The sequence below is a fragment of the Camellia sinensis genome, chromosome 3 (assembly GCF_055761805.1).
Source record: "Camellia sinensis isolate YWXY chromosome 3, ASM5576180v1, whole genome shotgun sequence".
Lineage (NCBI taxonomy): Eukaryota > Viridiplantae > Streptophyta > Magnoliopsida > Ericales > Theaceae > Camellia > Camellia sinensis.
The window spans coordinates 22,086,100-22,158,188 of record NC_138963.1 but is presented as its reverse complement, the minus strand read 5'-3'; the positions used below and the strand labels follow the sequence as shown (position 1 = coordinate 22,158,188).

Sequence of the window (72,089 nt, the reverse complement as noted above, 5' to 3'; positions counted from 1 at the left end):
ACGGTGATTTCTTTCCGAAAATCTGGGGAGTTTGATATGGCAGTGATTTGATTCTGCTGCAATCCGAGTTATTTGGGGCAATGATCCAATTTAAGAGATTTGGGTGTTTAATTTAGGCAGTGATTCGTATTCTGATAATGATTTGAGTAATCAGTAGTAGATTAGGGGGGTTGTTTCCCAATTTTAAAGAATTTGAGTTTGAATTTGGGTTCTTACCTTAGTGATCAAAAGAGAAGAATTTTTGCCTTTTTAAAATTTAAATCCCCAATAGAACATGTTTTGAAAGAAAATCTTCTGGGAAAAAGAAAGTTTCCAACTTAAGTAGAGCCTTGGAGGTTATGGAAGGTGTTTGATTGAATAAGAATCTTTAAGTCATTGACTTTAAGGGGAATTTCAGCTTTTATGAAAAATGGTTGATAAGGAAGTGGTGACCAAATCTTCCACTTTGAATAAAACTCCAAATCCCCCAAAAGATCATTAACTAAGGAGACGATTGTTTGATTAGATACTTGGAATAAAATCGGAAGCTCCTAGGGAGGAAATAATTTTGAAAGAAAACGCGAGTAGAACTTTAGAAATTATGAAAAGTTTTTGATCAGACAGAAATCTTTAGGTTTTTTGACTTGAGAGGGAATTTGATTTTGTGGAAAAGTGTTTGATGAGGAGGTAATGACCGAGTCTTTCACTTCGAAATGAAATTTGGAATTTCCTTAGAAGACATTTGACTATAAGGTAACTGTTTGATTGATTTCTTCGAATAAGATGTTAAATTTTTTGGAAATTTTTTGAAAATAAAATTTGAGTAGAGTTCGGAAATTATGGAAAGTTCTTTTCGTCGAGTGAAAATCATTGGGCCACTGACTTTGAGGGAACCTTAATTTTATGGAGAAATGTTACACAAGGAAGTGATGACCAAGTCTCTCATTCGGAATAAAATTTTGGTTCCTCTATAAGATATTTGGCTAGAGGATGATTGTTTGATTGATTCCTTGGAATAAAATCCGAACCCCTCAAAACATTTGAAAAAAAAGTGGGAAGGAAAACTTTGAGAATTTAAATAAAAAAAAGGCACTTTATTTTGAAAAAGGGTTTTGAAAAAAAAAAAAAAAATTTGAAGTTGAGATTTGATCACACACTCTTGAAAAGAAATTGGGTCACATTTCGGGAAACAATAAATAACGGAAAGACAATTGTTTAGATCGATCACTCTGGTAGGAATCATTAAAATTCCTCAAAATTGCCTTGGTTGGGCAACTATCCCCCAATGGGTGATGATGATGACTTCGAGATCCGATGGCAAGTGTTAAACTAATTTGATTGGGTCCATTCACCTATCCTCGGGTTTGCTGCATAATATCCCGGACACTATTCGTGGGTTATGTTATGTGAACGAGGCAAGCATCAGATTATGCTGCTAGTGCTTTTTGATCATTCCCTTGCGGAAGGAGTGGTACATTGACAGTAATAACTAATGTGGCTTTTTGTGACCAAACTTACCTTTTGCATGTAGAGAGCATTAGCACCGTCCAAACTAGGACAGGATGCCCTCCTTTCTAGGATTTTATTATTGCCTCTTTGAATGATTTAGTGAATCGTAGATCTGATTTCTCAATTAGGACAGGGCAACCCTAACCCCCGATACGCACGAATGCAAATTATGCGCTTGTGTGATATTTTGAAACTGATTTGATTTGATTCCTGAGATCAACAACGAGAAAGTCGGTGATTTCTTTCCGAAAATCTGGAGAGTTTGATATGGCGGTGATTTGATTCTGCTGCAATCCGAGTTATTTGGGGCAATGATCCAATTTCAGAGATTTGGGTGTTTAATTTAGGTAGTGATTCGTATTCTGATAATGATTTGAGTATTCAGTAGTAGATTGGGGGGGTTGTTTCCCAATTTTAAAAAATTTGAGTTTGAATTTGGGTTCTTACCTTAGTGATCAAAAGAGAAGAATTTTTGCCTTTTTAAAATTTAAATCCCCAATAGAACATGTTTTGAAAGAAAAACTTCTACGAAAAAGAAAGTTTCCAACTTAAGTAGAGCCTTGGAGGTTATGGAAGGTGTTGGATTGAATAAGAATATTTAAGTCATTGACTTTAAGGGGAATTTCAGCTTTTATTAAAAATGGTAGATAACGAATTGGTGACCAAATCTTCCATTTTGAATAAAACTCCAAATCCCCCAAAAGATCATTGACTAAGGAGACAATTGTTTGATTAGATACTTGGAATAAAATCCGAAGCTCCTAGGGAGGAAATAATTTTGAAAGAAAACGCGAGTAGAACTTTAGAAATTATGAAAAGTCTTTGATCAGACAGAAATCTCTAGATTTTTTGACTTCAGAGGGAATTTGATTTTATGGAAAAGTGTTTGATGAGGAGGTAATGACCGAGTCTTTCACTTCGAAATGAAATTTTGAATTTCCTTAGAAGACATTTGACTATAAGGTAACTGTTTGATTGATTTCTTCGAATAAGACGTTAAATTCCTTGGAAATTTTTTGAAAATAAAATTTGAGTAGAGTTCGGAAATTATGAACAGTTCTTTTCGTCGAGTGAAAATCCTTGGTCCACTGACTTTGAGGGAAACTTAATTTTATGGAGAAATGTTAGGTAAGGAAGTGATGACCAAGTCTCTCGTTCTTAATAAAATTTTGGTTCCTCTATAAGATATTTGGCTGGAGGATGACTGTTTGATCGATTCCTTGGAATAAAATCTGAACTCCTCAAAACATTTGAAAAAAAAGAGGGAAGAAAAACTTTGAGAATTTAAATAAAAAAAAGGCACTTTATTTTGAAAAAAGGTTTTGAAAAAAAAAAAAAAAATTGAAGTATAGATTTGATCGCACACTCTTTAAAATAAATTGGGTCACATTTCGGGAAACAATAAATAATGGAAAGACAATTGTTTAGATTGATCACTCTGGTAGGAATCATTAAAATTCCTCAAAATTGCCTTGGTTGGGCAACTTTCACCCAATGGGTGATGATGATGACTTCGAGATCCGATGGCAAGTGTTAAACAAATTTGATTGGGTCCATTCACCTATCCTCAGGTTTGCTGCATACTATCCCGGACACTATTCGTGGGTTATGTTTTGTGAACGAGGCAAGCATCAGATTATGCTGCTAGTGCTGTTTGATCATTCCCTTGCGGAAGGAGTGGTACATTGACAATAATAACTGATGTGGCTTTTTGTGACCAAACTTACCTTTTGCATGTAGAGAGCATTAGCACCGTCCAAACTAGGACAGGATGCCCTCCTCTCTAGGATTTTATTATTGCCTCTTTGAATGATTTAGTGAATCGTAGATCTCATTTGTCAATCAGGACAGGGCAACCCTAACCCCTGATAGGCACGAATGGGGGCTTGTGTGATATTTTGAAACTGATTTGATTTGATTCCTGAGATCAACAACGAGAAAGAGGGTGATTCCTTTCCAAAAATCTGGGGAGTTTGATATGGCAGTGATTTGATTCTGCTGCAATCTGAGTTATTTGGGGCAATGATCCAATTTCAGAGATTTGGGTGTTTAATTTAGGCAATGATTCGTATTCTGATAATGATTTGAGTAATTAGTAGTAGATTAGGGGGGTTGTTTCCCAATTTTAAAGAATTTGAGTTTGAATTTGGGTTCTTACCTTAGTGATCAAAAGAGAAGAATTTTTGCCTTTTTAAAATTTAAATCCCCAAGAGAACATGTTTTGAAAGAAAAACTTCTAGGAAAAAGAAAGTTTCCAACTTAAGTAGAGCCTTGGAGGTTATGGAAGGTGTTTGATTGAATAAGAATCTTTAAGTCATTGACTTTAAGGGCAATTTCAGCTTTTATGAAAAATGGCAGATAAGGAAGTGGTGACCAAATCTTCCAGTTTGAATAAAACTCCAAATCCCCCAAAAGATAATTAACTAAGGAGACAATTGTTTGATTAGATACTTGGAATAAAATCCGAAGCTCCTAGGAAGGAAATAATTTTGAAAGAAAACGCGAGCAGAACGTTAGAAATTATGAAAAGTTTTTTATCAGACAGAAATCTTTTGGTTTTTTGACTTCAAAGGGAATTTGATTTTATGGAAAAGCGTTTGATGAGGAGGTAATGACCGAGTCTTTCACTTCGAAATGAAATTTTGAATTTCCTTAGAAGACATTTTACTATAAGGTAACTGTTTGATTGATTTCTTCGAATAAGGTGTTAAATTCCTTGGAAATTTTTTGAAAATAAAATTTGAGTAGAGTTCGGAAATTATGGAAAGTTCTTTTCGTCGAGTGAAAATCCTTGGGCCACTGACTTCGGGGGAACCTTAATTTTATGGAGAAATGTTAGACAAGGAAGTGATGACCAAGTCTCTCATTCTGAATAAAATTTTGGTTCCTCTATAAGATATTTGGCTAGGGGATGATTGTTTGATTGATTACTTGGAATAAAATCCGAACTCCTCAAAACATTTGAAAAAAAAGGGGAAAGGAAAACTTTGAGAATTTAAATAAAAAAAAGGCACTTTATTTTGAAAAACGGTTTTGAAAAAAAAAAAAAAAAAATTGAAGTTGAGATTTGATCACACACTCTTGAAAATAAATTGGGTCACATTTCGGAAAACAATAAATAACGGAAAGACAATTGTTTAGATTGATCACTCTGGTAGGAATCATTAAAATTCCTCAAAATTGCCTTGGTTGGGCAACTATCACCCAATGGGTGATGATGATGACTTCGAGATCCGATGGCAAGTGTTAAACAAATATGATTGGGTCCATTCACCTATCCTCGGGTTTGCTGCATACTATCCCGGACACTATTCGTGAGTTATGTTATGCGAACGAGGCAAGCATCAGATTATGCTGCTAGTGCTGTTTGATCATTCCCTTGCGGAAGGAGTGGTACATTGACAGTAATAACTGATGTGGCTTTTTGTGACCAAACTTACCTTTTGCATGTTGAGAGCATTAGCACCGTCCAAACTAGGACAGGATGCCCTTCTTTCTAGGATTTTGTTATTGCCTCTCTGAATGATTTAGTGAATCGTAGATCTCATTTCTCAATTAGGACAGGGCAACCCTAACCCCAGATAGGCACGAATTCAAATTATATGCTCGTGTGATATTTTGAAACTGATTTGATTTGATTCTTTAGATCAACAATGAGAAAGATGGTGATTTCTTTCCGAAATTCTGGGAATTTGATATGGCCGTGATTTGATTCTGCTGTAATCCGAGTTATTTGGGGCAATGATCCAATTTCAGAGATTTGGGTGTTTAATTTAGGCAGTGATTCGTATTCTGATAATGATTTGAGTAATCAGTAGTCGATTTGGGGGGTTGTTTCCCAATTTTAAAGAATTTGAGTTTGAATTTGGGTTCTTACCTTAGTGATCAAAAGAGAAGAATTTTTGCCTTTTTAAAATTTAAATCCCCAATAGAGCATGTTTTGAAAGAAAAACTTCTAGGAAAAAGAAAGTTTCCTACTTAAGTAGAGCCTTGGAGGTTATGGAAGGTGTTTGATTGAATAAGAATCTTTAAGTCATTGACTTTAGTGGGAATTTCAACTTTTATGAAAAATGGTAGATAAGGAAGTGGTGACCGCATCTTCCATTTTGAAAAATACTCGAAATCCCCTAAAAGATAATTGACTAAGGAGACAATTGTTTGATTAGATACTTGGAGTAAAATCCGAAGCTCTTTGGGAGGAAAGAATTTTGAAAGGAAACCCGGGTAGAATTTTAGAAATTTTGAAAAGTTTTTGATCAGACAGAAATTTTTAGGTTTTTTGACTTTAGAGGGAATTTGATTTTATCGATAAGTGTTTGATGCGGAGGTAATGACCGAGTATTTCACTTGGAAATGAAATTTTGAATTTCCTTAGAAGGCATTTGACTATAAAGTAATTGGTTGATTGATTTCTTCGAATAACATTTTAAATTCCTTGGAAATTTTTTGAAAATAAAATTTGATTAGAGTTCGGAAATTTTGGAAAGCTCTTTTCGTCGAGTGAAAATCCTTGGGCCACTGACTTTGAGGGAACCTTAATTTTATGGAGAAATGTTAGACAAGGAAGTGATGACCAAGTCTTTCATTTTGAATAAAATTTTGGTTCCTTTATAAGATATTTGGCTGGTGGATGATTGTTTGATTGATTCCTTGGAATAAAATCCGAACTCTTCAAAACATTTGAAAAAAGAAAGTGGAAAAGAAAACTTTGAGAATTGAATTAAAAAAACGGCACTTTATTTTGAAAAAGGGTTTTGAAAAAAAAAATTTTAAGTTGAGATTTGATCACGCACTTTTGAAAATAAATTGGGGCACATTTTTGGAAACTGTAAATAATGGAAAGACAATTGTTTAGATTGATCACTCACTTTTGAATAAAATCCGAACTCCTCAAAACATTTGAAAAAATTGAGGGAAGCAAAACTTCGAGAATTTAAATAAAAAAAAGGCACTTTATTTTGAAAAAGGGTTTTGAAAAAAAAAATTGAAGTTGAGATTTGATCACACACTCATGAAAAAAAATTGGGTCACATTTCGGAAAACAATAAATAATGGGTAGACAATTTTTTAGATTGATCACTATGGTAGGAATCATTTAAATTCCTCAAAATTGCCTTGGTTGGGCAACTATCACCCAATGGGTGATGATGATGACTTCGAGATCTGATAGCAAGTGTTAAACAAAATTGACTGGGTCCATTCACCTATCCTCAGGTTTGCTGCCTAATATCCCGGACACTATTCGTGGGTTATGTTATGTGAACGAGGCAAGCATCTGATTATGCTGCTAGTGCTGTTTGATCATTCCCTTGCGGAAGGAGTGGTACATTGACAGTAATAACTGATGTTGCTTTTTGTGACCAAACTTACTTTTTGCATGTTGAGGGCATTAGCACCTTCCAAACTAGGGCAGGATACCCTCCTTTGTAGAATTTTATTATTGCCTCTTTGAATGATTTAGTGAATCGTAGATCTCATTTCTCAATTAGGACAGGGCAACCCTAACCCCCAATAGGCACGAATGCAAATTTTGTGCTTGTGTGATATTTTGAAACTGATTTGATTTGATTCTTGAGATCAACAATTAGAAAGACGGTGATTTCTTTTTGAAAATCTAAGAGTCTGATGTGGCAGTGATTTGATTCTGCTGCAATCCGAGTTATTTGGGGCAATAATCCAATTACAGAGATTTGGGTGTTCAATTTAGGCAGTGATTCGTATTCTGATAATGATTTGAGTAATCAGTAGTAGATTATTGGGGTTGTTTCCCAATTTTAAAGAATTTGAGTTTGAATTTGGGTTCTTACCTTAGTGATCAAAATAGAAAAATTTTTGCCTTTTTAAAATTTAAATCCCCAATAAAACATGTTTTGAATGAAAAACTTCTAGGAAAAAGAAAGTTTCCAACTTAAGTAGAGCCTTAGAGGTTATGGAAGGTGTTTGATTGAATAAGAATCTTTAAGTCATTGACTTTAGTGGGAATTTCAACTTTTATGAAAAATGGTAGATAAGAAAGTGGTGACCGCATCTTCCATTTTGAAAAATACTCGAAATCCCCTAAAAGATAATTGACTAAGGAGACAATTGTTTGATTAGATACTTCGAGTAAAATCCGAAGCTCCTTGGGAGGAAAGAATTTTGAAAGGAAACCCGAGTAGAATTTTAGAAACTTTGAAAAGTTTTTGATCAAACAGAAATTTTTAGGTTTTTTGACTTTAGAGGGAATTTGATTTTATCGAAAAGTGTTTGATGCGGAGGTAATGACCGAGTATTTCACTTGGAAATGAAATTTTGAATTTCCTTAGAAGACATTTGACTATAAAGTAATTGGTTGATTGATTTCTTCGAATAAGATTTTAAATTCCTTGGAAATTTTTTGAAAATAAAATTTGATTAGAGTTCGGAAATTTTGGAAAGCTCTTTTCGTCGAGTGAAAATCCTTGGGCCACTGACTTTGAGGGAACCTTAATTTTATGGAGAAATGTTAGACAAGGAAGTGATGACCAAGTCTTTCATTCTGAATAAAATTTTGGTTCCTTTATAAGATATTTGGCCGGTGGATGATCGTTTGATTGATTCCTTGGAATAAAATCCGAACTCCTCAAAACATTTGAAAAGTAAGAGGGATGGAAAACTTTCAGAATTTAAATAAATAAAAGGCATTTTATTTTGAAAAAGGGTTTTAAAAAAAAAATTGAAGTTGAGATTTGATCACACAGTCTTGAAAATAAATTGGGTCACATTTTGGGAAACAATAAATAATGGAAAGACAATTGTTTAGATTGATCACTCTTGTAGGAATCATTAAAATTCCTGAAAATTGGCTTGGTTGGCAACGGGGCGGGGCGCGGCGGGGCAGGTGATCACACTCTCCGTCCCCGATCCCCAATGGTAGAATTTTCCCCGTCCCCGGCCCCGATCCCCGACGGGGAGTCTACCACTGCCCCTATCTCCGCCCCCTAACAGCGATCGGATTTCCCCGACCCCGAAAATTCCGCGATCAAAATACAAAAAAATAAAAATAAAATAAATAAACAAACAAACATATAGATTCAATAACAAAGATTCAACATATATATTCATCAACAACAACAACAGTCAGATCTGCTTATCATAATCAACAACAACAACACAACTCGGAGCTCAAATGTATATTCAACAAAACAGATCTGAGCTCTGAGTTCAAATATATATTCAACAGCTCTGACCTCAAATATATATTAAACACCAGATTTAACATCAATAGATCGAACAGATCTGAGCTCAAATGTAAAAAATAAAAAATAAAAAATCTAACACATTGAAAAAGAGAGACGACTGCAATCGCCTGCGATGGAGAGGCAACGAACTCTGATGATAATGGAACAAGGGGCAGCGGTGATGGAGAGGAGGGACGACGACAATGGGAAGAGGGGAGGACAGCAGCGATCGATGGGAAAGGGGGAGGAGGACAGCGGCGATGGAGGGACGACGGCGATCGGCGGTGATGGAAGGAGGGAGATTGGCGATGGAGGGACGATGGTGATGCCGTGAGAGCAACTGCGCCGAGAGAGAGAGAGAGGGGCTAAGACTATGTGAGAGACGAAATGCATGTGATGAAAGGCAGAGACAAACATAGGAGTATATATATAGGGGGAATATTCGGGGAGTTATGCGGGGCTTATTTGGGGCGGGGCCGGGCCGGTGCCGGAGTTGCGAAACCCATTCCCGTTCCCGGGCCGAAAGCAGTCGGGGATTTAATTTTTAATACAATCCCCGCCCAATGGGGATAATTTTCGAGGAAAACCCGTTCTAATCGGGATCGGGGGATCGGGTCCTCATCGGGGGGTTCAAATTGCCATCTCTACTTGGTTGGGCAACTATCACCCAATGGGTGATGATGATGACTTCGAGATCCAATGGCAAGTGTTAAACAAAATTGACTGGGTCCATTCACCTATCCTCAGGTTTGCTGCATAATTTCCCGTACACTATTCGTGGGTTATGTTATAAGAATGAGGCAAGCATCAGATTATGCTGCTAGTATTGTTTGATCATTCCCTTGAGGAAGGAGTGGTACATTGACAGTAATAAGTGATGTGGCTTTTTGAGACCAAACTTACTTTTTGCATGTAGAGAGCATTAGCACCTTCCAAACTAGGGCAGGATACCCTCCTTTCTAGGATTTTATTATTGTCTCTTTGAATGATTCAGTGAATCGTAGATCTCATTTCTAAATTAGGATAGGGCAACCCTACCCCCCGATAGGCACGAATGGAAATTATGTGCTTGTGTGATATTTTGAAACTGATTTGATTTGATTCCTGAGATCAACAATGAGAAAGACGGTGATTTCTTTCTGAAAATCTGGGGACTCTGATATGGTAGTGATTTGATTCTGCTGCAATCCGAGTTATTTGGGGCAATGATCCAATCACAGAGATTTGGGTATTCAATTTAGGCGGTGATTCGTATTTTGATAATGATTTGAGTAATCAGTAGTAGATTAGGGGGTTTGTTTCCCAATTTTAAAGAAATTGAGTTTGAATTTGGGTTCTTACCTTAGTGATCAAAAGAGAAGAATTTTTGCCTTTTTAAAATTTAAATCCCCAATAAAACATGTTTTGAAAGAATAACTTCTAGGAAAAAGATACTTTCCAACTTAAGTAGAGCTTTGGAGGTTATGGAAGGTGTTTGATTGAATAAGAATCTTTTTAGTCATCGACTTTAGGGGGAATTTCAGCTTTTATGCAAAATGGTAGATAAGGAAGTGGTGACCGCATCTTCTACTTTGAAAAAAACTCCAAATCCCCGAATAGATAATTGACTAAGGAGACAATTGTTTGATTAGATACTTGGAATAAAATTCGAAGCTCCTTGGGAGGAAAGAAATTTGAAAGGAAACCCGAGTAGAATTTTAGAAATTATGAAAAGTTTTTGATCAAACAGAAATCTTTAGGTTTTTTGACTTAGGAATTTGATTTTATAGAAAACTGTTTGATGCGGAGGTAATGACCAAGTTTTTCACTTTCAAATGAAATTTTGAATTTCCTTAGAAGACATTGGACTATAAGGTAACTGGTTGATTGATTTCTTCGAATAAGATTTTAAATTCCTTGGAAATTTTTTGAAAATAAAATTTGATTAGAGTTCGGAAATTTTGGAAAGCTCTTTTCGTCGAGTGAAAATCCTTGGGCCACCGACTTTGAGGGAACCTTAATTTTATGGTGAAATTTTAGACAAGGAAGTCATGACCAAGTCTCTCATTCTGAATAAAATTTTGGTTCCTCTATAAGATATTTGGCTAGAGGATGATTGTTTGATTGATTCCTTGGGATAAAATCCGAACTCCTCAAAACATTTGAGGAAAAAAAAGAGCAAAGGAAAACTTTGAGAATTTAAATGAAAAAAGGCACTTTATTTTGAAAAAGGGTTTTGAAAAAAAAAAAATGAAGTTGAGATTTGATCACACACGTGAAAATAAATTGGGTCACATTTCGGGAAACAATAAATAATGGATAGACAATTTTTTAGATTGATCACTCTGGTAGTAATCATTAAAATTTCTCAAAATTGCCTTGGTTGGGCAACTATCACCCAATGGGTGATGATCATGACTTCGAGATCCGATGGCAAGTGTTAAACCAAATTGACTGCGTCCATTCCCCTATCCTCAGGTTTGCTGCATAATATCCCGGACACTATTCGTGGGTTATGTTATCTGAACGAGTCAAGCATCAAATTATGCTGCTAGTACTGTTTGATCATTCCCTTGCGGAAGGAGTGGTATATTGACAGTAATAACTGATGTAGCTTTTTGTGACCAAACATACCTTTTGCATTTCGAGAGCATTAGCACCTTCCAAACTAGGCAAGATACCCTTTTTTCTAGGATTGTATTATTTGCCTCTTTGAATGATTTAGTGAATCGTAGATCTCATTTCTAAATTAGTACAGGGCAACCCTAACCCCCGATAGGCACGAATGCAAATTATGCGCTTGTGTGATATTTTGAAACTGATTTGATTTGATTCCTGAGATCAACAACGACAAAGACGGTAATTTCTTTCCGAAAATCTGGAGAGTTTGATATGGCAGTGATTTGATTCTGCTGCAATCCGAGTTATTTGGGGCAATGATCCAATTTCAGAGATTTGGGTGTTTAATTTAGGCAGTGATTCGTATTCTGATAATGATTTGAGTAATCAGTAGTAGATTAGGGGGGTTATTTCCCAATTTTAAAGAATTTGAGTTTGAATTTGGGTTCTTACCTTAGTGATCAAAAGAGAAGAATTTTTGCCTTTTTAAAATTTAAATCCCCAATAAAACATGTTTTGAAAGAAAAACTTCTAGGAAAAAGAAACTTTCCAACTTAAGTAGATCCTTGGAGGTTATGGAAGGTGTTTGATTGAATAAGAATCTTTAAGTCATTGACTTTAGGGGGAATTTCCACTTTTATGAAAAATGGTAGATCAGGAAGTGGTGACCACATCTTCCATTTTGAAAAAAACTCCAAATCCCCCAAAAGATAATTGACTAAGGAGACAATTGTTTGATTAGATACTTGGAGTAAAATCCGAAGCTCCTTGGGAGGAAAAAATTTTGAAAGAAAACCTGAGTAGAATTTTAGAAATTATGAAATGCCTTTGATCAGACAAAAATCTTTAGGTTTTTGGACATTAGAGGGAATTTCATTTTATGGAAAAGTGTTTGATGAGGAGGTAATGATCGAGTCTTTCACTTTGAAATGAAATTTTGAATTTCCTTAGAAGACATTTGACTATAAGGTTACTGTTTAATTGATTTCTTCGAATAAGATGTTAAATTCCTTGGAAATTTTTTGAAAATAAAATTTGAGTGAGTTCGGAAATTATGGAAGTTCTGTCCGTCGAGTGAAAATCTTTGGGCCACTGACTTTGAGGGCACCTTAATTTTATGAAGAAATGTTAGACAAGGAAGTGATGACCAAGTCTCTCATTCGGAATAAAATTTTGGTTCCTCTATAAGATATTTGGCTAGAGGATGACTGTTTGATTGATTCCTTGGAATAAAATCCGATCTCCTCAAAACATCTGAAAAAAAAGAGGGAAGGAAAACTTTGAAAATTTAAATAAAAAAAAGGCACTTTATTTTGAGAAAGGGTTTTGAAAAAAAAAAAAAAAAAAAAATTGAAGTTGAGATTTGATCACACACTCTTGAAAATAAATTGGGTCACATTTCGGGAAACAATAAATAACGGAAAGCAATTGTTTAGATTGATCACTCTGCTAGGAATCATTAAAATTCCTCAAAATTGCCTTGGTTGGGCAACTATCACCCAATGGGTGATGGTGATGACTTCGAGATCCGATGGCAAGTGTTAAACCAAATTGACTGGGTCGATTCACCTGTCCTCAAGTTTGCTGCATAATTTCCCGGACACTATTTGTGGGTTATGTTATGTGAACGAGGCTAGCATCAAATTATGCTGCTAGTACTGTTTGATCATTCCCCTTCGGAAGGCGTGGTATATTAACAGTAATAACTGATGTAGCTTTTTGTGACCAAACTTGCCTTTTGCATGTAGAGAGCATTAGCACCTTCCAAACTAGGGCAGGATACCCTCCTTTCTAGGATTTTATTATTGCTTCTTTGAATGATTTAGTGAATCGTAGATCTCATTTCTAAATTAGGACAGGGCAACCCTAACCCCCGATAGGCACGAATGCAAATTATGTGCTTGTGTTATATTTTGAAACTGATTTGATTTGATTCCAGAGATCAACAATGAGAAAGACGGTGATTTATTTCCGAAAATCTGGGGAGTCTGATATGACAGTGATTTGATTCTGCTACAATCCGAGTTATTTGGGTGGCAATGATCCAATTACGGAGATTTGGGTGTTCAATTTAGGCAGTGATTCGTATTTGATAATGATTTGAGTAATCAGTAGGAGATTAGGGTGGTTGTTTCCCAATTTTAAAGAATTTGAGTTTGAATTTGGGTTCTTACCTTAGTGATCAAAAGAGAAGAATTTTTGCCTTTTTAAAATTTAAATCCCCAATAAAACATGTGATTAAAGAATAACTTCTAGAAAAAAGAAAATTTCCACTTTAGGTCGAGCCTTGGGGGTTATGGAAAGTGTTTGATTGAATAAGAATCTTTAAGTCATTGACTTTAGGGGGAATTTCAACTTTTATGAAAAATGGTAGATAAGGAAGTGGTGACCAAATCTTCCATTTTGAATAAAACTCCAAATCCCCCAAAAGATAATTGACTGAGGAGACAATTGTTTGATTAAATACTTGGAATAAAATCCGAAGCTCCTTGGGACGAAAGAATTTTGAAAGAAAACCCGAGTAGAATTTTAGAAATTATGAAAAGTTTTTTATTAGACAGAAATCCTTAGGTTTTTTGACTTTAGAGGGAATTTGATTTTATGGAAAAGTGTTTGATGAGGAGGTAATGACCGAGTCTTTCACTTTGAAATGAAATTTTGAATTTCCTCAGAAGACATTTGACAATAGGGTAACTGTTTGATTGATTTCTTCGAACCGGATCTTAAATTCCTTGGAAACTTTTTGAAAATAAAATTTGATTAGAGTTTGGAAATTATGGAAAGTTCTTTTCGTCAAGTAAAAATCTTTGGGCCACTGACTTTGGGGGAACCTTAATTTTATGGAGAAAGGTTAGACAAGGAAGCGATTACCAAGTCTCTCATTCTAAATAAAATTTTGGTTCCCCTATAAGATATTTGGCTAGAGAATGATTGTTTGATTGATTCCTTGGAATAAAATCCGAACTCCTCAAAACATTTGAAAAAAAAAAGAGGAAAGGAATACTTTGAGAATTTAAATAAAAAAAGCACTTTTATTTTGAAAAAGGGTTTTGAAAAAAATAATTTGAAGTTGAGATTTGATCTCGCACTTTTGAAAATAAATTGGGGCACATTTTAGGAAACAATAAATAATGAAAAGGTAATTGTTTAGATTTATCACTCTGGTAGGAATCATTAAAATTCCTCAAAATTGCCTTGGTTGGGCAACTATCACCCAATGGGTGATGATGATGACTTCGAGATCCGATGGCTAGTGTTAAACCAAATTGACTGCGTCCATTCACCTATCCTCAGATTTGCTGCATAATATCCCGGACACTATTGTTGGGTTATGTTATGTGAACGAGGCAAGCATCAGATTATGCTGCTAGTACTGTTTGATCATTCCCTTGCAGAAGGCGTGGTATATTGATGGTAATAACTGATGTAGCTTTTTGTGACCAAACTTACCTTTTGCATGTGGAGAGCATTAGCACCTTCCAAACTAGGGCAGGATACCCTCCTTTCTAGGATTTTATTATTTGTCTCTTTGAATGATTTAGTGAATCGTAGATCTCATTTCTAAATTAGGGCAGGGCAACCCTACCCGCCGATAGGCACGAATGCAAATTATGTGCTTGTGTGATATTTTGAAACTAATTTGATTTGATTCCTGAGATCAACAATGAGAAAGACGGTGATTTATTTCTAAAAATCTGGGGAGTCTGTCATGGCAGGGATTTGATTCTGCTGCAATCCGAGTTATTTGGGGTGCAATGATCCAATTACAGAGATTTGGGTGTTAAATTTCGGCAATGATTCGTATTTGATAATGATTTGATTAATCAGTAGGAGATTAGGACTGTTGTTTCCCAATTTTAAAGAATTTGAGTTTGAATTTGGGTTCTTACCTTGATGATCAAAATAGAAGAATTTTTGCCTTTTTAAAATTTAAATCCCCAATAAAACATGTGATTAAAGAATAACTTCTAGAAAAAAGAAACTTTCCACTTTAAGTCGAGCCTTAGGGGTTATGGAAGGTGTTTGATTGAATAAGAATCTTTAAGTCATTGACTTTAGGGGGAATTTCAACTTTTATGAAAAATGGTAGATAAGGAAGTGGTGACCAAATCTTCCATTTTGAATAAAACTCCAAATCCCCCAAAAGATAATTGACTGAGGAGACAATTGTTTGATTAAATACTTGGAATAAAATCCGAAGCTCCTTGGGACGAAAGAATTTTGAAAGAAAACCCGAGTAGAATTTTAGAAATTATGAAAAGTTTTTTATTAGACAGAAATCCTTAGGTTTTTTGACTTTAGAGGGAATTTGATTTTATGGAAAAGTGTTTGATGAGGAGGTAATGACCGAGTCTTTCACTTTGAAATGAAATTTTGAATTTCCTCAGAAGACATTTGACTATAAGGTAACTGTTTGATTAATTTCTTCGAATAGGATCCTAAATTCCTTAGAAATTTTTTGAAAATAAAATTTGATTACAGTTCGGAAATTATGGAAAGTTCTTTTCGTTGAGGAAAAATCCTTGAGGCACTGACTTTGAGGGAACCTTAATTTTATGGAGAAATGTTAGACAAGGAAGTGATGACCAAGTCTTTCATTTTGAATAAAATTTTGGTTCCTCCGTAAGATATTTTGCCAGAGGGTAATTTTTCGATTGATTCTTTGGAATAAAATCCGAACTCCTCAAAACATTTGAAAAAAAAGAGGAAAGGAAAACTTTGAAAATTTAAATAAAAAAAGGCACTTTATTTTTAAAAAGGATTTTGGAAAAAAAAAATATTGAAGTGGAGATTTGATCACGCACTTTTGAAAATAAATTGGGGGACATTTCGGGAAACAATAAATAGTGGAAAGACAATTGTTTAGAATGATCACTCTGCTAGGAATCATTAAAATTCCTCAAAATTGCCTTGGTTGGGCAACTATCGCCCAATGGGTGATGATGATGACTTCGAGATCCGATGGCAAGTGTTATACAAAATTGACTACGTCCATTCACCTATTCTCAGGTTTGCTACATAATATCCCAGACACTATTTGTGGTTCTGTTATGTCAACGAGGCAAGCATCAAATTATGCTGCTAGTACTGTTTGATCATTCCCTTGTGGAAGGAGTGATATATTTACAGTAATAACTGATGTCTCTTTTTGTGACCAAATTACCTTTTGCATTTATAGTGCATTAACACCTTCCAAACTAGGGCAGGATACCCTCCATTCTAGGATTGTTTTATTTGCCTCTTTGAATGATTTAGTTAATCGTAGATCTCATTTCTAAATTAGGACAAGGCAACCTTACCCTCCGACGATAGGCATGAATGCAAATTATGTGCTTATGTGATATTTTCAAACTGATTTGATTTGATTTGATTCCAGACATCAACAATGAGAAAGACGGTGATTTCATTCCCAAAATCTCGGGAGTCTGATATGCCAGTGGTTTGATTTAGGGATGGCAATTTGAAACCGGCCCGACAAGGACCCGACCCCAATTAGAGCGGATTTTTCCCGAAAAATATCCGCTACGAGCCGGGGATGGTACTCAAAAATAAATCCCCGATGATTTTTGGGCCGGGGAAGGTGATATGTTTTTCATCCCCGACCCCGACCCCGGTCCCGTTAGCCCCCCAAATTAAACTTACTGTATATACCCCTTAATATATAACCCTCTATGTAACTATTTTGTTCTGTCTCTCTCTCTCACTCTCTCTTCCCTCTACACTCTCACTCTCGCACCTCTCCTCTCCGCCTCCTCAGCGCAGCCGTCACTGTCCGCGACGCCGGAGTCGCTGTCCACCTCACACCGCCACTTCACCTCCGTCGACTCCGCCGTTCGCTCCACCTCCATCGCTGCCCTCTCTTCCTATCCGTTGAGTCACCATCGTCGCAGTCACACAGAGATCTCAGATCTGTGTTGATCTCCTCCGTCGTCATCGCCGATCAGCCGATCTCCGCCGATCTCCTCCGTCGTCCTCTCTCTCTATGTATACATGTATGTGTGTCTCTGTGTGTGTGTATAATGTATGTGTGTGCTGTGCGTGAATGTATACATGTGAGTATGTATGTATGTATTTGTGTATGATTTTTTGAGTACGTTGCTGATGATGTTGAAAGTTGTTGATGGTGTTGAATGTTGAAACAGATTTGGATCGGGGAACTTTCGGGGTCGAGGAAACCCGATCCCCATTGGGGGCAGGGACAGGGATCGTGATAGGTTCCCCGTCGGGGATAGGGGCCGGGGACGGGGAAGTTCTGGCCATCGAGGATCGGGGACGGGGAGTGGGATCCCAGGCCCGGCCCCGCCCTGCCCCGTTGCCATTCCTAGTTTGATTCTATGGCAATCCAAGTTATTTGGGGCAATGTTCCAATTACAAAGATTTAGGGGTTCAATTTAGGCAGTGATTCATATTTTGATCATGATTTCAGTAATCAGTAATAAATTTGGGGGGGGGGGGGGGTTTCCCAATTTTTAAGAATTTTAGTTCTTACCTCAGTGATAAAAAAAAAAAAACGAATTTTTGCCTTATTAAAATTTAAATCCCCAATAAAACCTGTGATTAAAGAATAACTTCTAAGAAAAAGAAACTTTCCAACTTAAGTAGAGTCTTGGATGTTATGGAAGGTGTTTGATTGAATAAGAATCTTTAAGTCATTGACTTTAGAGGGGATTTCAACTTTTATTAAAAATGGTAGATAAGGAAGTGGTGACCAAATCTTCCATTTTGAATATAACTCCAAATCCCCCAAAAGATAATTGACTAAGGAGACAATTGTTTGATTAGATAATTGGAATAAAAACCGAAGCTCCTTGGGAGGAAAGAATTTTGAAAGAAAACCCGAGTAGAATTTTATAAATTATGAAAAGTTTTTGATAAGACAGAAATCTTTTGGTCTTTGATTTTAGAGGCAATTTGATTTTATGAAAAAGTGTTTGATACGGAGGTAATGACCGAGTCATTCACTTTGAAATGAAATTTTGAATTTCCTTAGAAAACATTTGACTATAAGGTAACTGTTTGATTGATTTCTTCGAATAAGATCTTAAATTCCTTGGAGATTTTTTGAAAATAAAATTCGAGTAGAGTTTGGAAATTATGGGAAGTTCTTTTCGTCAAGTAAAAATCCTTGGGCCATTGCCTTTGAGGGAACCTTAATTTTATGGAGAAATGTTAGACAAGGAAGTGATGACCAAGTCTCTCATTTTGAATAAAATTTTGGTTCCTCTATAAGATATTTGGCTAGGGGATGATTGTTTGATTGATTCCTTGGAATAAATTCCGAACTCGTCAAAACATTTGAAAAAAGAGGAAAGGAAAACTTTGAAAATTTAAATATAAAAAGGCACTTTATTTTGAAAAAAAAAAAAATTGAAGTTGAGATTTGATCGCGCACTTTTGAAAATAAATTGGGGCACATTTCGGGAAACAATAAATAATGGAAAGACAATTGTTTAGATTGATCACTTTGGTAGGAATCATTAAAATTCCTCAAAATTGCCTTGGTTGGGCGACTATCACCGAATGGGTGATGATGATGACTTCGAGATCCGATGGTAAGTGTTGAACAAAATTGACTGGGGCCATTCACCTATTCTCAGGTTTGCTGCATAATATTCCGGACACTATTCGTGGGTTATGTTATTTCAACACAGCAAACATCAGATTATGCTTCTAGTACTGTTTGATCATTCCCTTGTGGAAGGAGTGGTATATTGGTAGTAGTAATTGATGTACCTTTTTGTGACCAAACTTACCTTTTGCATGTAGAGAGCATTAGCACCCTCCAAACTAGGGCAGGATACCCTCCTTTCTAGGATTGTATTATTGCCTCTTTGAATGATTTAGTGAATCGTAGATCTCATTTCTAAATTAGGACAGGGCAACCCTACCCTCCGACGATAGGCATAAATGCAAATTATGTGCTTATGTGATATTTTGAAACTGATTTGATTTGATTCCAGAGAACAACAATGAGAAAGACGGTGATTTCATTCCCAAAATCCAGAGAGTCTGATATGGCAGTGATTTGATTCTGTGGCAATCCGGGTGGCAGAGGAGAAGGTGACAGGAAGGGGTTGGGTTGGGGCGGCACTAATGGAGGTGGTGGAAATGAGTTAGAGTTGGGGTTTGAAGATTGATGATGAAGGCAATATAAGAATATAGTGGTGTGAATTGAATTAAAATAAAAAAATCAAAATTGTGTGGTGTGCATGTTAAACATCTAATTTAAAGCCAGAAATGCCCTTGGACCTTTGATTTTGATAAAAAAAAAAATTTGGTTCTGTCAATTAGTATTGTTACAATGTCAAATCTGGGTGCTTAATCATTTTCCTTGAAGTGAAAGATTGCCCTTAGACCTTTGATTTTGATCCCTTGCTCTTCTCAAATGAAAGTTACATCCATTAAATTATTTTTGAGAAGCTATTGTCCCTACTGTCAAGTTTCTTGACCACACAGATCAATCAAAGATTGCAAAAACTGTGGGGCCACTATTTTGTGATAGAGATTCTCATCAGTTCACAACTTTATTCAAATCAATTTGTAATTATTAAAATTTTGAACTTTATGAGGCTGCAAAAAAAAAAAAAAAAAAAAGAAACAATTTATTACTGATATACATTACTGTAACAAAGCAAAACAAAGTTTACAACAGTTGATGCTGATCATTGAGTTGAATTTATTAGTTTATAGATAAAATTAACCTGATACACTAAATCCAGAAAACATTTTCTTTCTCTGCACTATGTTCTGCTTCAGTTGGCTTGAAGTATTCTTCCATGGTTTTCTTCCTCAATAACTGTAAATTAGAATAGAAAATCTCATGAGCTGAATTCATGTGGCCTTGAGAAAAACGTAAGCTCGTTTGTTTAAGATCATCGATTTTCTTGTGAGATCTTGTGTTCAAATTTGTTGTTGTCAAGACCAGTAGTTAAATGAGTGTCTCCCTTCCTAGCCAACCACCAATGCAGTATTCATTAAAAAGAAAAATCATGAAACCAAGCATTTGGATCATAATATTATTTGTTATTAGACATAGCCTCAAAGCGTGTTTAGATTTGAAGCGTTGAGTTACTTAAGATGCTGAAAGTGGCAATGCATTATCTTTCGTGACTGATTTTATGTTCTTGTGATTATCTATGATGTCTCTGTCTTCTGTGTTTTCCCACCTTCAAGCTGTATTTTTTTCTATTTGGTGGGTCTGCAGGTATGTGAGCAGCCTTGGTAATAAGAGAGTTGAACTCTTTGATATGGGAGCAGGTGCTAGTGATCCTACAGCAGATGACAATGTTCAAATGGCATCAGGTGAGATCAGGACCCTCTTCATGTCTGCATCTGAACAATTTGTTGAGCATGGTGTATTATTTGAAAACAAAAGTTGTCCATGTGTTCTATGCTTCTCGTGTTTGTTGTTATTGAATGCCCCCAATATGATTCGTGGCTTATTTGTTTTTGTTGTTAATTCGTTTTCTGCAAATTAGTAATTCTTAGGCCCTAAGTTCTATGATTAGCAGCTTGGATTTTTTCTGCTATTAAGAACTTCTTGGTGGTACAATCCTATTATATTTCTGCTGGAATTGAAATCTGCCTTCACCTTTTTCTGTAGCTAGTAGCCAATGAATGTAATGATGTTAATGGGTGTGAATTATGATTGTTGCATATGGAATGAGTACAGGAACTTGGAGTAGATAATAGATCTAGAGGGGATGTGTTCAGAAGTGGAAAATGAAGTTTTTAATGTGGTTTAGCTTAGTACATAAGTGAATTGTCTAGTTATATTTCATTTACTTTGTCTTATTGTCTTGCTAATGTTGTGGTCATGATGTGGCGGATTGAGTCTTGGTATTAAGAATTAATGAAAGATTAAAGGTTTTTGTGGCATTTCATTTATGATCATGGACTTTGCTTTTAATAATCCCATGGATTCCTCACCAGATAGAAAAGATTGCAAATATTTTTATATCATGTATCAATCATCCAATGTTATTAGCTATAATTCCCTGTATAAGCATGTCAGTTAAACAATGTTGAGCTCAACTATGAGCCATGCAAGGTAACCATTCTTCATCTTGTTTTCACAACATCAATGTAAACTGTCTATCTTGGAGTAATTATTTTCAAATTTTTGTAGCAAGTTGATTTAATTTAATCTTTTTTAACTCTTGAATATTGATAGTGAAATGCCACAAATTGCAATCTATTAAATTAATCTATCATTGAATAATTTTTAATTGGTAATAATCTATTTGAGAGTTTGGTCTATTCTATGCAGGTCCTGCAAGCTTGCGTCAATTTGAAGCTTGGGAGCTCTCTGCTAGATTTTGAATGCCATTTCAACGAAGCCATTGAGAAGAAGATGCGATGTGTTGAGTTGTTTTGTTATGTAGGTAGATATAAGTCCAATTACAATCTGTTGTTTGAATAGTTGAATGCTACAAACAATGCTTATGGCACTAGCTTTATAAATTGGAAATGATACTTTTGAAATCTCTGTTAGTTTATGATATACAATCTGGATATTACATACTAATGAATCAAAGCGTGGTATTTGTTTGTTATTGAAATATCTTTTGATTAAACCTCTTTTAATGTGATGAGCATTTTTTTTTTCTTCGTGTAGTTGAATTTTAATTTGGAGATGAACAGATGGTCTGGTGATATATTTGATATTTTCTGTTTGGTTGTTGAGAAATCAAAAAAGGAATATAAGTTGATGTTCATACTAATATTTTTAGAGTAATTGTACCAAAAAAAAAAAAAAAAATCAAACTTTTAGAGACCAATTTTAGTTGTTTCAAAAAAATTGTAACCTTTACACGTCACTTTCATTTGTTCCAAAAACTAAGACTCCGTTTGGTGAGAGTTTTGAATTATAGCTCTACCCATTAATTTGAGTGTTTTGTTTGTTTTGAGCTTCTAAATCATAATTTTACACCAATTTCTCAAAACTCAATTCAAAACATAATCATTACTTTTTAAAACTCATAATCAAACACATAATTTGAAACTCTTTTCAAAACTCAATTCAAATCAATATTTTAATTTTTTGAATATTTTAAAAATATTTTAATTTTGTTAATATTTTAAATATTTTAATATTTAAATATGTTATGATTTTTTTAATTTTTAAATTTTTTGAATATGTTTAAATATTTTAATTTCAAGATATTACAGTTTTAATTTTTTTTAATTTAAAATATTTTATAAAAATATTTTTAAATATTTTAATTTTGTTGTTATGTATTTGGTTACGATTTGAGTGTAGAGTTGTGAAAGTAGTATGAAGTTTCAAGTTATATGTTTGGTTATGAGTTTTAAAAATAATTTTTTAATTGAGTTTTATTTTATGTGCTTAGTTACGATTTGAGTGTAGAGTTGTTTTTAAATTTAAAATATTAACATTTTAAATTATTTAAATTTTTTGAATATTTAAATTATTTAAATTTTTACGATTTAAATTTTTTGAATATTTATTTTAATTTTTTACTTATTAAATTTTTTAGATTATTTAAATTATTTAAATATTTATGATTTAAATTTTTTGAATATTTATTTTGAAGAAAAAATTATTTCCTTTGTAGTATTTTCAATTAAAAAATTAATTAATGTTATTTTCTGTTAATAATAATTTTTTTTAATTGAATTTTAAAAAGAGTTTGGATATGAGTGTTGATTAGAATTTTCAATAGTGTGAAAGTAGTTATAACAATTTGAATTAAGTTTTGAAAACTCTTTCCAAAACTCATAACCAAACAAATTTTCTTATTTCACATGTCAAATCAAACTTTCAAAACTCAATTTCACACTCGATTCAAAACTCAATTTAACACTCTATTCAAAAACCATTACCAAACAAATTTTCTACACTCAAATCATAATTCCACAACTCACAAACTCAAAACACGACTCATACTCTCAAATCATATTTATAAAACTCAACCAAACGCAACCTACGACTTTAGAGACCACTTTTATTTGTCCCAAAAACTAAACTTTTAGAGACTAATTTATGTTGTCTTAAAAATTAATTTGTCTCCATAATTACTGCCCTTGGTGGACTATAATTAGACTTTTAGAGACAAGTTTTGGTTGTCTCAAAATCAAAACATTTTGCAACCACATTTTTGTCTCTAAAAGTCTATTTATAGTGACAAATGCAAAATTTGTCTCTAAAAGTCATTTTTTGACTTTTCCAAACGGGCCATTTCGGACAAACGTCGCGACGGTAGTTTTTCCCAACAAATATTATACTTTTAGGAAAGGAATAAATTTGTCCCTAAAATGCTGATTTCTTGTAGGTTGTTTTTTTGTAGTAGCTCTTTTGCACCAAACTATTTGTGAAAATCATATGGTCTCCCTCTAGACTAGAGAAGCACTTTGTTGCAGTTTGTGCCTGACCAGAAAAGGAAAAATATGTAGCGAATACTCGATTTCCAAATTGAATACACTCTTTCTATCTCTATCTCTATCTTTACCACCCCCCCTCTCTCTCTCTCTCCCTCTCTCTCTCTCTCACCCAAAAAAAAACATTAAAAAAAAGAATGGGATCACATCAATTAGATTAACTAGGTGACAGACCTGCAAAACCTCATCATGATGAATAATAGATGAGGAGAAACAAACAGCAAAAATACTTAACAATGACAACTTTCACGTAATTGGTCTACAATGACAAATTCATCTTGTGTTCTACTGTTCAAAGTATCCATCATAATTTGATTTAGTTTTTATTTCCCATACTGAATCATCTCACTGACTGAAAATTGAAAAGCCTCAAAATCGGAAAGCCTCTAGTTCTATTTATAATATAGTTAATCAATTCCAGTTGCTAAGGCAAATAAAAAAACTTACGATCACTTTATTGAATGACCCAAGCAGCTTCATGAACACTAGCTACATAAATGCATTACAAATAAGTCATGAATGCATACCTCCTCTAACTTCTCACGAGGAGCATAAAAGATAGATTCCACTGAGAGCATTGCAACAGTTACTAGCCAAGATGAGTGCTTTGGAATGAATAGGCTTTAAGGGAAGCCGGGCCATTTGATGCCCAACTGGGTTCGACAATTTATATTCTTCTGTTATAGCATCTAGCAAGACCAGTATCTCCAATGATTTGATGACAGCATCCCTGTTCAAATTGTAAAACTGACGGCAATAAATTCCTTCCACTAATTATACAGCACTTCCACAAGAATAAAAATGAGCATTCAGTAAATGTCAAAAAACAAAAGTTTATGGTAGATAGTGCAGGTTCCTCGAGAAAGCAAACAATAGGAGAGGACAATAAAAAATAGATTATGAAAAAAATCATGATTACAAATCTTCTGTTCTTTTCTCTCTGGTTTAACACCACCCCTTTTGGCTTTCCTTTGCTTAGTTACCAATCACTCATGGAAATCACTCACAACCTAGTTGCTAATGGTCAAAAGTATCGACTCAGAGCCATGAAATACACCCTTTCATTTTGTCTTTCCCTGCTTCACTACAAACCCAGAAAGCTTTCTCTGTCTTCAATTTAATTTTGTTCATACAATCTAGTGGGCTGAGTAAGGTTGGCATAAAATAACTCATCAAAAATGCATGCACAAATAAACATCGGTGAAACAGTGAGTAAAATGCTAAACCAATACAAGACTTAATTCTTTTTTTTCCACCTTGATGGTTTTTCCATGAAATCAAACCCAAAAAAATCATCAACACCAAGAGCCTTTAGTTGCAAAATGATATTTGAAAGGTTGCACCGTGTAATCTCTGGAATTGTAGAATCCCTAAGTTTCTCAAATTCAATCTCAGGGTAGAGGCAAAAGCACTTGCCTGGTCTTTCACGGCCTACACGTCCACTGAAATAAAGTAGCAGGCATGAGATTAAAATTCGTTTATATTCAGTCAATGAAAAATGTAAACAAATATACAGGAGGAATATTGGGTAAATACAACAAAATCCACATCATTTGGCCTGTTTATATGATGAAGTTCGTAAACCTAGGCGTACTCTCCCCCACCCACCCACTCCATGAAAAAGATAGCTCCGAACATAAGTAGATCTCTTTTTTAAGGAGGACAATTTATTCAAAATAGTAAATGAAATCACTAAAATATAACATGGATTTTTTTGTGCTTTAGTAATCCAGTATGCCTACCTCCTTCGCAAAGCCTGTGCTTTTGAGGTTGGAACAAAAATCAATGATTTCATCCCTGTACGAGCACGGTAGGTGCGTGCTTTCACCAATCCAGGATCTATCACATACTTGATTCCAGGTATTGTTACGGATGTTTCAACAATATTAGTTGCTAGTATTACCTAAACAGAACAAGCAAGCATATTCACTAGTGCTAGACATAGATACCAGAAATCATAAGCCGGTACCAAATTTTGGAGTACTTAACATGCAACTGCTAATTAAGGGTTTCGATTCTTTTGATCTTCACATAATTTAATTTTGTGCAATCATTAAAATAGAAAATTCCTACATCTCATTGTTATTTCATTAACTATGCTTATATACATAGGCTTCAGTTCAGACCAGCATAGTCACCATGATATACAAAAATTCAATTATATGACTGTTAATAATATGCCAGTTCGAACTAGTTTTTGTAGAATTTCTTTTGACAAGTGGACCTCAGCCCAATATAACCTCATTATTTGTAGACTCTGTTTCAACCAGGGAGACAAAACCCAGGAACAAACATTATAGCCCAAGTAAAATGCCATATTAGACAGCCTTTAAGAGAGAGTCATTACTTGTTTTTCCTTCTAAGTCAAATTAAAAAATTCTAAGTCAACGATCATAAATATCTGAAAGCATCCAGCTAATACCCTACCTAATAGAAATCCAATATGCATCAACAATCTACCCTGCGAAATCCGGTTAGAGGTGGCATGAACACCTGTATCTGCTTTTCTGATGGAAGAGATGAGAATATGGGTAAAACTTTTAGCTTCTGGTTGTCTCCTAGAAACTGTCGAAGACTTTCTTGGACAAGCTTCTCAACATATTCAATCTCTTCTTGGCCAGTCAGGAATACAAGTATATCACTCGGACCCTCCTCCAAATGTATCTACAAGGTGAGAAAATGAGCTAATGAAGCTGTAAAAATGAATGTAAACGAGGACAACCAGACAAATGTCTAATAAGTAAGTAACAACTAGTGAACAATTACAGACCCAAATTGATCTAGGTATTAAAGATGGATATGTTAAGGCCTTTGAGAAGTACTTGAGAAAGGAATAGTAAAACTTGATTCCACTATAACAAAAAGAAACAAGAGATATTGGAAACCAAACAGGAAGTTGTCAGGTGGGAACATCTTAAACAGCCTTCAAAGAAATCATATACACACCCCGGGAAAAAAAACAGAAACTAAAACAAAATCCCCTGTAGCCCAAACTTCAACTTGACAAAAGAAGAGACTCAAGCAATCTAAAAGTGAGTTCCAATTAAGTTGTAAAAAAAATACTGGGATAAGGTTGGAATCATGAGAACCCAACAGAGGCTTAATTAACAACCTGAAATATAGTTATTAAAGCTACATCAATGCAATCTATCTCGGGATGATAAGTGTAGAGTATATCCACAGGAAACTATCGCCCTTGTACATGAACGGCTTTTGCACTACCAAAATACTCAGAAAAAATTTGTGCATCATAACTGGCAGACATGATGATTAACTTCAATGGACTGAACTTTGTCCCCTGATATTGCTTGAGGATACCAGTGCTCTCAGCATCATTTTCTTTTTCCATCATCACGCCATTGTTTGCTTTCATATGATCAATATTAGGGCATTGATTGACTGATCCTGGCCTCACGTTCTACACACGTTTTAGTAAGCCCAACAAGACATCAGTATGGACAGTTCTCTCATGAGCCTCATCGACAATAATAACTGCATACCTAGAGAGGTATGGGTCCAACAATGCTTCCCTGTGAACATACTCATCATTCATCAGAATGCATGCAAACAAGGCAACATGATGAAGTTTTAGTAAGCAAACATTCTTATACAACTACTCATCAGTGTAAATAATCCAGACTCTGTGTACCATTTTTAACAACAAAAATTCTGAAGGTCCCAGAAAGACCTAAAGATTGATGTATAAAAGTAGTTAGATCTACTGGGTATCACCCAGTGAGTGAGACAAAGGGAAGAAACGGTAGGCAAAAACTGATGCACAATTTTTTTTTCACAAAAAGCAGGTGCGAAAACACATTCGTTCCAATAGGTGTAACCCAATGAAGGATTGTACCTCCATGAAAGATTGTGACTCTTCCATGTATATAACCATCTCTCTGTCTCTCTCTGTCTCTAATCTAATCCTACTGACTGGGATATAATATTAGAGAACAAATTTTAAAAAAACAAAACAAAGGCTAAGTCTTCTAGATCATGGATGCATGATTTTTGTTATTCATTTAACACAAACTTCAAAATGAAAACACCAACCAGCAAGCTTAAAAAATAAGCAATTCTTTTCCAGCAAATGCTACCATCAAATTAAAAGGTGACCTAATATAATGCAATGAAGTGAAACATACTTTCTACCTCGAAAGAAATCCATCTGTCATGTATTTGACCCTCGTTGAACTGGAAGTCATATCATCAAATCTAACAGAATAACCAACGTTTTGGCCCAACTCAACACCGCATTCCTCAGCTACCCATTTCGCTAATGCGTCTAGGTTGAGTGATCCCAATGATCTTCCCATCACGACAGAATCCTGCATTAAACAGAAACTGTGGCAACTCTAGAAAAATTGGCCCATATAAGAGTAAAAGGTTAGAGAATAAACAAGGGGAAGATCAACTGTAAGGAAGAGTAAACCCTTTTTATATTTGTCCCCCAAGTCGAAGGTCCTGGCATAAAAACCTAACTAAGAAATTGTGACAATAAAGATTCAACAGTAAATCTCTTCATAAGTAATATGAAGTGCTGAAGCCTACTTTGCCCCTAATAGCCTTTTCTCTTAAGCAGGTAGAATGATCCATCATTTGTTTGATATCATGCACTACCTAGATAAGAACCTAAAGAATGCATAAAGCTCAAAGCCTACTTTGCTCCAAATGCATCGAAATTCATATTGAAGAGTACATTATCACGCAAAGACACCTACTAAAGAGGACATGTTAAATATTAAGTTCCAACCAAACATCTATATGAGGAATCACAAAGGAACACCATACATTATATTCCACTTTAGAACATTCTTACATGTTGTTCTAAAGGAAATTAGAAAAGAATATCATAAAAATACAAAACTTACGTGTTGTTTTTCCGCTTCCAGCTTCACCAACTATTATCAGTATATCATTCTCTTGACCCCCTCCACAAGTTGTTTTTCAACTAGGGAACTATCAATAACATTATAAGCAAATCCGCATTTGAATAATAAACCAAAGGTAAGACACCATACCAACAAATGAAATAATAAATTCATCATACAACATAATAAATTTTAAATTGTTCATATAATCCAAAAAGCACAAGTTTTCAAATATCTTTAATTTAATCTCCATAATCTCTAGGTTTTACTGCCTATTTCAACAAAAATTTGAAGGGAGGTAGCTCATATAAAGGTTTCTAAACGGTTTGCCTCCATGAATTAAAGTGATGTAAAATTAGTATACAAGAGAATCTGGATTAAAATTATTGGAAAATGATGTTGACAAATAGAATTGCTACTCATAATGGGTCTTTAATTTCATTTAACAAAAATTTGACAAGATATCAAGTATTTCATCCCCAAGGTAACCAAATATTTACTCAGCCAACATCCAAAATAGCGCTAAAATAATTGGCAAGCAATCTTTCTTTTTTTAAGTGAAAGGGTTGCACTGAATCTGAGTGAAACAAGGAAACCTAAAGATAATTTCCACCCCCAAGGATTGCTGGTAGAATTATATGCCAATGCCATCAAGGAGCCAGCCTTTTTATCAATGCTTCTCTAGGTAACACGACACTTGAATCGTCATTTGTTTAATGAGTACTATTATCAAAGAGTAATTCTACATATACAGAATTGAATCATATAGTTAAGTACTAAATTGTGTTTCAGTATGATGGGACGCACCACTTTAGCAAACTTTTTTCCAAATCTAATTTTACTTTCCTATTCGTCTAGTCAAGTAGAACCTTAAAGTCTAAAGCTTTTTGAAAATTTCAAAAAAAAAAAAATCACTGAACGAAAAAAAGTCAACAAAAAAGTCCGTATATCCTTGCAAAATTAAAAGACAATGCCAATTCCTATGAACTAAAAGGTTAATAATCATTGCATAGAAAGTGATCACAACCAATTATAACAAGGATTGAAAGGAACTATATATATGGTGGTGTATCTGTGTATGTAATGAACAATGGAGAAAATATGTAGAGGCTACAACGGTGGGGGAAGAGGAGTGGAGTAGAAGAAACTTATAATAAACAAAATCCTCAGACAATTGGGATCCGGAAGATAAAAAAAACACAAACACAAAAAATTATTTATATATATAGTTTTTTTACACTTTGCCCCGTTATATTTGATATTTTTCACTTTGGCCCCTTGATTTTTTTTTCGACTTTGACTTTTTATATTTTACGTTTTTCTCAATTTACTCCTAAGTTAACTCCTATTCAAAATTAGACAAAAAATGTCACATTAATTGCCGCATGACATAAAAAATATATTTTTATATTAGGATTTGAGTTTTTGTCACATGTGTAAGTTATAATAAAATAAAATATTTTTATATCACATGACTGTCAATTTGTTATTTTCTGTTTAATTTTAAAAATGAGTTAATTTTTTTTAAAATAAATTGAAAAAAACTAAAAACATAAAAAGTCAAGTAGGGAAAAGAAAACTTAAAGTGGAAAAATGGTCAAATATAAAAAGGGCATAGTATAATTTACCCAAAGATTAAAATACACGTTTTCTAAAGGTTTGAAGAAAATACAATTAATCACACAAGTATTCACAAGAGCAGCCCCCACCACAACCCAAGTTAACAGCTCCCGCCAATGAAACCCCTTCACCACCCAAGTTTTTTTTTTTTTTTTGATCGGTAAAAAAGAAAAACTTTATTGATGAAAACCAAACAAAGTAAGGAGGATACATCAATAAAGAGGAGCTTGGAACTAAGCGAAGCTCCAACCTCCTAGTTGGTGAGAAACCAACAGAAAAAGTAAAAAACAACAGAGCAAATCAAGCAAAACAGAACATAAACCAGAAAATCAGTGCAGTCCAAGGGAAAACTCAGCAGATCAGCAGATCAGCAGCAAAACCCCATTAACAGTATCCCAGTGGGATGCTCCAACAGTGTGAGAGACTCCAATCCTCAAACCAACAGCATAACAGATCAACTACCAATGCAGAGTACACCGACCCAAAATAACAGCCCACTGCTAGGCCTAGTAGCAGCATAGATGCAGGAATCCTTCAAAGTGTTTATATTGTGTCATACCCCTTTTGACAGATTCAGAACCACAACACTATGCAGCCCAACTGAATTCATAAACAAAACAGCTGAATCAACTCCTCTGCCTACCAACTTAACCCTTCAACAACATCAACTCAATGCAGCCCAACTGAAATCATAATAACAGCTCCCGCCACCACCGATGCTCTCAAAACCATAAGACAGAGACCAAGGTCCGATCCAAACAAGTATCCACAAGAGCAGCCGAATCATCAAAAACACATCAGAGATGTTTTCACATTGCAGTAGGCAGAGTTCCAAAATGATGGTTCAAAACCGCACACACCTGCAAGTCAGAGGTAAAAAATAAAAAATAAAAAGTCCATCAGAATTTTTCTAAAAATTGCCAAAACTTGAATATTTATTGAATATAGATACACGTATACACGATATGTACAAGCCTAGTCACGACGGGGACGCAATGGGTACCCCTAATCTATGTGACTTGGTCATTACGGTATTTTGAGTGTACAAAAACACTTCACAACAAAAGTCTACCCAATTAAATTTAAAATATATATATTTTTAAGAATGTCCATATATACACATCCACCAGGATTGGGAGCACTTACAAAATCTTTTTTTTTTTTTGTAAATTTTTTTTTAAAATTATGGTACTTTTAAAAAAAAAATTTCAGTCCATAAAAAATTCTAAAAAAAAATTAAAATACCAAAATAAATAAATAAAAAGTTTACTATTTTTTTAATTCTTTGATATGTCTTTTCTAATTTTTTTATTTTTTGATACATCTCGTCGACTTAAATCTAGAGATCTAAAATTTTTAAAAGATTCATTAAAAGAAGAAAATAAATAAATTTTTTTAAAAAAAAATAAACATATTTGACACCTAAAGCTCCTAACAGTAAACATATTTCCCACGACCCGCATAGAAAAACAAGTACCCATAATATCTGTCAGGGTAAACTTCTCAAGAATAAGTAAATTTGACACCTAAAGCTCCTAACAGTGTAACTTTCCATCAAAATTGATCAGAAAAGTGCATAAACTAGGAGTATTCCTTCTAATCTGATAATTTCCAACCACTGAAATAAATATTAAAAAAACAGAAAAGAAAAGAAAAGCATCCACAATATCGTTTTCAGGATGAACTTCTCAAGAACAAGTAAATTTGACACATAAAGCTCGTAATAGTAATTACTTTCAATCTTGTTAACATATTTTAAAATGACTGACCTGAATAGAAGGAATGAGGATGCTGGCTTCTTCGGTTTGTTGGGATCAGCAATCTTCTTCTTCTTCTTCTTCTGGCGATTCTCTTTTGTTTTCTCTTTCTTCTTGAGCAATTCCAAGGCTTCTTGCTTGTGAATTTTCATCATCTCACCCTCTTCTTTTTTGGGATTGGCAGACCCTTCCTCCTTCCTCTGCTTGTAAGCCTCCATTTCTTCCAAATATTTTTCCATGTTTTGCTTTGCAATCTGCAAGTTCCCAAAACATGAAATGGTTATTGCAGAGAGAGATAGGGAGATTGAGAGAGAGAGAAAGAGAAAATTTAACCTTTTCATAAGGCTTCTTCTGTTTCTCTGTCATGTTGTTCCATTCTTCAATGACCTCCCAGCCACACTTGCTCTCTGCTCTTCGCTCATTTCTGAATATGAAAAACGCAGGCATCGGTTGCTTTGGCTTCAACGGGTCCTTCTCTTTCCTGTAGAAATTCAATGAGACAGATTAGAGAGAGAATAAGACGAAGGGGAGAGAGAGAAATATAGAGAACACTTACTTATTCAATTGAAGAAACTGTTCTTCCTCCAACAGTCTCATGGCATCAGTCGTGAACGCCAATGACGCGGACATTGGTTGATGAGGACTGTAAAGATCAAAATGCTGGAGATCAAAAATCTGAACTCCACTTTTTTCCTCCTTCTGATCTTCCTTTCTGCTGTTGGTGCAGAGCAGACGGCCTATGATGGAGTACCAAAAGGCAGCAAAAACGTTTTTCTGTGACTCGGCCATTTTGAGACACAGAGAGAGAGAGAGAGAGGGATAGAGACTGTGAATGGCTGCAAAAAACTGTGAGTGAGAGAGAGGGGCTGTGTGGAATTTCTTAACTGAAAGTAATGAATATATATGGATACAGAGGGGACAGGGAGGGAGATGATTGAGAATATTTTTAGTGAATATTTTTTCGTTTATTGATTGAGAACTATTAGGTATTTTTTTTCTTCATTTAAAAGTTTCATTTGTGTTTTTGGAAAAAAAAAAACGATATTTTTTGTCTTTTCATTAAATTAATTTTTAGGTTCTTAATATTTATAAGTGTTTTTAATTAAACACTATGACACTTATGTGCAATTTTTTGCAGATTTAAAAAGTTTTGAATTTTTTCCTATTTCACTTTGACACTTATGTGCAAATTCAAGAAAACCTCCAATTGGAAATGAATTTCTAACATTCATTTTTTTTTTTTTTTGTGGGTTACACTGGAAATAAAATTTCTAACATTCACCTAATGCTTCTTATAGCAACATTAAAACCTCTACAACTAGCACATGATTCACAATGGTTATCAATATCTACAGAAAATTTTCGTACTAATTGTGGATAAATTGTAGTTTACCACGAGGTTAGGCCAAAAAGTAGTGTCCTCGGAAGATTATTTTGGGACAATAAAACCCATATAATGATTACCAAAGTAAAGGAAAAATATAATTTCAGTAAAATTTAGGAAAAATATTTCCAAATTAATGAAAAAAATTGTTCTCCTAAAAGTCAAACTTATAAAATTTTAATTTTGAAGATGTAAAAAATGACCTTTTACATCTAAATTATTAGATGTGACGGACTAAAAACTAATTTTTGATTTAAAATAAAATTATAAAAATTTTAAAAAGACATTTAAGCTCATAGACGTCGTTTGGAAACAAGTTTTTTTTAGTAACTCTTTGACTTTTTGGTTAAAATATGATTTTAAAAAAATTAGTAAGTTTGTAATGACTTTTTAGCTTTTTATGAAAACATGTGTAAAAAATAGAGAGAAAAAGAGAATTTTTAACTTTTTTGTATAAGTTATTGGTTTTTTAAATTTTTTTAATAATTTTTTAAACTTTTAAATTAAAAAATAATATTGCCAAACAAGGCCAACGACTGGATTAGGAAGGAGGAAGTGGTTGCAACAATAAAAGTAGTGAAAAGTGCCGTAACAAGAGGTGTTCAGTAATGGTGGTAAATTCGAATTCAAATATTATGATTGGTACACGAAATGTTTCATCCAGACAAGCCACTTCATTTTTTTTTTTTTTTTTTTTAAAAATAAAAAAAATAATTTGATGATTAAATGGTTTTCATTCATTTAATTAATACACTTTTCATGATGCCACTGTTTTGCCTACCATTATGTCATTTCGTTAGCTCTATAGGTAATCTAATATTATATAAAAATGTCATGCCAACATAGAAGTTTAAAAATGTGTACTTTCTCTACGGAAAGTTTGAAGTGGTGGTGATTCCACGTGTAATCCAATTCAATTGGTGAATGAACTTAAAAGTTGAATTTTATGTCCCAATTGAAAAGGAAAGGAAGATTTTACCAAAACAATAAAAAAAAATCTAGGTAGGTTTTGTGGAATCACTACTTCTACGGTAAATTCACAATCACCGCGGCGGCGTCTAATAATATTTACGTTTTTAATTTTTAATTTAAATTTATAAAAATTTAAAAAATTATCATAAAAACAGTTGAAGTTCATATCAAATGAAATTTTAAAAAGAAAATTAATTTTTTGCCATTGGAGTTCATATCAAATGAAGTTTTTAATTCAAAATCCAAGTGAAAATGAGTGATGATTGGGAGATTTAACACTAACTGTACAATTGCTCTGAAAATTCAAACAGCTGTCAAAATTACGCAGTTTTTGTGATACAGCCATCAACATATTCCTAACTTCAACATATCTATGCACCAACATTATCCATCCATCATATTACTTTTATTAATTTCTGCAAATTCTTCCATGCTTTCGTATTTCGTAAAATATTCATAGATTTAGGGTTTCCATATATCTTTTTTTGCAATATTTAATTCCTTAAAGTCAAGAAATAAAAATATATATGCAACTAGGAGTTGAAACCACAATCACAATGTACTTAAGTAGAAAACTGCAATCCAGAATATTTGATACAAGATTGTGTAAAATTTAAACATGATGAAAAAACTTCTCAAAAGAAATGTGAATGAAGCAAATAATGTTCCTATACCAGTTAATGCAGGCCAGGCAATAAGCCCCAAACACTTGTAAATACAGAAATTCTCGTGAGATTTTCTGTTTTAGTTCAAAACAAAGTATAAACTACAAGAAGGTAAAAAAAAATGAAATGAGGGTATATTGTTAGTTCATAACAAAGTATAGATTTTCTGTTTTAGTTCATAACAATATTCAAGCTTGCTTTTTACTGTTGTGGGTTGTTGTTTTCCTCCTCCGTTACTGCAGATTTGTTATACTCTTCCAATTCCATCTTGACTCCTTGGCTCCTGCAGCTTTTTCATTCCAGGTTTGCTTATCTTCTTCACTCAATTCCTACAAGTATAAAACCAAAATTTTCAATACTTCATTTTACATTTTCAAAAAAAGAATTACCCAAACAGACAGTTAAATTTCACACCTTCCATTTCACTGAAATGAGGGCATTAAGGGTAGAGTCATTAATTCCCGGCCTCTCTTCCAACAAGTTCTTCCTTGCCTCTTTGCTGTATTATCAACAAAAATAACATAGTATAAGAAAATATAAAGCAAATTTCATTACATTTTGTTGTACTGTTAATGTCTGCTAATTCTTTGATTCACCTCCATATGGCTAATCCGTGACTACTAGCAATTCCAGCATCATTCTGAATAAAAATAAAATGACCAAAATTTTAGGTATTTACTTTTAATCTTGTTAGGTATATATATAGGTGCTTATAACATATTTTAAAATGACTGACCTGAATAGAAGGAATGAGGATGCGGGTTTCTTCGGTTTGTTAGGATCAGCAATCTTCTTCTTCTTCTGGCGATTCTCTTTTGTTTTCTCTTTTTTCTTGAGCAATTCCGAGGCTTCTTGCTTGTGAATTTTCATCATCTCATCCTCTTCTTTTTTGGGATTGGCAGACTCTTCCTCCTTTCGCTGCTTGTTGTAGACGTCCCCGAACGCCCCGGGAGGATGAGTCCCGTTCTGTTCGTTTTTTTGGGCTCACTACAGTTCAGGACTCTCAAATTGTCACGGTTCTTAATCTGAACCAAAGAGTCCAAATCCGGCAAATCGTTTTGAGAAACAGATTTTTGAAAAGAAGTGCCAAACATGGGCTGCTTTGCCAGATACAGAGTCGCCACCTAAATATTTTTTTTTATGGGGGAATTTAGGAAACCCTGACTCGGTGCCAAAGGCCACGTGTCCGTCATCACCAAAGTTGCCTCGGCTCGGGAGCTTGGGTACGATTGGAGAATGTCAGCTATGAGCACCCCCTCTCGCCCGATCCGAAGATCGGCCTCTACTAACCGTGATATCCGATTTTGAAAACGTTATGTGTTCTTATTCCGGTTATTAGCCTAGAATTACTACGTTATGTGCACAGCAAACAAGTATAGACCAAATCGCCTGAATTGGAACGAAGCATTGCATAATTCGTTTGTTTGAAAAACAGTTTGAAATTTGCTACTCGCAAGTAGGCTAAAGCACGGATTTTAACGAGTTGTTCCAACTCAAACAATCTAACCTTCACCCACAAGCATTCAAGCAGTTTATATCACATAAGCATCTAGCCTCATGGTAATCATGCTATTATGGCAACACTCACACGCATGCGGTATGTTAAAGCATAAATGCTTACCTAGTACTCCGAGCCAAAACAAAAACATGTTAGCAATCAATGCATGATCCAAGTCCATGTTAAGTGGCTAATGCAACGCATACAGAATGTCACTAAAGCAGGCTCGGCTAGTCTGTAACGCCCTCAAAATAATAACATAAAACCCATCAATATAGACATGCATCTATATATAAAAAAACTCCACATTCTTCTATTCATCAGAGTTCCATTACAAAAGTATTACATGTTAACAATAAAAGCAAATGCCCTAGAGGCTTACAGCTTTCCAAGTTAACACTTGGTTACAACAAAAGAGTGCTAACTCATTTACACATTAAGCCCTTGGCTTGGATATACATGTAATACATCAAAAGAAATATGACAACAAAAGTGTGTCCGCCTCTAGCCTCCCGAGCTATGTCCTCGGAGGTGGCATGCTACCTGTACCTGAAAATGATATTCCCATATAGGGTGAGCCACAACCCAGTAGAAACATACTAAACCAAATATGAACAATGACTAAAAGATTAGCAGTTGATAGATGGTCAACACAGATACTTTCCCTTATCACACTTTACGGTTTCATGACATACAAATCCATATTACAGTCCATTTTCCATTTCTTTTCAATTCTCAATTTATAACCATGGCTCAAAACCTGGCCAAACAACTCATATGAGACAGTAACTCATATCAAACACTTCTCATTTCATAATAGATAAGCATACTAGCTATATCACACACCAACAGATAAGCATACAAGCTATATCATCACTTCCACAGATATGCATATGAGCACTATCACACTTCCAATGACAAGCATATGAGCTCTGTCAACACATTTCTAGATAAGCATATGAGCTCTATTTACGGAGTCCATCCCCTATCTCCTCCCAACAACATCCGGTTTAGAGGTCCATCCCCTATCTTCCCCTAAACCGCGGAGTACATCCCCTATCTCCTCCAACACAACACAATGCATATAAACAACAATTATACACATCATCACACAATACATAAATTTAATGTATTCTTTCAATCGTCAATCTCAATGACACATTCCAGTGATTAGTTCCAGTTTGCCTAATCATCATGCATTGTCTACAACAATCAAGACTATCCTCCACCGATAGCCCAAAGCAGTTATTTCTATACAGAAAATAAATGCAACAATGGATATATAATCAACATTTCAACTAGGTGAGTGATAAATAATCCAACTACACCCTTTAACCCCTTCCCTTTCCAATTTCCACATTCTCAATTCAATTCCTCATTCCCAACAATTAATTACACAAATTAATCAATCAATGTAATTAGGGCATTTTTCATAATTAACATTACAACCCTTAGGTTCCATTTTCATTAATGTTTTAACATTAATTTCACTTTTTCCATGCCGAACATGCATCTAGGCTTTATATAGCTAAAACCCCAACTTTTGTAAATTTACACAAAAGCCCCAAACTTTTACCAAATTACCAAACCAACCCAACATCTCAAAATACTAAAATTTAAAGACAAAGCTCGTAATAAGGAGTAGGTTATCCCTACCTCAAAGTTTGAGCTCCAATGGAGATGAAGACCAAAACCAATATGCTTCAAAATCTGAAATTTTCAGATTAAAATGTAGCCCTCGACGATCAACACAACTTTCGTAAAGACCAAAAGTGAGCAAACAACTCCTACTAGATCAAATCTAAGAGAGAAGGGCCGGTTTTAGAGTGAGAAGCTCTGAAAATGGCTTTTTGGAAAAGTAGGAAAGAGAAAAGATCTTGAAAAAGTGATACAAAAGTCGAATCTCACTTTTAAATAAGAGTCGCCCCGCTCGAGCGTCAAACTCCCCGCTCGAGCGGCACTCACAGACTCCCGCTCGAGCGGCCAATCCCACGCTCGAGCGTCCAACACTGCACAGGAAATACTGGATGGGTGAAATTCCCGCTCGAGCGCCAAAACCCCCGCTCAAGCGGACAAGCAACAAAAGGGCCCCCGCTCGAGCGTCAAACTCCCCGCTCGAGCGGACAGGTCAAAATCTGGGCAACTAGTTTTGGTTTCTAAACTCAACCAACCTGTAACAAACCTTCCCAACACATCCTATAACTCAAATACAAAGTAAGAAAGGATGTACACAAGGTAATAATCAACTACTATCATCCACGGACACATGTTCGGATCACTGTACAACAAGGGTAAACACGGGATTGCTATAACCTCCCCCCCTTAAAGAATTTCGTCCCCGAAATTTGGCACAAGTTTAAAAGAAAACAGGTTTTCCTCCATTTTAAACAGTGTTACATAATCAAATGAGGGTATATTGTTAGTTCATAACAAAGTATAGATTTTCTGTTTTAGTTCATATTGTTGGTTCATAACAATATTCAAGCTTGCTTTTTACTGTTGTGGGTTGTTGTTTTCCTCCTCCATTACTGCAGATTTGTTATACTCTTCCAATTCCATCTTGACTCCTTGGCTCCTGCAGCTTTTTCATTCCAGGTTTGCTTATCTTCTTCACTCAATTCCTACAAGTATAAAACCAAAATTTTCAATACTTCATTTTACATTTTCAAAAAAAGAATTACCTAAATAGACAGTTAAATTTCACACCTTCCATTTCACTGAAATGAGTGCATTAAGGGTAGAGTCATTAATTCCCGGCCTCTCTTCCAACAAGTTCTTCCTTGCCTCTTTGTTGTATTATCAACAAAAATAACATAGTATAAGAAAATATAAAGCAAATTTCATTACATTTTGTTGTACTGTTAATGTCTTCTAATTCTTTGATTCACCTCCATATGGCTAATCCGTGACTATTAGCAATTCCAGCATCATTCTGAATAAAAATAAAATGACCAAAATTTTAGGTATTTACTTTTAATCTTGTTAGGTATATATATAGGTGCTTGAGAGGGTGGTTTATGATCTGGAATTGGGCCGAGGTAACGGCCGAGCAAGTTGAGAGCCCAACCGTGCATGGGGCCGAGATGATCGATCATCCACCCGGAGATGGGCCGCCAGAACTTGGGCCGGGCAGAAATTGGGCAAGTGTGTGCCACCCCGGACGGTAAAGAAGCCGCTCGGCAAGGCAGTGCTCGGTTGGACCGAGCTGCTTGGTCAGGGATGGCTGAAGCCAGACAAGCTGAGTGACCGGCGCCCGGAAAGGCGTGGTCAACCAAGGAAACCGTTCGATCGACAGGAAGGCCGATCACAGGAGGTGCCCGGGCTAGGCTCTGCCGGGATGCTGCTTAGCCCGGTCCTCCTTGGGTTTAGCCTGTGAGGTGCTTGGGTTTGAAGCACAGCATGGCCATGGATAGAGCAGCTCGGCTGCCGAGCTCCAGCTGTGAAGGCGGGCAGTTGAGATTAGGTGATGTTCAGCAAGGTTTATGCTGACAGATGGGATAGTGGAGCCACGTGTCAGGAGATGACTGGGAGTAGATATGGGGCACAGAGGGGTATATAAGCAGGGCTGCGCCCCCCATACGCGACAGATGAACACTTTGTAAGGATTTTCTTACACTAAAACACCTCTCTCTCTCTCTCTCTCTATCCTAAGGTGTGTGCTAACTTCATCGTCGGAGGGTTTTTCCGGCCACACACCGCCGGGTAGCTCACCATTCTTTGCGCGCAGGTGATCGGACATAAACGGAGCTTGGAAGAAAGGAGTACGGGCTTGCCGGAATATTTGCTTCCCGTACAATTGGCGCCGTCTGTGGGAAGCTTGACAGAGAAAACCTTGTCTTCCAGGTTCATCTGATCGTCGTCCATGGCGAACAACGATGAGTTTCCGTTGTCTGCCATAGATGGAGCTACCCCGGAGTTCACCCGAAGGAGAGAAGGCCCTCTCGCCATCCATCCAATGACGGACTTGGGGACGCCCACCGGAGGACAGTCAGGAGACGCGCAGGACAAGCGCGGAAGAAGTCACGGACATTCACGGAGTCCAGACGGTCACCGGCGGAGGAGAGACTCACACGCCAGGCGACTGGAAAGTAAGTTGAGAGATCAAGATGCTGTCATCCGGCAAATGGCGGCGGAGATAGAGGATCTCAAGCGGCATGTCAAAGGGAAGGATGTAGTTGGAGTGGGAAACCACAGTGAGCGCACCCCATCCCGCCGTTCAGGCAATCAGAGTCAGCGACGTACTCAGTCCATATCCATTACCAGAAGTTACCAGGTTGGTGATTCCGACGCGGGTGCAGAGAAGTCTAGCGCGCAAGACAGCACCTACAAACCCTCACGTCCGAAGACGACGTCGAGGTACTCTTACTCTGCTCAGTCAGAGGATTTACGGGCGGTCTTAAAGGTGCGGGCTCGCCGGCGCGAAGCTCAGAGAATACCTGCCTTCCAGCGGCTATCCTACGGGGTTCATGCCAGCGAGGAGGTCGGAATGCCTCCACCCCGCCAAGCAGTGCCACTTTTCGAAGATACGGACTTGGCTAGGCTGAGTGCCACCCCTTTTTCCCTGGATATAGAAACAACACCGCTTCCGGTAGGCTTCCACCAACCTAAGTTCACACTTTACAACGGAAAGACCGATCCATACATGCATGTGAGCCACTTCCGACAGGTTATGGCCGGACATAGGCGTAATGACGGACTTATGTGCCTAATCTTCCCGTCAAGTTTAGGCGAGCTGGGCTTAAAGTGGTTCGAGAGGTTGCCGGAAGGGAGCATACAAAAGTGGCATCAGTTGGCCGAGGTGTTTGTTACACGCTTCAAAACCAACACAAAGACACCAAAGGAAGTCGATCATTTGCTAAGTGTCAAGATGGAACCGAGCGACACACTGAAGATATACAACTCAAGGTACTGGGAAACCTTCAACGAGATCTTGGACTGCCCGGTCAACCTTGCAATCACGCAATACAAGCGTGGTCTCCCGGTCGGACATAGACTGCGGGACTCGCTTACCATGCACCAGCCGACCTCCATGGGCCAGCTCATGCAGCGCATCAATGAGCACATCCGAGTAGAGGATGACGCGTCAGCCTCTACCGTGAAGGCCACTCCGGTAGCAACAGACAAGAAGACAGCAGGCAAAGTGCATGCAGTTGGGCAAGAGTCCAGCCGCTCAAGTGACCGAGCAGAGGAATCGGACCGTGGTTCGAATCGTAAGAACCGGGGTAGAGGACGTCGAAATGACCGGGATGACTACCCCCGAGATGATGTAGCAGACGCAAACAGAAGGATGAAGGCAAGGACTGGCATAACCACAGTCTTCAAGATTCCAATCTATCGCATACTTAGTGAAATCCGAGACGCAAATTTCAGTAAAATTTAGGAAAAATATTTCCAAATTAATGAAAAAAATTGAGAATATTTTTAGTGAATATTTTTTCGTTTATTGATTGAGAACACTATTATGTATTTTTTTTCTTCATTTAAAAGTTTCATTTGTGTTTTTGGAAAAAAAAAAAAAAACCAGTGCTCATAATTTTGTGTGCGTGTGTTTTTGAAAAAAAAAAAAAAATTTGATATTTTTTTGTCTTTTCATTAAATTAATTTTTAGGTTCTTAATATTTATAAGTGTTTTTAATTAAACACTTTGACACTTATGTGCAATTTTTTGGAGACGTAAAAAGTTTTGAATTTTTTCTTATTTCACTTTTTAAGCTATTGTTTCTTTCTATGTTTAAATTCAGTTTTTTTATAATTTGATTTATTTATTTGTTTACTTTTGTGAGAATACTATTATGTATTTTTTTTCTTCATTAAAAAGTTTCATTGTCTGTGTGTTTTGAAAGAAAAAAAAAAATCAGTGTTCTTAATTTTGTGTGTGTGTATTTTTGAAAAAAAATCAGTGTTTTTTGTATTTTCATTAAATTAATTTTTAGGTTCTTAATTAATATTTATGCAGGCTTCTTTGAATAATTTGGCACCATGTGTGTGTGAATTTTTTTAGATTAGACTTAGACTTTGACTTAAACACCTTGGTTTTTTTTTTTTTTTTTTTTTTTACATTTTAAAGCATTTGTTTATTTTTGTGTATAAATTCAGTTTTTCAAAATTTGGTTTGTTTGTTACTTAATTGTGTGTGTTTTTTAAAAACTAGCAACTAGGCACATGCATCTCATTTAAAGTTATAATATAAAATTGACATTTTTTTAAATAATGTACATATATATAACCATGTCCAATGTAACATTTGATATTAATATATTTGATATTTGATAAATAAAATATATATATATATATATATATATATATATTAAAATATGTACAAATCTTTATAAAAAAAAGGCACACACGAAATTAAAGAAACAAACAAATCAATTTTTTGGAAACATAATAAACCCACAAACACAAATTTTGATAAAAAGAAGAAAAATAAAAGTCAACTTTTTTATTTTTTTATTTTTATAACTTGAACTGAGAGTGATTAACAGGGAGGGAGAATAATTTCCAAAAGGCTTATTTCCATAATTTTAATATATCTGAGAGGGAGATTAATGATATGGAAGTGGGCCGGACAGATTTGGGCCGGACAGAGTTGTGCCAGACAGATTTGGGCCGAACAGGTGTTGGGCCAAGTTGTGTGGCCCGGCCTTGAAAGAAGCTGCTCGGTTAAGGCAGCGCGTGGATTAACCGAGCTGCAAGGATCCGTGGTTACAAAGCCGGTCAGGTGAAAAGTCCAGCGCCAGGAAAGGCAAGGTTGGACCGAAGTACCTGTTTGCTCGGCAGGTAGGTCGACCGCAGACAAGCATGAGTTGTCCCGAGCTCGGCTTTGCCGAGATGCTGCCGAGTCCGGTCCTCATCTGAGCTTAGCTGTTGGAGTACTTGGGCATGAAGCGCAGCATGGCAGACGATGGCCGAGATGGTACTGCCCGGCTGCCGAGCTCCCAGGAGAATGGGCAGGCAGTTGGGTTAGGTGGTGCTCAGCAAGGTTTATGCTGACAGATGGGATAACAGTGCCACGTGTTGAGAGGTCACTGGGAGTAGATTTGGGGCGCAGAAGGTATATAAGCGCGTCTACGCCCCCCATACGGTGGCAGATGAACATTTGGTAAGAAAAATACTGACACTCAACTCTCTCATCTCTCTCTATCCCAAGGTGTGTGCTAACTCGATCGTCGGAGGGATTTTCCAGCCACACACCGCTGGGTAGCTCACCGCCATTGTGTACGTAAGTAATCGGACAGAGACGGAGCTCGAAAGAAAGGAGTGCGGGCTTGCCGGAATATTTGCTCCCCCATACAATTGGCGCTGTCTGTGGGAACTTTGAAAGACAAAACCTTGTCTTCCAGGCTCATCTGATCGCCGTCCATGGCGAACAACAATGAGATTCCGTTGTCTGCCATCGACGGAGTTACCCCGGAGTTAGGCAGACGGAGAGAAGGACATCCCGTCATTCCTCCTATGGCGGACCTGGAAACTTCTCCAGGAGGACATTCAAGAGACGCGCGGGATAAGCGCGGAAGAAGCTTTGGACATTCACGGAGTCCAGACGGTCATCGGCGGCGGAGAGAATCGCACGCCAGGCGACTGGAACACAAGCTAAGGGACCAAGACGCCATCATCAGGAGAATGGCGGCGGAGATGGAGGATCTTAAGTGACATGTCAAAGGAAAGGGTGTAGCTGGAGTGGGAGACCACAGTGAGCGCACCCAACCCCGCCATTCATGCAGTCAGAGCCAGCGGCGTACTCTATTTATTTCAATCACCAGAAGTTACAAGGTTGGAGATTCCGACGCGCACGTAGAGAAGTCCAGCAGGCAAGATAGCACTTATCAACCCTCACGTCCGGCGACGACGTCGAGGTATTCTTATTCCGCTCGTTCAGAGGATTTGCGGGTAGTCTTGAAGGAACGGGCTCGCCGGCGGGAGGCTCAGAGGGTGCCGGTGTTCCAACGGCTATCCTATGGGGTTCACGCCAGTGAAGAGGTCGGAATGCCTCCACCTCGTCTAGCTGCGCCTCTCCTTCTAGACATAAACTTGGCAAGGCTGAGCGCCACCCCTTTCTCCGTGGAGATAGAAACAACACCGCTTCCCGCGGGCTTCCACCAGCCTAAGTTCATGCTCTACGACGGAAAAACCGATCCCTATATGCATGTAAGCCACTACCGACAGGTCATGGCCGGACATAGGCGAAATGACGCTCTTATGTGCCTTATCTTCCCGTCAAGTTTGGGCGAGCTGGGCTTGAAATGGTTTGAGAGGCTGCTGGAAGGGAGCATAGAAAGGTGACAGCAGTTAGCCGAAGCCTTTGTGACGCGCTTCAAAACCAACACCAAAACGCCAAAGGAAGTTGACCACCTTCTCAGTGTCAAGATGGAGCCAAGCGACACACTGAAGGCATACAACTCTAGATATTGGGAAACCTTCAATGAGATCTTGGATTGCCGGGTCAACCTGGCAATCACCCAATACAAGCACGATCTCCCGGTCAGACATAGGCTGAGGGACTCGCTTACAATGAACTAGCCACCATCCATGGGACAACTGATGCAGCGCATCAGTGAGCACATCCGAGTAGAGGATGATGCAGCGGCGTCCACCACGAAGACAACCTCGGTGGGAACAGACAAAAAGGCCTTATAAAATAACCGGTCTGGCTGGTAAGGGGGCATACCACTTAGAAGATTTGGACGGCAAAGGCGTACCCCGGCCATGGAATGCGGCTAACCTCAAACTATTATATTCTTATCGTTCTTAAGTAATTTTTTGAGGAAGAACTTGTTTCCCCTACACTTCTGAATGTGATACTCTCTTTGTCAATGTAATGGAAGTGAACGCCAAAGACGCGGACATTGGTTGATGAGGACTGTAAAGATCAAAATGCTGGAGATCAAAAATCTGAACTCCACTTTTTTCCTCCTTCTAATCTTCCTTTCTGCTGTTGGTACAGAGGAGACGGCCTATGATGGAGTACCAAAAGGCAGCAAAAACCTTTTTCTGTGACTCGGCCATTTTGAGACACAGAGAGAGAGAGAGAGAGAGAGAGAGAGAGAGAGAGAGAGAGAGAGATAGGGATAAAGACTGTGAATGGCTGCAAAATCTGTGAGAGAGAGAGAGAGGGTGTGTGGAATGGCTGAACTGAAAGTAATGAATATATATGGATAGACAGGGGACAGGGAGGGAGATGATTGAGAATATTTTTAGTGAATATTTTTTCGTTTATTGATTGAGAACACTATTAGGTATTTTTTTTCTTCATTTAAAAGTTTCATTTGTGTTTTTGGAAAACAAAAAAAAAATCAGTGCTCATAATTTTGTGTGCGTGTGTTTTTGAAAAAAAAAATTGATATTTTTTTGTCTTTTCATTAAATTAATTTTTAGGTTCTTAATATTTATAAGTGTTTTTAATTAAACACTTTGACACTTATAAGTGTATTTAAAATTTAAGAATTAAACCCTAAACCCTAAAATAGCTAAAAAAATAAATTTTAAAAATTAAACCCTAACTCCTAAATCCTAAAATTAAAAATTAAAAAAAAATAGAATTAAACCCTAAACCCTAAAATAAAAAAAATAAATTTTATACCTAAATCCAAAAATAAAAAATTAAATTTTAAAAATTAAATCCTAAACCCTAAAATAAAAAATATAAATTTTAAGGAAAAAAAATATATATGAAACTGTGCCGTTTTACGGCACAGCAGCAACACAGCAGGGAGGGGGCACAGCAATGACCCTGCTCCCTATAATAATATGCTAATATGCTTATGTCCATAATTTTAATTATTTGAATAATTTTAATTATTTGAATAATTTGAATTATTTATAATATGAATAATTTGAATTATTTACAATATAAATAATTTGAATAATACTTGAATAATATTTGAATAATTTGAACTATTTACAATATGAATAATTTGAATAATATTTGAATAATTTTCATAATTTGAATAATTATCCTAATAATTTGAATAATTTTTATAATGGGCACCTAGATCATGTACTAGGCAATTAGACCGTTGTTAGAGTATCTCTAATGCTTACTCAAAAAAAAATTAATATTAAATTTGAATAAAAAATTAGTGAAAAATTTCATAAGATACTATGTGTCCAATGCTAATTTTTTAATTTTTATCAAACAATTGGTTGACCAAGAGGTCATCCGACTTATAGTATTAAAAAAAAAAAAAAAAAATCTCAAGAATTTCAAGAAAATATGATGGATATTTGGTGTTGATGTTGTGGGGTCCATCTTAACTGAATCTTGACCATTGATAATAAATTCAAGAAAACCTCCAATTGGAAATGAATTTCTAACATTCATTTTTTTTTTGGGTTACACTGGAAATAAAATTTCTAACATTCACCTAATGCTTCTTATAGCAACATTAAAACCTCTACAACTAGCACATGATTCACAATGGTTATCAATATCTACAGAAAATTGTCGTACTAATTGTAGATAAATTGTAGTTTACCACGAGGTTAGGCCAAAAAGTAGTGTCCTCGGAAGTTTATTTTGGGACAATAAACCCCATATAATGATTACCAAAGTAAAGGAAAAATATAATTTCAGTAAAATTTAGGAAAAATATTTACAAATTAATGAAAAAAATTGTTCTACTAAAAGTCAAACTTATAAAATTTTAATTTTGAAGATGTAAAAAATGACCTTTTACATCTAAATTATTAGATGTGACGTACTAAAACTAATTTTTGATTTAAAATAAAATTATAAAAATTTTAAAAAGACATTTAAGCTCATAGACCTCGTTTGGAAATAAGTTTTTTTAGTAACTCTTTGACTTTTTGACTAAAATATGATTTTAAAAAAACTAGTAAGTTTGTAATGACTTTTTAACTTTTTATGAAAATATGTGTAAAAAATAGAGAAAAAAAGAGAATTTTTAATTTTTTTGTATAAATTATTGGTTTTTTTAAATTTTTTTAATAATTTTTTAACTTTTAAATTAAAAAATAATATTGCCAAACAAGGCCAACGACTGGGTTAGGAAGGAGGAAGGGGTTGCAACAATAAAAGTAGTGAAGAGTGTCGTAACAAGAGGTGTTCAGTAATGGTAGTAAATTCGAATTCAAATATTATGATTGGTACACGAAATGTTTCATCCAGACAAGCCACTTCACTTTTTTTTTTTTTTTTAAATAAAAAAAAATAGTTTGATGATTAAATGGTTTTCATTCATTTAATTAATACACTTTTCATCATCCAATGATATCCTGTGTGGAAGAAATTAGAAATTGTTTAGCCAAAAGGCTGCAGTGATGCCACTGTTTTGCCTACCATTATGTCATTTCGTTAGCTCTATAGGTAATCTAATATTATATAAAAATGTCATGCCAACATAGAAGTTTAAAAATGTGTACTTTCTCTACGGAAAGTTTGAAGTGGTGGTGATTCCACGTGTAATCCAATTCAATTGGTGAATGAACTTAAAAGTTGAATTTTATGTCCCAATTGAAAAGGAAAGGAAGATTTTACTAAAACAATAAAAAAAAATCTAGGAAGGTTTTGTGGAGTCACTATTTCTACGGTAAATTTACAATCACCACGGCAGCGTTTGATAATATTTACGTTTTTAATTTTTAATTTAAATTTATAAAAATTTAAAAAATTATCATAAAAATAGCTGAAGTTCATATCAAATGAAGTTTTAAAAAGAAAATTAATTTTTGCCATTAGAGTTCATATCAAATGAAGTTTTTAATTCAAAATCCAAGTGAAAATGAATGATGATTGGGAGATTCAACACTAACTGTACAATTGCTCTGAAAATTCAAACAACTGTCAAAATTACGCAATTTTTGTGATACAGCCATCAACATATTCCTAACTTCAACATATCTATGTACCAACATTATCCATCCATCATATTACTTTTATTAATTTCTGTAAATTCTTCCATGCTATCATATTTCGTAAAATATTCATAGATTTAGGATTTCCATATATCTTTTTTAGCAATATTTAATTCCTTAAAGTCAAGAAATAAAAATATATATGCAACTAGGAGTTGAAACCACAATCACAATGTACTTAAGTAGAAAACTGCAATCCAGAATGTTTAATACAAGATTGTGTAAAATTTAAACATGATGAAAAAACTTCTCAAAAGAAATGTAAATGAAGCAAATAATGTTCCTATACCAGTTAATGCAGGCCAGACAATAAGCCCCAAACACTTGTAAATACAGAAATTCTCGTGAGATTTTCTGTTTTAGTTCAAAACAAAGTATAAACTACAAGAAGGAAAAAAAAATGAAATGAGGGCATATTGTTAGTTCATAACAAAGTATAGATTTTCTGTTTTAGTTCATATTGTTAGTTCATAACAATATTCAAGCTTGCTTTTTACTGTTGTGGGTTGTTGTTGTTTTCCTCCTCCATTACTGCAGATTTGTTATACTCTTCCAATTCCATCTTGACTCCTTGGCTCTTGTAGCTTTTTCATTCCAGGTTTGCTTATCTTCTCCACTCAATTCCTACAAGTATAAAACCAAAATTTTCAATACTTCATTTTACATTTTCAAAAAAAGAATTACCCAAACAGACAGTTAAATTTCACACCTTCCATTTCACTGAAATGAGGGCATTAAGGGTAGAGTCATTAATTCCCGGCCTCTTTTCCAACAAGTTCTTCCTTGCCTCTTTGCTGTATTATCAACAAAGAGACACATAAATGAAATTAAAATAGGATATCATGAGTTCGAGTCAAGCTCTCTAAAATCCCCAGCGGAGTCGCCAGAAACTGTAGATGTCCCCGAACGCCCCGGGAAGATGAGTCCCGTTCTGTTCGTTTTTTTGGGCTCACTACAGTTCAGGACTCTCAAATTGTCACGGTTCTTAATCTGAACCAAAGAGTCCAAATCCGGCAAATCGTTTTGAGAAACAGATTTTTGAAAAGAAGTGCCAAACATGGACTGCTTTGCCAGATACAGAGTCGCCACCTAAATATTTTTTTTTATGGGGGAATTTAGGAAACCCTGACTCGGTGCCAAAGGCCACGTCTCCGTCATCACCAAAGTTGCCTCGGCTCGGGATCTTGGGTACGATTAGGGAAGGTCAGCTATGAGCACCCCCTCTCGCCCGATCCGAAGATCGGCCTCTACTAACCGTGATATCCGATTTTGAAAACGTTATGTGTTCTTATTCCGGTTATTAGCCTAGAATTACTACGTTATGCGCACAGCAAACAAGTATAGACCAAATCGCCTGAATTGAAACGAAGCATTGCATATTCGTTTGTTTGAAAAACAGTTTGAAATTTGCTACTCGCAAGTAGGCTAAAGTAGGGATTTTAACGAGTTGTTCCAACTCAAACAATCTAACCTTCACCCACAGGCATTCAAGCAGTTTATATCACATAAGCATCTTGCCTCATAGTAATCATGCTATTATGGCAACACTCACACGCATGCGGTATGCTAAAGCATAAATGCTTACCTAGTACTCCGAGCAAAAACAAAAACATGTTAGCAATCAATGCATGATCCAAGTCCATGTTAAGTGGCTAATGCAACGCATACAGAATGTCACTAGAGTAGGTTCGGCTAGTCTATAGATGATATGTGAAAATGCACAAGTAGCATGTATTCAAGTTATATTTGAAATAGTTATGCAGTTAGTATGATGTACCGAGTCTGGTGCATGCAAGACTAATGAATGATGCACGCATGCTATCATACTGTAGGCTAATTGAAACATGCCCTAGGCTAACCATCAAAAGCTAGTAAATAAAAGGGAAGAAAGACGTGGGGTTGGGAGACATACACACACTCACGCACACTTATTACACAATTGCCCTCACTCGGAGGGTCCAAATAAATATTACAGTCCAAATAAATAATACTAAATTAATTATTACAGAACTTCTAATTAATTAACAAATTAAATGCAAAAGGATGGGGGCCACAGCCCTGCCTCGAAATGCGTGAATGATGCATGCTTGACCCATCTCGCCCGGAAACTCGCTGCCATAGCACTGTTGCCTCTATTAACACTGCCCTGCTCCTCTAGGGACTGCTAAAGTTCAAGAGTATGCTCTCTGTATGTTAGGGAATACCACCGACCAAGTAGAAACACCACCGGCCTAACAGGATGATCACCGGACGCCTTTTAACCTGTCGGCCTCAGATTACTGGCCGGTCGGCACTGTATTTAAATGGTCGGCCGGCCATCTATTTGACCGATCGGATAAATTGATGGCCGGTGGTGGCTTCCAAGGCCAAAACGTGGCCGGTGGGTGTCTAGATTGAAGCCCCGGAAGTTAGCTTTCCAATGGCGCAAACCTTGCATTAAAATTCCTCCTGTGAAAAAAGTTATGCCCATTTTGGTGAAGCCGCGCAGATTCGATCCAACCGGGATGGTACCCAACTTCAACCAATCATATCTCCCCCACCCGGACTTGGCTCTAGGAGATTCTTGAGTGCAAAATGAAGCCCCAAAAGTAAGCTCTCCAACGGTGGTGGCCTCATAGCTAAAATCCAAGTATGCAAATGAATAAGCCCGATTCAGCAAGGGCTGCTCAACTCTCTCTTACTCGGATTCATGCCGAACTTCTCCCAAACTAGTTTTCTCCTCTCATTTCCTCTTCTCTTCAACTCCAAACCCCTAAACAAAGTGTTTTGAAAGATTTTTCAAATATTTCATCTCTCTTTCATTCATCTCCAACTTGTCCTTGCTCGGTTTACCGAAAAGCGCAACATTTACCGAAATGTGAGCGTCGGAACATCGTAGGAATTTTATTTTCAAAACATTTTGAAAGAGAGGATTTTAAGATCTAAAATCTTTTGATCAAGATTGTTTTGGTCCAAAAGGGGTCTGAAGTTGGGATTTGACTCTCTCATTGCTGACGAATTTGAACCTTTACCCTGCACATCTTTTACCACCAAGTAAACCATCAGTAACGCCCAAGTCTTAAGGGCGGTCAAAAATGGGGTGTCTACAGTTGCCCCTCTTTGACAGAACTTGGAAGTCAAGAAGTGACGTGAATGAATGTCAAAGCCCAGAGACGACCCATTTTTAATAAGGCCAAAGACTTGGACAAACAAACAAAATACCGATAAATAAATGGTTGTGCCCACAGGCTGCCTACGTATCCCTTTGTAAGGAATCAAACCAGCGTAGTTCAGGGGCAGGATGCAAATGATATGAAAGAAGACTTTGATAATTGGACTTATACGCTATGCGAAGCCGATTTGTATTCAAAACAATGCAATGTACTAACAAGTACAGGTGAGGTGCGCAAGATAGCGTGAATGAAATGCTATGATAGTACAGATGCAAAGGGTGACAAACTCCAACCATGCCGGAATCAAGAGAGGAGGTCCAAAACAAACAATTAGGAGTGCATACAATGCAACCTAAGTCAAATTCCAAACACGCCGAAATTGTGTAAGGAACAAAGAGAGAAACATAGGAACATATCCCAGTGTTTCGAAAAGGAATGAGAAACATAGGGACGTATCCCGGTGTTTCGGAGTGGTTCAAGCATTGGAACGTATTCCAAATGCTTTTAACCAAAGAGGGAGAAACATAGGGACATATCCCGGTGTTTCGAAAAGGTATAAGCATTGGAACGTATTCCAAATGCTCGTAACCAAAGAAGGAGAAACATTAGGACATATCCCGCTGTTTCGGATTGAGTGAGAAACATAGGGACGTATCCCGGTGTTTCGGAATGGTGTGAGCATTGGAACGTATTCCAAACACTTTTAACTGAAGAGGGAGAAACATAGGGACGTATCCTGGTATTTCAGAAAGGAATGAGAAACATAGGGACGTATCCCGGTGTTTCGGAAGGAAGGAGAAACATAGGGACGTATCCCGGTGTTTCAGAAAGGAATGAGAAACATAGGGACGTATCCCAGTGTTTCGAAAAAGAAGAAGAAACATAGGGACGTATCCCGGTATTTCGAAAAGGAATGAGAAACATAGGGACGTATCCCGGTGTTTAAAAGAATGAGAAACATAGGGACGTATCCCGGTGTTTCGGAAAAGAAGGAGAATCATAGGGACGTATCCCAGTATTTCGAAAAGGAATGAGAAACATAGGGACGTATCCCGGTGTTTCGGAAGGAAGGAGAAACATAGGGACGTATCCCGGTGTTTCAGAAAGGAATGAGAAACATAGGGATGTATCCTAGTGTTTTGGAATGAAGGAGAAACATAGGGACATATCCCGGTATTTCAGAACAAGGAGAAGAAACATAAGGACGTATCCCGGTGTTTCGAAAAGGAATGAGAAACATAGGGACGTATCCCGGTGTTTCGGAATGAAGGAGAAACATAGGGACATATCCTGGTGTTTTCAGAAAGGAATGAAAAACATAGGGACATATCCTAGTGTTATGAAAAAGGAGAAGAAAAATAGGGACGTATCCCGGTGTTTCGGAAAAAAGGAGAAGAAACGTAGGGACGTATCCCGGTGTTTCAGAAAGGAATGAGAAACATAGGGACGTATCCCAGTGTTTCGGAAAAGAAGGAGAATCATAGGGACGTATCCCAGTATTTCAAAAAAGGGAAGAAACATAGGGACGTATCCCGGTGTTTCGGAAGGAAGGAGAAACATAGGGACGTATCCCGGTGTTTCAGAATGAAGAAGAAACTTAGGGACGTATCCCGGGGTTTCGGAAAGAGAGCGAAACGTAGGGACGTATCCCGGGGTTTCGAAAAGAAGGAGAAGAAACATAGAGACGTATCCCGATGTTTCGAAAGAGAGAAACGTAGGGACGTATCCCGGTGTTTCAAGAACAGAGAAAAATGTAGGGACGTACCCCGGTGTTTCGGAACTAAAGAGTGTGCATAACAATGCGATTGAACTGTACATAACAATGCAAGTAGAATGTGCGTGACTACGCAAGTGAAGAGGTGCATGACAATGCAAATATAATGTGCATAACAATGCAGGTGTAACGGTGCATAACAATGCTAGATAGATGTGCATAACAATGCGACGAATGTGCAACTTCAAAAGCGCGTTTGAAACAAAATGCCGAATAAGGAAATACAAGCCTTAACGAGACCAAATCCAAACGTGACCTCCGATTTACCTCTCGGGGGGGGGGGGTTGTAACACACTCCGCTTGAAAAGGGTACACCCTGTTTATATTGGTGAGAGATAACATTTGCTGCTGCTTTAATTGCCATTCTGACTTGAAACAGGCTTAAGCTTGGAATAGAGGCACACTTATTCTTCGGAGCACTGACAAGGCCTGAAGAGGTACATCCGGAGTACAATCACAGAATTTGCTGAAGGTGAAACACACTCAAATGCTTCGGTTTTCCCTCTTTTCTTTTGCTTTGTAGTCTGGAACCCATATAGCTTCAAATAGGTCCTTGTTTTACTGTTCTCACATGACATGGGTTGAACCTTGTGGTTTATGAAAGAAAGAATCTTATTTTGCATAAATGTGCGGAATGGCACAGCACTTTGAGCACAAAACGATTTTTTGAAAATGAGAAAAGGGTTCTCAACCGGGTATTAAGCCTACAACTGAACACAGCATACTATGACTCAACAAAAGGTACACGGCCTAAACACATCGAGTAACACTCAAAGAAGACTTAAAACAAAAGTTGAGGTAAACAAAACAAAAGAAACGACACACAGACGTGTTACAAAGGCAAGAGACCTCTCAGTTCGCGAGGAGCCAGTTTCTCCGGGTAGTGTTTCCCACTCTTTTCTCATTTGTGATTCTCACATCACTCTGGCACTCAATCTCTATTTTTCTGAAAAAAAGCCATTTTCTCACTTTTTCTCTTAGCGCACATCTCTTTATTCTTCAATCTCTCATTTTTTATCCCTCCCCTGGGTGGTTGGTGGATAAACAAGAAGTTGCGGGGTCTTGCCCCTAGCATTCCGCTAGATTCTTCTTCTTGTTCACAACAGTGGGTTTCTTCCACAGAGGGGCTGCGCTACAATTGGGTGTGTAGCAAATCTGCAGCTGACATCGGTTGACGATGCTCTGCTGGGGGGTTTGGATGTGATCAGATCTGCCCAGATAAGGGAATGGGATATCTTGTCCCATTCCGGTTCGTGCTTCACACTTGGCTTGATACCTCGTTGCTTGGAGGATGTGAGAGCTTTCTGCCCTTTTGCGGTCAGCTTCAGTGGTGCCCCTTTCCGGCAAGTATGGTGCCTTTCTTGGCAAGCATGTTAACAATGGGGAAAAGACAGAACACCTGACTCAACTGTGTCCCTAGTTCATCGTTTTGGCCATTTTTTTATTTTGGTTTTAAAACAATTTTGACCAACATGAAAGTTAGATTAACATGCTTGTTCGATTTTTGATTTGAAAATCATGCAAGTCAGGCTATAAGCACTGAAAATTTTCCTTTTTTGGGTCCAAGAAATTGTCCAATTTTTTGGAAAAATGGAATAATTTTCGAGAGAATAGTCAACCTCAGTAAAAATTCTCAAAAACTATTTTTGCAAATGGTCAATGCTTAACAAGCACGGAACCTACTCTTGAGATGCACAACCTCAGATCCGAAGGAAAATTGCCCCTCGCTTGAAGAGAGCTACACGGTAACGGAAAGTTGCCCCTTGTTTGAATGGCACCACGGCACACTGTATGGCAACGGAAAGTTGCCCCTTGTTTAGATAGCATCGCAGCGCATTGCAATCAGTCCTCAGAGTGACGATGACAACCGAACTCTCGGATACAGAGAAGGCAAAGATGATCAAAACCATTACATGGACACAGTTGATTTTGAAGTGTTTTACGGCTGGACTTCGGAATGAAGTTGCCAACGTATCCCAAAGATGGGAATCAAGTCTTACGTTCGGGGTTAAGGTACACTCAGGTATTTAACCTCTCCTTTTGCGCTCTAACTTTTGCCAAGGCCGCCCTTCCGGGTTTTTAACCTTGCGAGCTCTGTTTTTCTTTTCTTTTCAATTCTTTTCATTTTTTTTCATCTTTTCTTTTCTTTTTTTTCATCTTTTCTTCATTTCTTTTTTTGTTCTTTTCCTTTTTTCCTTGCTCTAACTTTTGCCTGGGTCGCCCTTCCGGGTTTTCGACCCAACGAGCCTCTCAAGGGTAAAAGTGTAGCTTTGTCCATGTGAAATGGTTCTGAGATCTCAAATCCTTCTGAATCCAGGAGAGTGACTGCTGTTCGCTGACAATGCAGGAGTCCATCCCATGGGGGCTGCATTTGCCCCTAGTGTTGTAGATAGGAACTCAGTTGTTCTTCAGCAATACTTTCTTCTTTCTTCTCTTCTGGGGTTTGGCATTCTTGCCAGTCTTCATTGATTTGCAGGACGATCCATCTTCGGCTCTTCGAGCACATCTGGCATTTTTGCCCCTAGTTCCAGGGATACTTCTGATCTAGCTTTGCAAGCTTCTTTTGGCGACATCTGATCTCCTTGATTTGACTTTTCTTGCCCCTAGTTTGAGGGCTGCTTTAAATATGGCCACACAGGCCTCCTTTGATGATTGACCATTGACCATTCTGAATTTAAGTCCAAGGTTTGAAAATGAGGGGTCAAGTCTCGAGGCTGAGAGTGATCCTAGGCTGCACAATCTCAAGAGCGATTCCACACAAGTCTTCGCAGGATCGCGCAAAACATTTTTTTTTTAAATCTTTTAAGAAAACGACTAGTCGCTCACGCTGAAGACAGTATGAGACCAATCTGGATCAAGCCAGGATCCTTCTCAGTACTCACATTAACAAGCATGATCTCAATCATTAAAGGCTTAGCATGCCTCTCTTTCTCTCAAATGATCAAATTTTTGCAAAAACCTGAGGAATTCCTTCCTCTTCGTTTTCATCACAATGTTCAAAAACAACTTTGAAAAACTTAGGTCAACGCAATGACTTAAAAGCACAGAGAAGCAGGTGAAATGCACTGTCGTTCCATTCGACTTTCTGGCACAACTGGCACAAGGCAGAAGTAAGCACAAAAGCATGAAAAACCACTGTTGTTTCATTCATAACTGTTGGTGTAACTGGCTCCATGGCAGAAACAGACTCAAAAGAAAGCAAAAAGACAAACACAAAACAAGCAAGTGATGTCCGAGATAACACCCCTGAAATCACCCGACTCTAACAAAACAAGACTGACTCGACACAACAAGACAGACCCGACTGACTCAGTACGAAAAGACTGACTCTAAACAAAGAGACAGACTCAAAACAAAACAACAGAACTGACTCAATACCTAAGCCAGAACGTACAAAACCCAGCATTCACAAATGCTCAAAACAGTGCGTGCTATACGCCACATCCGGAGTAAACTGAGCGCCGCCCGCAGGTTGTTCATCCCTCGATCACATCACATTATCCCCCACAAGTTCACTGATCAAGTGCCGATAGACTTTGCAGGACCCGGTGCGAGGATGACCTTGTTGTCAATCAAATTTTGTATCTCGTGGCGGAGACGGACGCAACTGTCGGTGTCATGACTGGTTTGTTGATGAAAAGCACAGTACTTGGTCGGGTCATGCTTTGGAGGGAGAGGATCGGGTAGAGGCCGTTGTTCCAACGGTTTCAGATGTCTTTTCCTGAGTAGGACCCCTAGAGCTTTAGACGAAGGCATAAAGAGTGGGGTGAAAACCTTCTTGCCTCGAGGTAGATAGTCCGAAGTTCGGAGGTTTGAAGTGGATGCACCAACAAAGGGGGTGGCTGCTCTTGGTGTGGTGGTGGCGACCATGCCCACGTCTGAGGTCCTAGCAACTGCGTCACCACCGGTGGTCGCATTTGAACTGCGGGAAAACGGCCTCCTAGGCTGCTCTTTCTCCTGGTCAATGAGGCCCTACTTCATAGCGTCCTCGATCTGTACTCCCATCTCATGCAAATCTGAAAAGGTAGGGAAGGGGAGCACGATCATTTGTTGCATTAGTTTGGGCTGGAGGTTGCGCACAACCATCCGTATTTGGTCCTTATCCGTTGGCCTAATGGTCATCATTGAGGCCTTGGCCCTCCAGCGGGCCACGAATTCTGAGAAGCTCTCCTTTGGCTCTTGGCGAGTGACTTCAAGATCACGAGTTGTGACCTCAATCTGTGCATTGTAGGAGTATTAATCACTGAAGGCCTCAGCCATCTCTTCCCAATTCTGTTTCACAGAGTTCTCCAATTTTGCATACCAGATTGCGGCTATCCCAGACAGGGTCCGACCAAACAATGATAGCTTCTGTAATCTGGTGAGGCCCATCGGCCTTAGTATGTCTGAAAACAGTCTCAGGTCCACCATGGGGTCCCTGGACCCATCAAAACGGTCAATATGCAACATTTTGAATCTGTCAGGCAGCGTCACAGCCGAGTCTGTATACCCGTCTTCAATGTCAGGAATGGAGTGGGCCCCCTGAGACTTCTTGAACAATTTCTCAAGCTTGCTCACTTTCAATGCTGTGGGGTCTGTCTTGATATCAAAGAGGGGGTCTGGTAGGTTGGTGGGTGTTTTAGATAGCTAGGGTAGAACCGGGGGCGGAGCTGGCCCTATCGGAATGTCCGTATCTTCCTGGACATTAGCTGTCTCCCCGAGTGTTGGAACTCTTGGTGGGGGAGGAGCCTGGTGTGAAGTAGATACTCCAGTTTGCTGCTCTAACCTGGCAATTGTCTCTGCCTGTTGGGCTATGACCACAGCCTGTTGCTTGGCGAATTCTGCTTGACGGACAGTGTCTTGCTGCATGGCTTTCATACTATCCTAGAGTTGGCGCACCATCTCTTCCAGACTCGACATATTGTTCCGATCTAACTGAGCAACCGGTATACCTTCCTAAGGTAAAAACAGATATCTCAACCCAACTGCGCACAGGTGAGATGGATAATGACTGCTGATCCGAAGACTGATGATCTGTGCCTGACTGGCCTTTTTACCCTGTCTCTAGCAAAGGAGCACTGATTGCCCTTGAACTAAATCTCTGACCTGACAAAGTCTATCAGCACAAGTCCGATGAACCTCGGGGGATATCAGAGCCTTCTGAAGCTATGGTTCTAGGACTACCTAGCAAAAGAGAAAACAGACAGCATCTCAGCCTGATTTCGCCAAAACAGATTTGAATCTTTACTGAATTCTACCCTTGTAAACAGATACCCTCAGGTAAAACTGATTCCCCAAATACTGATCGTGATGTCCACAGGCCTGATACTCAAACTTGCAAACTGATACATGCAATCCTGTAGAGGCCAACTCTAAAGCACATAGCAGATAAGTGAGAGCCAAAACACCCCTATGTTGGGGTAGGGTTTCCCTGTCCTATTTTGTCAGGAGCTAGGGTTTCACTACGCACGCAGCGGTTTTCAAACAACCTAACATCGGGTAAGCAACCTGTCCTAGTTTGGAATAGTCACTATGGATTTCGATATGCACTAGGTCGAATGGTCGAAAAGGGTGCCCCGGTAAAACCGGGGTTTGTGTTCCCATACTGTCAGAGCCCACAACCGGTCAGCCTTATGGCATGCTTTGACAAAGTCAAGCCTCCGGCAAACCGTTCAGGAATGGCAGATGGCAAACACGGTGTCCTAGGCGCACCAATGTACATGCAATGCAAAGAGACACAGAAATGAAATCAAAACAGGATATCATGAGTTCAAGTCAAGCTCTCTAAAATCCCCAGCGGAGTCGCCAGAAACTGTAGATGTCCCCGAACGCCCCGGGAGGATGAGTCCCGTTCTGTTCGTTTTTTTAGGCTCACTACAGTTCAGGACTCTCAAATTGTCATGGTTCTTAATCTGAACCAAAGAGTCCAAATCCGGCAAATCGTTTTGAGAAACAGATTTTTGAAAAGAAGTGCCAAACATGGGCTGCTTTGCCAGATACAGAGTCGCCACCTAAATATTTTTTTTTATGGGGGAATTTAGGAAACCCTGACTTGGTGCCAAAGGCCACGTATCCGTCATCACCAAAGTTGCCTCGGCTCGGGATCTTGGGTACGATTGGGGAAGGTCAGCTATGAGCACCCCCTCTCGCCCGATCCGAAGATCGGCCTCTACTAACCGTGATATCCGATTTTGAAAACGTTATGTGTTCTTATTCCGGTTATTAGCCTAGAATTACTACGTTATGCGCACAGCAAACAAGTATAGACCAAATCGCCTGAATTGAAACGAAGCATTGCATATTCGTTTGTTTGAAAAACAGTTTGAAATTTGCTACTCGCAAGTAGGCTAAAGTAGGGATTTTAACGAGTTGTTCCAACTCAAACAATCTAACCTTCACCCACAGGCATTCAAGCAGTTTATATCACATAAGCATCTTGCCTCATAGTAATCATGCTATTATGGCAACACTCACACGCATGCGGTATGCTAAAGCATAAATGCTTACCTAGTACTCCGAGCAAAAACAAAAACATGTTAGCAATCAATGCATGATCCAAGTCCATGTTAAGTGGCTAATGCAACGCATACAGAATGTCACTAGAGTAGGTTCGGCTAGTCTATAGATGATATGTGAAAATGCACAAGTAGCATGTATTCAAGTTATATTTGAAATAGTTATGCAGTTAGTATGATGTACCGAGTCTGGTGCATGCAAGACTAATGAATGATGCACGCATGCTATCATACTGTAGGCTAATTGAAACATGCCCTAGGCTAACCATCAAAAGCTAGTAAATAAAAGGGAAGAAAGACGTGGGGTTGGGAGACATACACACACTCACGCACACTTATTACACAATTGCCCTCACTCGGAGGGTCCAAATAAATATTACAGTCCAAATAAATAATACTAAATTAATTATTACAGAACTTCTAATTAATTAACAAATTAAATGCAAAAGGATGGGGGCCACAGCCCTGCCTCGAAATGCGTGAATGATGCATGCTTGACCCATCTCGCCCGGAAACTCGCTGCCATAGCACTGTTGCCTCTATTAACACTGCCCTGCTCCTCTAGGGACTGCTAAAGTTCAAGAGTATGCTCTCTGTATGTTAGGGAATACCACCGACCAAGTAGAAACACCACCGGCCTAACAGGATGATCACCGGACGCCTTTTAACCTGTCGGCCTCAGATTACTGGCCGGTCGGCACTGTATTTAAATGGTCGGCCGGCCATCTATTTGACCGATCGGATAAATTGATGGCCGGTGGTGGCTTCCAAGGCCAAAACGTGGCCGGTGGGTGTCTAGATTGAAGCCCCGGAAGTTAGCTTTCCAATGGCGCAAACCTTGCATTAAAATTCCTCCTATGAAAAAAGTTATGCCCATTTTGGTGAAGCCGCGCAGATTCGATCCAACCGGGATAGTACCCAACTTCAACCAATCATATCTCCCCCACCCGGACTTGGCTCTAGGAGATTCTTGAGTGCAAAATGAAGCCCCAAAAGTAAGCTCTCCAACGGTGGTGGCCTCATAGCTAAAATCCAAGTATGCAAATGAATAAGCCCGATTCAGCAAGGGCTGCTCAACTCTCTCTTACTCGGATTCATGCCGAACTTCTCCCAAACTAGTTTTCTCCTCTCATTTCCTCTTCTCTTCAACTCCAAACCCCTAAACAAAGTGTTTTGAAAGATTTTTCAAATATTTCATCTCTCTTTCATTCATCTCCAACTTGTCCTTGCTCGGTTTACCGAAAAGCGCAACATTTACCGAAATGTGAGCGTCGGAACATCGTAGGAATTTTATTTTCAAAACATTTTGAAAGAGAGGATTTTAAGATCTAAAATCTTTTGATCAAGATTGTTTTGGTCCAAAAGGGGTCTGAAGTTAGGATTTGACTCTCTCATTGCTGACGAATTTGAACCTTTGCCCTGCACATCTTTTACCACCAAGTAAACCATCAGTAACGCCCAAGTCTTAAGGGCGGTTAAAAATGGGGTGTCTACACTTGTAAGCCTTAATTTCTTCCAAATACTTTTCCATGTTTTGCTTTGCAATCTGCAAGTTCCCAAAATATGAAATTGCTGTTGCAGAAACACACACACACACACACACACACACACAGAGATTGAGAGAGAAAGACAGAGTTAATTGAACCTTTTCATATGGCTTCTTCTATTTCTCTGTCATGTTATTCCATTCTTCAATTACCTCCCAACCACTCTTGCTCTCTGCTCTTCGCTCATTTCTGAACATGAAAAACGCAGACATCAGTTGCTTCGGCTTCAACGGGTCCTTCTCTTTCCTATAGAAATTCAATGAGACAAATATTATAGAGAGAATAAGAAGGGGGAGAGAGAAATATAGAGAAAATTACTGAATTTACTTATTCAACTGAAGAAACTGCTCTTCCTCCAACAGCCTCATGGCTTCAGTTGTGAACGCCAAAGACGCAAACATTGCTTGATGAGGAATCAAACTGTGAAGATCAAAATGATGAAGATCAAAAATCTGAACTCCACTTTTTTCCTCCTTTTGATCTTCCTTTCTGCTTTTGGTGCAAAGGAGACGGCCTATGATGGAGTACCAAAAGGCGGCAAAAACCTTATTCTGTGACTCTGCCATTTTGAGACACACAGAGAGAGAGAGAGAGAGAGAGAGAGAGACTGTGAGAGATAGAGAGAGACTGTGTGGAATGGCTGAACTGAAAGTGATTAATATATATGGATGGACAGAGAGGACAGGGGATCCCTGAAGAAGGCAAGGGAGATATTTTGCAGACAGTGATGGCTGAGTGAGAGAGACACATTTAAACATGAATATACTCTCTCTCTCTCTCTCATCAGTAGTATAGTATGTTTCTTACCTTCCTTATTTTCTTCAAACACGCTTTCCCTCTCTTCTCTGGAAGTTTCATTCCTTCTTTCCTTCTAAATTTCCAAAAGGCAATATATCCTAATATGCTTATTTCCATAATTTCCATAATTTTAATTATTTATAATATGAATAATTTGAATAATATTTGAATAATTTGAATTATTTACAATTTGAATAATATTTGAATAATTTGAATAATTTCCATAATTTGAATAATTATCCTAATAATTTGAATAATTTGAATTACTTACAATATGAATAATTTGAATAATTTTCATAATTTGAATTATTTACAATATGGAGGGAGGAGTGATCCGCAGAGTCTATCCTAATTTTCATAATTTGAATGGTTCTTATTTTTAGACTTATTAGGTAAAATATTTATTTTTTTACTTGTAACGCCCTCAAAATACACTCATAAATCATCCAACAATAGCATGCTTAGACATAAGAAAATAAAGCATAAATATATTCCATCAGAGTAATCATTACAAAATGTATTACATGTTGACAACAAAAGTAAATGCCCTATGGGCTTACAACTTTCTAAGTCAACACTTGGTTACAAAAAGAGAGTACTAACTCTATACAAAGAAAGCCCTTGGCTTGATATACATGTAATACATCAAAAGAAAACAAAACAACAGAAACAGTCTGTCTGCCTCTAGCCTCCCAAGCTATGTCCTTGGAGGTGGCATGCTACCTGTACTTGAAAATGATGTCCCATAAAGGGTGAGCCACAGCTCAATAGAAATATACTAAACCAACTATAAACAATGACGAAAATAATAGCATTCAATAGATGGTCCACACTTATATTCCAACGTATGTCGTATTACAGTTTCACGACAATCATGCCCATGGCACACTTCAATTTCCATTTCTTATTCAACTTTGAGTTTGACTTAGAACCTAGCCAGTTTCCGCTCGAGCGTGAAAAACGCACCTGCAGAAGTTTTGCAAAGGAACCATTCAAATTGAAGTGTGCCATGGGCATGATTGTCGTGAAACTGTAATACGATATACGTTGGAATACAAGTGTGGACCATCTATTGAATGCTATTATTTTAGTCATTGTTTATAGTTGGTTTAGTATATCTCTACTGGGCTGTGGCTCACCCTATATGGGACATCATTTTCAGGTACAGGTGACATGCCACCTCCACGGACGTAGCTTGGGAGGCTTAGAGACTGATGGATCTTTTTGTGGTTATCTTTTGTTATTACATGTATATCAAGCCGAGGGCTTATTTTGTGTAAAGAGTTAGAACTCTACTGTTGTTGAACCCAAGTGTTGACTTGGAAAGTTGTAAGCCTATAGGGCATTTACTTTTGTTGTCAACATATAATATTTCTTGTAAGAATACTCTGATGTTGGGAATATAATGTTTCTTTCTTGTATCCTGAATGTATGATTATGGGTTTATTTTGAGGGCGTTACAACTTGGTATCAGAGCATACCGAGTTTGAATACTTTGGGTACGTAGAAAGTGGTTAGTACCACATTGGGTTTGTCTCGCTTGTTAAAGACTTTTGTATGATGTTATGTGCTTATGTGATAACATGTTTACTTGACTATATGGGTATGGAATTTAGTTTCTAGGATGTTGATTAGATCCTTGGGTTTCTGGGAGTCTTGTTGGAAAAGCACTTGATCAATACTATTTCTAACCGGAACTCTAGCAATACCACGGGACTGTCATTATTCGGAAATGAAATTCGTAAGTGCTTATGTGATTATGTGCTTACGTGGAGTGAATTACTGTTGTCCAATGCATTACGACGCAAGTGTTATAGCTTAGGCACATTTGTGAACGTGCTAATGTTCCTGTTACCTTTATTAGGATATCAGGACGAGGACGTGGTGGTAGGTGAGGTAGGCCTAGGAGGAAGGAGATGCCTATACCGGATGAGATTCCGGCGCAGCAAGAGAGGGTTGGTCAGGCCAATATGGCCAAGCCAGTAGGACAGTAGGCCATGGGCACCTTAGCCCACGAGATGGCAGGAGCATTGAGGGAATCCATGGGCATTCTCAGAGCTGAGAATCAAGTCCAAGCCCATGTTGCTGAGGCAAGGCCTTCTTTTCTGAAGAGGGAGTTTTTTCGGTCTAATCTGGATGAGTTTCTGGGGGATCCGAAAGAGCCACTTAAGGCTGATGGGTGGCTTGAACAGATGACGAAGATGTTCCAGATGCTTGGCATCGAAGACGGGGCTTTGAAGGTGACCTTGGCGTCTTTCCAACTGAAGGGAGACGCGGGTCAGTGGTGGAAGTTTGTGCGAGGTTGTATTGGAGGGACTTGGAAGGCTTTCGTTGGTGCCTTTCAGGAGAAGTTTCTGTCTCCCGCTGTCAGGGAGAAGTTGAGGGATCAGTTCTGTCAGCTCAAGCAGCTGAATATACCAGTAACTGAGTTTGAGGCCGCATTTACCAGCTTATCTAGGTTCACACCAGAGTTAGTGGCGTCTAAGGAACACCGTTGTCTTAAGTTCGAAAAGAAGTTGAGGACTGGGCTCAAGATGAGAGTTATGGGGTCCATGACTCGGGAGTATGGGCGCCTTGTGGATGCTGCGGCGCATCTTGAGATTATTATGCATGAGGAAGATGAGAGGTTGAGGGGCTCCAAGAGGAGTCAGGATGGCCAGGGGGACGGTAGGAGGCAGAAGGGTTCTAACTCTCAGCAGTCCTAGGGTTCTTTTGTGAGATCTACATTTCCAGTGCCGAGTGCAGGCTCTGGGAGAGGCAGTCAGGGAGACTTTACTTGTTACAAGTGTGGTCAGCTGGGCCACAAGTCTCCAGCTTGCCCGCAGAGGGGAGGAGGGCAAAGAGCAGCTTCATCTTCGGCTCGACCTTAGAGCCAGAGTCAGGGCAGAGGTCAGCCGCTCTCTTGTTACCAGTGTGGTCAGGTGGGGCACCTGAAGAGGTTTTGCCCACAGTTGAGTGGCACATCTGGTGCATCTGGGTCGAGGCAGAGTTATCAGCCAGCTCAGTCTGTTCAGGCCTCGAGGGCCAATCAGGGAGCCTCATCGTCTCAGTTTGTGCAGCAGTCTTTTGCTCCAAGATGAGAGCAGGTAGATCAGAGACCTTTTAGGTGTGTGTATGTTGTTGCCGCGCAGGATCTTATACCGGCTCCATCTGTTGTGAGAGGTACCTTTTTGTTTTGCAACTCGGTTGCTAATGTGTTGATTGATACGGGTGCATTCCATTCCTTTATATTTGCTACATTTGCATCTGTTTTGGGGTTGGAGTTGGCACAGTTAGCTTCTCCTATTTGTGTTGTGTTACCTGTTGGTGGTGAGTTGATTTTGAAACAAAGGTGTCGGGGCTGTGATATTGAGGTCACCGACCGCCGGCTTCCATGTTCTTTTGTAGTTATGGCTATGTCGGGTTTTGATGTGATTTTGGATATGGACTGGTTATCGTCATACCGGGCTGTTATTGATTGCTACCACTAGAGGATTACTGTATGTACCTTGAGCGGGGATTGTTTTCATTTCTTGGGGGATCGGGTTGGTAGAGTTTTTCCACCGGTGTATGATCCACGAGGGCGGAGTGAGCTTAGTTGTCTTCTCGCTAGCTGTATGAGTAGTGAGTGTGATGAGACCCAGACTATATTGCCGAGAGTGGTTTGTGAGTACTTGGACGTCTTTCCCGAGAATCTTGTTAGTTTGCCACCCCACCGAGAGATCGAGTTCTCTATTGATTTAGTGCCCAGCATGGCGCCGATTTCTATGGCACCGTATCATTTTGCCCCAGCCGAGCTGAGTGAGTTAAAGATTCAGTTCCAGGAGTTGCTAGATAAGGGCTTTATCCGCCCTAGTGCTTCGCCGTGGGGAGCACCGGCCCTCTTTGCTAAAAAGAAAGACAGGACTTTGAGACTTTGTATTGATTACCGGAAGTTGAATCGGGCTACAGTCAAGAACAAGTATCCTATGCCTCATATAGATGATTTGTTTGACCAGTTGAAAGGGTCCCGTTGTTTCTCTAAGATAGACTTGAGATTGGGTTACCATCAGTTGAGGGTCAGGGAGGAAGATATTCCGAAGACGACATTCCGTACGCGGTATGGCCACTATGAGTTTCTGGTGATACCTTTTAGGCTCATCAATGCACCGGCAGTGTTTATGAACTTGATAAACCGGATATTCCGGGAGCTCTTAGATCGTTTTGTGGTCGTCTTCGTAGACAACATTCTGATTTATTCACCTTCTGAGGAGGAGCACGAGGAACACTTGAGAGTGGAGCTTGAGTTGCTTAGAGCCCATAAGCTGTATGCTAAGTTTGGGAAGTGTGAGTTTTGGCTAAGAGAGGTTAAGTTCTTAGGCCATGTAGTCTCCGGGAAAGGGGTGTCTGTTGATACATCTAAGATAGAGGCAGTACAGGATTGGGCACAGCCCAAGAGTGTTTTGAGATCCGCAGTTTTTTGAGATTAGTTGGGTATTACCGCCTGTCTATGAAGGATTTCTCCAGGCTAGCTTCGCCGTTGACTAGATTGACGCAAAAAGGGGTCAAATTTGTATGGAGTGAGACTTGTGAAAAGTCGTTCCAAGAACTTAAAGTTAGACTTACTACCGCTTCAGTGTTGATTATTCTAGAGAGAGGTTTGGGTTATGCGGTTTATTGTGATGCCTCATGAGAGGGTTTGGGTTGTGTGTTGATGGAAGAAGGGAAAGTGGTAGCCTATGGCTCGCGGCAGTTGAAAATACACGAGAGGAATTACCCTACACATGACCTAGAGTTAGCAGCTGTGATTTTTGCCTTGAAGATGTGGAGGCACTACCTGTATGGTGAGAGGTTTAAGGTGTTCTCAGATCATAAGAGTCTGAAATATCTATTCACACAGAAAGACTTGAACTTGAGGCAGAGGAGGTGGACGGAGTTTATTGAGGATTACAATTTTGAGTTGCATTACCATCCGGGAAAGGCCAATGTTGTGGCCGATGCCTTTAATAGGAAATCCTTTAGTGATGTAGCTTGTATAGCCATCCGGAAGTGGGAAATATTGGGTGCACTTAACGAGTTTGATTTGCTTCTGGGTGAATCCGTTGAGTCTGCGACCTTATTTTCTATAGTTGCGCGGCCTACACTTGTGAATCGGGTGTTAGAGGCACAGAGTAGTGACCTTGAGGTAGAATCCCTCAGGGAGAAGATTTCTAGTAGGAAGGTTGAGAAGGGTTTGACTGTGTATCCTGACCTGAGTGTGAGGTACCGAGACCGCTTGTTTGTGCCGGAGTCTTGCCGAGAGGGAGTACTCTAAGAGTTTCACCATTCACGCTTTGCGGCACATCCGGAATGCACAAAGATGTATCGTGATTTGGGTCGCCAGTTTTAGTGGCGGGGTATGAAAAAAGATGTGGCAGTTTTTGTATCTAAGTGCCTTATTTGTCAGCAAGTGAAGGTCGAACATCAGAGGCCAGCGGGTTTGTTACAACCCTGGCCTATTGCCAAGTGGAAATGGGAGCATGTCACGATGGACTTCGTTGTAGGTCTTCCAAGGACTCAGAGGGGTAGTGATGCTATTTGGGTGGTCATGGACCGGTTGACTAAGTCGGTACACTTTATCCCTATGCGCGTGAGAGATTCGGTAGATCATCTTGCCGACTTGTATATTCGGGACATAGTGAGGTTGCACGGGGTCCCAGTGTCGATCGTCTCAGATAGAGATCCACGTTTTACTGCTAGGTTATGGCAGAGTTTGCAGAGTGCCTTGGGCACTAGATTGACCTTTAGCACGATTTATCATCCTCAGACTGACGGGCAGTCTGAGCGTACTATTCAAATCCTTGAGGATATGCTTCGAGGCTGTGTCCTTGACTTTAGTGGGTCGTGGGAGGGACACTTGCCCTTGGTGGAGTTTGCTTACAATAACAGTTTCCAATCAAGTATTGGTATGGCACCATTTGAGGCCTTGTATGGCCAACCATGTAGGTCTCCAGTGTGTTGGGCCAAGGTGGGTGATGCACCTTTGTTGGGCCCAGAGTTGGTGTGGGAAACGACGGAGAAAGTTGAGCTTATCCGTAGGAGGCTTGTTACAGCCTAGAGTCGCCAAAAAGTTATGCCGACCGTAGGAGGAGGCCTTTGGCATTTGAGGCGGGTGATCGCGTCTTTCTGAAAATATCACCTAGGCGGGGTTTGATGAGATTTGGGAAGAGTGGGAAGTTGTCCCCTCAGTTTATTGGTCCTTTTGAGATCCTTGAGAGGATTGGGGAGGTTGCATACCGTTTAGCTTTACCGCCGCAGTTGTCCGAAGTGCATGACGCGTTTCATGTTAGTATGCTTCGGAAGTACGAGCCGGACTCGTCGCATGTATTGGATTGGACCGACTTAGAGGTTGATGAGGATGCCTTGTATGAGGAGAGACCGGTGCGGGTCTTGGATAGGCGGGATCAAGTCTTGCGAGGCAAGACGATACCCTTGGTGAAATTTTTGTGGAAACATCATGGAGTGGAGGAAGCCACTTGGAAACGTGAGTTGGATGTCCGTAAGAAATATCCGGACTTGTTTGTTAATGTTTAACCATTTATTGGGAATTTTGTTGTATTGATAAACTTTAAGAACATTGAATATGTCTTAAGTTGTAAAACATTGTATATGTTTCGGTTTATGGAAGTATTATTGAATATGCCTTGAAAATGAAAGTTTAATTTAATATTATATATGTTGAATGTGTTGTACAAATGCAAATATATCATTAACATTGAATATGTTATGGAATTGTGAGGCATATATATTGGGACTTGTTGAATTTTGAAGAGATGCATGTTGATAATGCATGTTGTAACATATGTTGTAATTTGCCTCTTGAATAGAGATGGGACGACCAGTAATGGGTCAAGTTGTTGAATATTGAATTGTAATATTGTTGGGAATTGAGAAATCATGTTTTTGAAACTTATAACTAATTTTGGGGACGAAATTTTTTAAGGGGGGAGGTTATAGCGATCCCGATTTTCCCTTCATTGTTTATTGTATCCCGGACTCGGTTCCGTGGATGTCAGTTGTTGTATATGTTGCACTTCTATCCTTTAACTCCTTGAGTTTGAGTTTAGAAATGTCTTGGGCGTGTTTTGAACAGGTTGGTTGAGTTTTTGTCTCTAATCTTGCTGCTCAGATTTTTGGTGATCCACTCGAGCGGGTCTTGTTGCGCTCGAGCGAAGTTTGTATCCTTTCAGCATTTTGTGTGCCTGCAAATATACTGTAGAGACGTTTTTCACGCTCGAGTGGGTCTGAGCTCGAGCGGGTATCTCTGTGCTCCAGCGGGTGTTCGAAGTCTGTAGAAGTACTGGAGGAGTGTATTCTACGCTCGAGCAGGTTTATTTGCGCTTGAGCGGGTAGTGCTTTGCTGTTGTGCCTTGGCGCTCAAGCGGGTTAAGTTTTTGTATCTTATGCTCGAGCGTCTTATTCTCTGCTCGAGCGGACTATACGTATATCAGATTGCGACTGTGTCATTTTAAAATCACTTTTTTGACTCTCTCTCTCTCTAACTTTCCAAAACCCTCATTTGAGAGCTTCTCTCTCTAGAATACTACTTCTCTGTTCGAAATCATCTAGCTCTAGTGATCTTCAACGCTAGTCTCTTTGTAAAAAGTGTGGAGCTTGGTGTGGGGTACATTTCAATCCGAAAATCTTTGGGTTTGGAGCATTTCGAGTTTCATCATCTTCTTCATTTGGTCTCTCCATTTGAGGCAGGGATAACCTACTCCTTTTTATGAGTTTTGACCTAGATGTTATGTATTTTGTATACATGGTGGTGTTTGGGGTTTTGAGAGAAATTAGGGTTTTGAAATTGAAATCATCAAAGAGGGGTTTTCTAATTTGGGGGTTCCAAGTGTATGAGTGGTCCCTAAAATGAAGCTATTGTATATGATTGATGAAATTTGGCCTTAGGTGCAATATTTAAGAAAATAGGGAAAAGCCCTAATTGAAAGCAAACAACTAATTTGTATAATTAATTTGGGAAGATTATGGAAATGTGAAATTGAGTTGAAAATCATGAAATTGGAAAACTATGAGATTGAATGGTGTAGTTGGATTGATTGATCACTCACCTATGAAAAAGTTGGTAATTTATCTGTTGATGAATTTATTATCTGTTTAAAGATAACTGCTTTGGGCTATTGGTGGAAGATAGTCTTGATTGTTGTAGACACTGTATGTTGATGAGGAAAACTAAAACTAATCATGTGGAATATGTCATTGAATATGACGGTTGGAATAATACATCGAATATGTGTATTGATTGATCATTATATATGATATGTGTTTAAATATATTATATATGTATATTGTTTGGGAGGAGATAGGAGATGTACTCCATGGTTTGAGAGGAGATAGGGGATAAACTCTCAAACCTGTTTGGGAGAAGATAGAGGATGGACTCCATTGATAACTAAGTTGGCCGAAGTGTCCAGGGTGAAAGTCCCCGAAATTCTAATTACGTTTGCATAACGTAGATAATTGAAGTACTAGAAGTGTTTTTGACATGAGTTGTAGTCTCATTTGAATTGTGGATAATTGGAAGTGGTTTTAATATGAGATGTAGTCTTATTTAATTGTTTGGCCAAGTTCTGAGCCATGTTTATGTATTGAATTGGATAAGTAAAGGAAAGTGAAATTAAACATGTACATATTTGTCATGGAACTGGATTGTATTATAAGTTGGTTTACAAGTGTTAGCCATTTATCAAATGCTAATATTTTAGTTACTACTCATATTTGGTTTAGTATATCTCTACTGGGCTGTGGCTCACCCTATATGGGACATCATTTTCAGATATAGGTGACATGCCACCTCTACAGACGTAGCTTGGGAGGCTTAGAGACTGAGGGATCTTTTTGTGGTTATCTTTTGTTATTACATGTATATCAAGCCGAGGGCTTATTTTGTGTAAAGAGTTAGAACTCTACTGTTGTTGAACCCAAGTGTTGACTTGAAAAGTTGTAAGCTTATAGGGCATTTACTTTTGTTGCCAACATGTAATATTTCTTGTAAGAATAATCTGATGTTGGGAATATAATGTTTCTTTCTTGTATCCTGAATGTATGATTATGGATTTATTTTGAGGGCGTTACACATTTGATTTGATACCATTTGAGTTTAAGTAAAGGCCTTTTTATGATTTATTTTTCTAATTTTTCAATTTATTTTTGGAATGAGAATGGAAATGTGAAGTGTAAAAGATTTTTTTTGAAGGAATTGGTGGCTAAAATGTTGTTGTTGAACATGGAAATCTACATTTCTGTGTGGTTTTTCGGTGTTACATTGGAGTGTTATATTAGAGTGTTACGTTTGAAAAAATACACTAAGGAGTTTTTATATGTTACATTGATTGGAGTGTTACATTTGGGGGAAAAAAATACACTAAAGAGTTTTTTTGAATTGTTACGTTGCTATGTTTGAGAAAAAGTATACTAAGAAGTTTTTTAGTGTATTACATTAGAGTGTTATGTTTGGAAAAAGTATACAAATACATTGATTGGAATGTTATGTTTGAAAAAAATACACTAAGAATTTTTTTTATAATGTTACGTTGTTGTATTTGAGAAAAGTATACTAAAGAGTTTTTTAATGTGTTACATTGATTGGAATGTTACGTTTGTGAAAAATACACTAAGAAATTTTTACGTTTGGAAAAAGTACACTAAGAAGTTTTTTAATATGTTACATTGGAGTGTTATGTTTAGAAAAAGTATATTAAGAAGTTTTTCGTGTGTTATATTGATTGAAGTGTTACATTTGGAAAAAGTATACTAAATAATTTTGTAATGTGTTACATTAGAGTGTTATGTTTGGAAAAATTACACTAGGGAGTTTTTTTTTTTTTTTTTTAAGTGTTACGTTTAATAATTTCAACACTATGAGAAAACCCACATTTTGGCTCTTTCACACTAGAATCGGACATTTGGATTTATAAGAAAAGAAATGAGGACCAAATAGTCCATAAGATCACTATTTGGAATTTATTAGTATTTCACCCCAAAAGA

The 72,089-nt window shown here is 37.8% G+C and overlaps 1 protein-coding gene and 1 pseudogene across 2 annotated transcripts; both read right to left on the bottom strand.

The window, feature by feature from the left end:
• Positions 1-23,559: 23,559 nt before the first annotated feature.
• On the bottom strand, positions 23,560-32,790 carry LOC114306178 (pre-mRNA-splicing factor ATP-dependent RNA helicase DEAH10-like; annotated as a pseudogene). Its single transcript, XR_014363333.1, has 11 exons — positions 32,489-32,790; positions 32,266-32,413; positions 31,945-32,186; positions 28,556-28,643; positions 27,837-28,039; positions 26,800-27,217; positions 26,148-26,351; positions 25,430-25,590; positions 24,944-25,129; positions 24,215-24,417; positions 23,560-23,676 (listed from the first exon to the last, which is right to left on the bottom strand). The product of XR_014363333.1 is annotated as a pre-mRNA-splicing factor ATP-dependent RNA helicase DEAH10-like (transcript).
• A 2,396-nt stretch (positions 32,791-35,186) lies between these two features.
• Positions 35,187-61,858, bottom strand: LOC114306179 (high mobility group B protein 6-like). Its single transcript, XM_082917873.1, has 9 exons — positions 61,620-61,858; positions 61,445-61,538; positions 61,269-61,291; positions 49,035-49,119; positions 48,874-48,949; positions 39,158-39,237; positions 38,981-39,072; positions 35,368-35,452; positions 35,187-35,282 (listed from the first exon to the last, which is right to left on the bottom strand). Exons 1-9 carry the CDS (start codon positions 61,856-61,858, stop codon positions 35,187-35,189), a joined length of 870 nt encoding a protein of 289 aa, XP_082773999.1.
• Between the last annotated feature and the right edge of the window lie 10,231 nt (positions 61,859-72,089).

What these genes read in the sequence shown, in the direction of transcription:
- LOC114306179 (XM_082917873.1), bottom strand. Translation starts at nt 61,858, where the DNA reads ATGGCAGAGTCACAGAATAAGGTTTTTGCCGCCTTTTGGTACTCCATC. An exon ending in CAGTTTCTTCAGTTGAATAA is followed by an intron (nt 61,539 to 61,619) that starts GTAAATTCAGTA and finishes GAATTTCTATAG; the next exon opens with GAAAGAGAAGGACCCGTTGA. An exon ending in GTCAAGATGGAATTGGAAGA is followed by an intron (nt 39,238 to 48,873) that starts GTATAACAAATC and finishes AATACAACAAAG; the next exon opens with AGGCAAGGAAGAACTTGTTG.